The sequence below is a fragment of the Seriola dumerili genome, unplaced genomic scaffold (assembly GCF_002260705.1).
Source record: "Seriola dumerili isolate Sdu_G_001 unplaced genomic scaffold, Sdu_1.0 BDQW01001449.1, whole genome shotgun sequence".
Taxonomy (NCBI): domain Eukaryota; kingdom Metazoa; phylum Chordata; class Actinopteri; order Carangiformes; family Carangidae; genus Seriola; species Seriola dumerili.
This window is the reverse complement of record NW_019175704.1, coordinates 434752-497323: the sequence shown is the minus strand read 5'-3', so window position 1 is coordinate 497323 and position 62572 is coordinate 434752. Positions and strand designations below refer to the sequence as shown.

General features: G+C 39.0%; 4 protein-coding genes across 7 annotated transcripts; 2 read left to right on the top strand and 2 right to left on the bottom strand.

Moving 5' to 3' along the window:
• Nucleotides 1-15166: 15166 nt before the first annotated feature.
• On the bottom strand, nucleotides 15167-20728 carry tmem208 (transmembrane protein 208). Its single transcript, XM_022768260.1, has 6 exons — nucleotides 20536-20728; nucleotides 19000-19095; nucleotides 17891-17950; nucleotides 17645-17781; nucleotides 16525-16609; nucleotides 15167-16397 (listed from the first exon to the last, which is right to left on the bottom strand). Exons 1-6 carry the CDS (start codon nucleotides 20539-20541, stop codon nucleotides 16260-16262), a joined length of 522 nt encoding a protein of 173 aa, XP_022623981.1. The 5' UTR covers nucleotides 20542-20728; the 3' UTR covers nucleotides 15167-16259.
• A 7-nt stretch (nucleotides 20729-20735) lies between these two features.
• LOC111238648 (zinc transporter ZIP1) lies at nucleotides 20736-27608 on the top strand. Of its 2 annotated transcripts, none has more exons than XM_022768259.1 (4): nucleotides 20736-20828; nucleotides 22869-22999; nucleotides 23186-23494; nucleotides 25304-27608. In XM_022768259.1, exons 1-4 carry the CDS (start codon nucleotides 20744-20746, stop codon nucleotides 25655-25657), a joined length of 879 nt encoding a protein of 292 aa, XP_022623980.1. In that variant the 5' UTR covers nucleotides 20736-20743; the 3' UTR covers nucleotides 25658-27608. The 2 variants fall into 2 exon arrangements, with proteins under 2 accessions (XP_022623980.1, XP_022623979.1); XM_022768258.1 differs by lacking the exon at nucleotides 20736-20828 and adding an exon at nucleotides 21420-21679.
• Nucleotides 27609-30679: 3071 nt separating this feature from the next.
• Nucleotides 30680-36768, top strand: LOC111238661 (retinaldehyde-binding protein 1-like). Its single transcript, XM_022768282.1, has 8 exons — nucleotides 30680-30749; nucleotides 31847-31887; nucleotides 32421-32549; nucleotides 32643-32847; nucleotides 34381-34559; nucleotides 35349-35507; nucleotides 35655-35765; nucleotides 35859-36768. Exons 2-8 carry the CDS (start codon nucleotides 31879-31881, stop codon nucleotides 36003-36005), a joined length of 939 nt encoding a protein of 312 aa, XP_022624003.1. The 5' UTR covers nucleotides 30680-30749; nucleotides 31847-31878; the 3' UTR covers nucleotides 36006-36768.
• A 1592-nt stretch (nucleotides 36769-38360) lies between these two features.
• LOC111238679 (monoacylglycerol lipase ABHD2-A) lies at nucleotides 38361-53701 on the bottom strand. 3 transcript variants are annotated; one of them, XM_022768313.1, is made up of 13 exons: nucleotides 53548-53701; nucleotides 53185-53265; nucleotides 52469-52544; nucleotides 51983-52024; nucleotides 51508-51723; nucleotides 48145-48320; nucleotides 47516-47683; nucleotides 46750-46933; nucleotides 45532-45624; nucleotides 44766-44867; nucleotides 44485-44554; nucleotides 44294-44378; nucleotides 38361-41556 (listed from the first exon to the last, which is right to left on the bottom strand). In XM_022768313.1, exons 5-13 carry the CDS (start codon nucleotides 51714-51716, stop codon nucleotides 41348-41350), a joined length of 1296 nt encoding a protein of 431 aa, XP_022624034.1. In that variant the 5' UTR covers nucleotides 51717-51723; nucleotides 51983-52024; nucleotides 52469-52544; nucleotides 53185-53265; nucleotides 53548-53701; the 3' UTR covers nucleotides 38361-41347. The 3 variants fall into 3 exon arrangements, with proteins under 3 accessions (XP_022624034.1, XP_022624035.1, XP_022624033.1); XM_022768314.1 differs by having other exon boundaries at nucleotides 53222-53265; XM_022768312.1 differs by lacking the exon at nucleotides 53185-53265.
• Nucleotides 53702-62572: the final 8871 nt, after the last annotated feature.

Here is a 62572-nt window from a genome sequence, read left to right as displayed (position 1 = left end):
CTCTCTCTCTCTCTCTCTCTCTCTCTCTCTCTCGGGGCCCCAGAGGAAAGCTCTGGAGCCATTGGTTGATTCCCGCCATCATGTGCCAGTCTAGACACTTTGGCGGCTGGGAGTACTGATTGTTGCGCAAACACGGTTTCGAGTTTCTTAACTCTTAAAGACGCAACATCCTGCTCTGCTCTGCTCTGCTCTGCTCAGACTGGAAATGTTCCGCTGCGTGGTGATCACAGTGAAAATCACATTGATCACGCGTGAATAGATAGACGATAAATACATAAATAGAATAAATACCTACATGGCTTATAATGAGCAATATATATATATATATATACAAGGGCGTATAGGTTTGGTCTCAAAATTGGTAGGGACGCAACAACCCCTCCAACACAAAGATGACTTTTTGATGCTGTCAACCAAATGGTTTATTAACATATAAGATATGAATCTGAATTTACATTCAGAAATGTATTTATATTTAAATAAAATTATACAGTATCAGATCAAAGACTAAAACAGAATATTATCATGTGTTATAGTAACTTACAAGTTAACATTAGAATAGGTGGACTATGGTAACGTTAAATATATATGTAATAGTGTATATTTAATCACACTTTTCATTTTAAAACCTCACCTATACAAAAGTATACAAAATAATCCCTCAAAGAAATCATACAGTTGAATCAACAACTGTCTAAAACATTTTTAATAAAAACGGAACAGTAAAATCTTCATAAAGGAGGATTTACTGCAGGACTGTTGTATTAGACTACATCAGTTTTAGCTGGATGTTTCTAGGTAATTGCCAACTGAGTGTATATTAGTAATTGTCAGTTGTACGCACTGGCTGCAAAGTGCCTGACTGGAATTAATTGGGTTAATTCAGTGCTGTTCTCACCTGTGTACTGATTCACCTGGCAGCCTAAAGATGCTCTTTAATAGCTTGATCATATATTATCACCATACAAAATGTGTTACCTCTCCCATTTAAATGTAACTTACGTTTACTCAGAGACATATTAATTGACTTACTTTGCAGTTTTATCTGATAAAATTTTGACACCGTGATTTTACTTCAACTGTAGTAAAATGTCTTTTCAGCAAAAGTAGTTAGTGGCCTTGACGTGCTGACGTCAGTGTAGTGTCTCATCTCCAGTCTCTAGAGTTTCTGTTACAGGTAGAGTTTAATGCTGCTCTGTCTGAACACAGTTAATGTTGCTGTTTTCTTCATCACAGTGTCTAACTACCTACTGTACATTTAAACTTACACTAGTTCTGCTCCAGCACCCACAGCTCTCTGCTCCTTTTAGCGACTTTCTCTAATTCAGCAGTTGTTTACATGCTATTCAGATGCTAGTTACTTTAGCTTAGCAGTTAGCGCTAGCTTCTCTCCTTCTCTCTCGCTCGACGTGTCTTGAACCAACAGATAAACTTGTTTATCAGAGTGTGTTGTTGTTGTAACTTCAGTGTAGAGGATTGGGATGTTTGTTACATCTTCAATGATGTCTGCTGTCTTACCTTCGAGACACAACTCCCCTCGTTATCCGGCGCAATCCACTGTCACAGTCTGTGTACTTGTTTAACCAATCAGATGGTGCTGTGGGCGGGCCATTTCTCCAGGCCACACATATATATATATATATATATATATAGTACTAATTATCAAGAAGGTTGAATAGTTTAACCTATAGCATTTTGATATATAAAATGCTGACTTTCAGATTAACTACAGTAGTAAAATAAAAATTAAAAATACATACACATATATAGATATTTTCCTCTTAAATGGAAATACATTCATACATTCATTAAAAACTCATTATAATAACTATTATAATTATTATTGCTATTCTATTAGATCTTGGTGTAAAGTTTTCAGTATAATTACAACTGAAGGATGATATTACTTCACAATATTTCTAGAGGAAAATTTGTGTTTCTTTACCCCACTGCGTGATGGTTGGAGTTACTGGCATCTTTGCAGCTTTTACATGAACACACTGAGAATTTAGAACTGCGCAACATTAGAGCAATAACAAGGTTTTGTTATTATACCTTATACTATTATACTAGTTTTCATTTCTTAAACACATTTTACTGCAAATACATCTTTACTTTGACATTAAATAATTGTGCAAGACTTTGTCACAAAAGGTGTATTAATAAACAGTATATAATACTATACATAATATACAGTTTTGTGGTATTAGACTCATAGGCAAAGGTGTGTGATAACACAAAGGTTTCTTTTCTCAGGTACACTAGTGCCATGCATTGCTGAATGAACTGTATTGCCATACATAGGCTGTGGCTCAGTAGGAACAGCAGATCAGTCACAGGGTTGGCTGTTCAATCCCCAGCTCCTCTTGTCCACATGTCAAAGTGTCCTCAGGCAAGACAATGAACCCCAGAGAAGCACTACTTAAATGCAGCCATTTACCATTAACAGATGTCTGTTAAAACTGCCTTTCACTTGTCAAAAGAGTGAGTGTCCACACAGTTGAGTAAAGGGACCAATTGAACATTAGCAGCAAAGAGCACAGGGGGTAGATTAGTGGGGGGTAAACAGGGGGTAAGCTGGGGGTTAGGGTATCCCCCAGTGGCATCTTGTCTCTGTGCCAACATGACCACCTACACCGCTGCTTGAGACCGGCATTTTAACAACTCCACAAGCGTTGGTTCAAGTGGATGTTACAGTCATAGGATTAGCGCAGTGCTCCTGGTGGATGACCGTTCACACCTCATATCAGAAGAGTTAATCCTGGGTGTCAGTGGCATGCCCAGTTATGTATGCTGGTCCAGAACCAGTGTGCCCAAACTCTACTGGAGTATGTGAGGGACGACAGGGCTGGCTGAAGAAGTAGGAGTCAAGTTACAATGACAGAAGGAGAGAGTCGAGGAAGAAGAGGAGTGCAGTGTGTGTGTGTGTGTGTGTGTGTGGCTGTAGAGGGGTTCACTGGGCACCTGTTCAAAATGCGTTCCCCTGTGTAACTCAATCAGATGCAGCGATGCAGAGTGGGGAGAGAGAGGTGTTTTGGAAGACCTTCGTCCAGAGTTCAATGTTTCATTGGCCACAAAAAATCCACTGGGATTCACAGCCTTGGGAAACTGGATTTATTGTTCTTTAAAACAATATATAACCATATATTTTCAAATAGATCACAGACTTGTGAGAATTCAGGAGCATTAATCATCCAACATCAGCCAAAGTCAGCCAGTGTCAGGCTCTGGTGTTGTTTTCTGTATATTATTGTTTAATGTTTAGCTCATTGATCATCATCATCAAACCTTATTAATACAAAATGAAAAGAAAGTCAGAAGTGGGTTATTACCTCAGCTGAGTCAAACACATAAATCAAAATGGGTGCAACAAACATTCTTCATGGTCAACACTCAATTACACATCATGCTGTCAAGGTCAGCACAGTGGAAGAAGTGTTCAGATTTTTAATTTCAGTAAAAGTACCAATACCAGACTGTTAAAATACTATACAAGTACTGCATTCCATAAGTACAGAAGTATTATCAGCAAAATGTATTTAAAGAATCACAGTAAAAGTGTAGAAAAATGGCTCCTATATCATTGTACTGTGCAGTATATTACATAGGATTGTTAATCCTGATGCATTCATGTATAAGCAGCACTTTACTGTTGTAGCTGTACAAGATGGAGCTAGTTTTAACTAACCTAGGAGTCAGGCCCCTCTTAACTAACACAAGATAGATATGAAGAGCTCAAAGTACTTTAGTATAATTCATAGTAAATGATCAAGATCTGCCCCAAAACTTAACGTGAATTTCCCCTACCCATGCCCCATCCCTCCATCAAGTTCGGTGAAAATGGGTTCTGTGCTTTTTGTGTAATGCTGCTGACAAATTAACAGACACAGGTTAGAACACACCTCCTTGGTGTGGGTAATAAAACCATGTGAAAAGTTTGAAGGGGAAATTTCTCTTTGGTTGAAGTGCTAACAGTGCAGAGACTTCTGAAATATGCAAGTTTAGTAGACAGAACTGCTTTTTTTCTAAAGGGTCACAAGCACAGACTGTATGGTAACAAGCCAAAGAGGTTTGGAGACACTGGTTAAATCTTTAATTATGTAGTTTATGAGCTTGTTATCTGTTTTGTACGTAAAATCTTAATCTGTAGTAACTGTGAATGTAATGGAGTAAACATAGTGGAGTAGAAGTATAAAGTGGCTCTAAATCAAGACACTGAAGTGCACTGAAGTACAGTAAATGTACTCAGTTACTCTGGGATCTGCTTTTCGTCATATTGTCCGGTGGTTAGACACAGAAGCATGTCTGTTATGTAAATTAAACTGTAACACTATTTAAAAATAACAGCAACAATGAAATCAAAAAGCCCAACCCAAAGTCCCACCAAGTGCTAATGAATGTGAGTCAGACAGGATGGCATTAATCTGAGTAATATTCCTTCCCTATCACATCCCACTCCTCTGGCATATCCGGTATGTATTCATGAACAAATAGAGTTCCTACAGTGTGCAATTTAACTACTGTGTACATAGTGAGTGGAACCAATACATATTATTCCCAGACAGGGCAATACAAGAATTAGGTGTAATAAAATGACTTTGTATGTAAAGGCTAATGTACAGAGAACAATAGCAATAACCATCCTTATTGCCATATTCTTTATCATAGTCTTTGACAGCAGTTTGATATTTGTGATAAATTTTATACCTTGGTATTTCCTTGTTTTTATTCAATGTCTTTTCTGTTAACTGTGATTATGTAGGCTACTGCATAGTCAGTTGTTATTTTATATTTTGATACTGTATAAGTAATCCTTTCATTTCTCCGTATGGATCGGCACCGGATTGAATATGAAACTGCAATTTTGTTGGGGACATTAACAATCAAGATTTCTTAATCTACCTGAATCTTGAATCAATAGTCAGGAAACTGTTGAGTTGCATAACTAAAATTCAAAGAGGACTAACTGACTGGTTGACTTCAGAGAAACTGGTTATTGGGCACTTAATAAAAAAGCAGCCATAGTCTGAGTTTTTAACTGGGACATTATTTCTGGATTATTTCATTGTATTGTGAAGTGGCAGAAATCATGAAGACTGATATATCACAGTTACATGCTTTTTTGTTTTGTTGTCATTGTTGTTGTTGTGTTGTTTTTGTATTTTGTGTGAAATGATCCTTTAATTGAATCTGTGCCAGTCTGTTCAGACTGAATCAGTTGCTGCTGTTGCCAAATGAAAGTGTTCCAATTGTGTGTGTTGTTGATATAAGGTGTGTGTGTGTGGTGTGTGTGTTTGTGTGTGTGTGTGTGTGTGTTTGTGTGTGTGTGTGTGTGTGTGTTTGTGTGTGTGTGTGTTTTGAGAGTGGGAAGAGGAGGGTGGTGGTGTATCAAGGTTGGTGGGAGAGTAGACAGGGTGTCCGGCACCAAACCACCTCCCAAAATAAACGCCGTCCCTGTGTCTCTGTGTCTGTCCAGCGGCAGACCAGCGGGCTCCCACAGCTCCAGCAGCAGCAGCAGAGAGGAGTCTGGGGCCAGGCAGCCTGTCACAGGAACAACATGTCATCGGCTTCATTGCTCCCCTAATGGCTCTCCTCTAGACCAGAGCCATGGCAGACAGTCTGTTGCCCCACCAAAGCGGCAGTTTACTCTGCACTCACACACACACACACACATGCGTACATAAACATTCATGCACACACAAACACTCCTGTTGCCCACTCCCAGCCACTTATAGGCCAGCACTGGAGAGACTGGGAGGCCCCCTTATGAAAACATGCAGGGGTGCTGGAGATAATGTCTAGCCAGACCTCTGGACTCACGCCAGGCTGTTTTCTTAATCTGAGATCCATAGGAATCTCTGCACAGAAACATTGCCAAGGGTTAGTAACATTAGCCAGCTAAAATATTTATCTGCTTTGAGCTGATCCTGACTTAAAGGAATGGTTCAACATTTTGGAAAATGCACGTATTTGCTTTTTTGCTGAGAGTTAGTTGAGAAGATCGGTAACGCTCCAATATGTAGTTGTTGAATATGAAACTATACAGCCAGCAGTTGGTTCGCTTAGCTTAGCACAAGAAACAGGGGGAAACAAGTGGCATGGCTCTACTCTACTGTATAGGCCTATTATAAACAAGCAAAATAATTAGGGAGTTCTACCACTGGACAGTTTCCGGTCTGGTCAGAATCAGAATCAAGTTTATTGCCAAGTAGGTTTACTCATTCCAGCAATTTGCTTTGGCGTTTTGGTGCATAACAATAAACATAGGAGAAAAAATATAAAGAAAGATAAAGCAAAAGCAAGTACTGCAAGTCAGGTAGCTAAAGTAGGTTAAACTAAGGTAACTGTTTGCTGGCAGTAGATTTATATTTAACAGAAATGAGAGTGGTATCATTCTGCTCTATATAATCTTACAGCTAGCAGCAGGTTATTTAGCTTAGCTTATCTTAATTTAGCATAAAGTCTGAAAACAGGGGGTAGCCTGGCTCTGTTCAAGGTAACAAAAAATTCCTCCAAACTCTGAATTCATTATTGAACAGAGCCAGGCTAACTGTTTCCAGTCTTTACGCTAAACTAAACTAAGCTAAGCTACGCTAATCAACTGCTGGCTGCTTAGCTTGGCATAAAGATATGAGAGTGGTATCAATCTTGTCACGTAACTCAAATAAGCACAAATAAGCACATTTCCCAAAATGTCAAACAATTTCTTTAAAGATGTGAACATTGTCCAAAGTCCTTACAGTTTAGTTAGCACATTTGTATAATACATGTACAAAAAGTTCAGTTTGGGACATGTATATATTCAGCGTCATCCCAAAATATTCAGTATGCACGTTCCTTAGTGTCAAATCTTGCTGCAGTCATCTTAACCTTCATCTAGGATGAAGAGAGCAAAATGAGTCAAGAAGCCACATGAACTGCTCTCCTTGTTAACAGCTCTCAGTTCAGCACACACCCATCCCCTGTCTGCTGGACTTCTGGCTCCAGAGAGAGCATAATCAAGCCTCGCTCTGCCCTCTCACTCACAGTTCAGCTCTAATGCTATACCATCCCTTTGAAACTGCACTCAGCTCCCCTTTCAATGAATTTCCATGCACTTTTTTTTTTCAAGGGGCACATATTTATTTTCTTTCTCTCTCTTTGTGAGTCCGACTCTCACGCTCACCACTGGGGCTAGAAGAGCGGCTGGCTGCACTAGTTAGCTCATTAATCACTCTTCTCTTCTGCCCCTCCTTTCTGAGAAACAGAGTCACTAATTAATGGAAAGCACTTTATGACAGAACACAGGGGTTTCCTGGAAATTAACCATTAATCTAGACTTCCATTATATATGTCTAATAGCATGAGGTGGGCGGGGATGGATGGGTTTGAAATGCTGGAAAAGGGTGATGGCAGTAACACAACGCCAGAAACAAGAGCTGCATAAAAAAAAAAAAAGCAAGTAAAACCTCATTAATGTTAATGCAGGCATTAGGTAAGTTTACCAGCTGTGCAGGTTGATGGATGCTGCATCATCAGCTGTATGTTCAAAGAAAAATGTTTAGAATATCTAGGTGCAATCTTATGACGACGTGTTGTGTTCATATGCACTAATGCAGACTCACATGTGGGATAGCATGCAGTACAGGTCCTTGTCTGAAGTCACACACAGAACATTGTAATTACATGTTATGTGCCACAGACTATTTGGCCAAGAGGACAATTATCATCATCATCAGATGCATCATATTTCCCCATGCCTAACAGAGTTTCATATTGTATAGAGTCATATTGCACTTGAAGGTTTTCAATCAATTCATTGGACATTGTTGCTAGAAAACGTACACGCTTTCATGGCACAATATTGCATTCAAGAATACATTTTGATATCAGTTCGGGACAGCATATGAGCTCAGGATTTAAGATCTGATGTAAATCTGTTTGTCTGAAATTAAGGTAAACACAAAAATAGCCATACAGCTACAAGTGTGACACAGATGTTTCCAAGTTAACTATTCAGGTTGTCAGTTTCGCCACAGCAAATGGGTAAAGAATCTACCTCTATTATGATCTTGTTCATTTCTGATCAGCATGCTCACTTTAGTTTTGACGCAAAATCAAGAAAATCCTCATGTTTTGTTCTGCAGCAGGGTCACAAACCCCATTCATATCATTCCAGTCAATCCGTATTGGCCAAGCACCAAAATCATACACCATATCCTTGTCCTGTGATCCTCAAAAAACTGGGTCAGTTTTTAGCAAGGGCCAAGGTTGTGTAGGACATGTTATTTGTGCGCTTGTTTACATTCACAGTATTGTATTTTGTTTAGACTTCCATTGGGGAGGGGGTGTGGGGGGGCAGCATTTAAGAAAACAAGGAAGGAAACAGGATGAAAACAAAGGAAGAGGAAAAGGAAACCAATGTGATGGAGCCTGTCCCTCACTGATCCTGGTTCAGCCGGAGTCATGCGGGCACTGGCGCCACTGCCACAGCTAATTGCTGTGGTCACTCATGGAGGACCTTTAATTAGATTTTTTTAAATGAAAGCACAAATATCCAAACAAAATAATGAATGGAGGGAGAATTGATGTGGCCCATTTTAGTTGTTATCACAACTTAATATCAGTCACTGATCCTTACTGAGGTCAAAGCACCACAGAAGAACATGTTTGAAATTTGACAGACAAGAGGGTGCGTCACGTCGCTGGACCATGCGATTACTATCAGATGCATATTGTCAGTGCGTCTTTTTGTATTTTTGTGGAATTTTGTGTATTTATTAGTGAGATTACAGTCAAGAGATGACAGGAAATGAGAAGAGAGGGATGGGGAATGACATGCCATAATGGTCAACGGCCAGATTAAAATAGGAACGTTGTGGTTCATGGTCGGCGCCTTGACCCAATGCTGCCAGGGTTTTCCCCTGTTGCGTGCTTCTTTTTTTTTTAAGTAAGTAAATATTTTTAAACAAGTCTTTTATTTTGTGTTCTGTGGCCAAAAGTCCTGGTCATGGGGGAATAAAGTGATTATTGCCTTCATAAGGACTGAACCTAAATGGTGTGCACTCTACCAGGTGAGCTACCTAACTTTTCAAAAAGAAATCACAGGTTTTAAATCTATGGAAATAAAAGTGTTCAATATGAAATACTATGAAAGAATTGATTGTATGAATAAATACAAACTATATTTTGAAGCTGTCCAAAAAGATTGACACACTGTTATAACTCATCTTAATATTACAAGATGTTATTTTATCTTGTTGCTTATGGTATGCCACTATTATTTCATCTCAGGGTACATCTGTCCCGCGCTCGTGGACATGATATCTCAGTAACCCCTTGAGGGAATTTCTTCAAATTTGGTACAAATGTTCACCTGGACTCACTGTGAGTCCAGGATGAACTGATTAGATTTTGGTGGTCAAAGGTCAAGGTCACAGAGAACTCACAAAAACACGGTTTGGGCCTTGTGAATGCAATATCTCAACACTGCCTTGAGGGAACGTCATCAAATTTGGCACAAACGTTCACTTAGACTCAACAATGAACTGATTCGATTTTGATCGTCAAAAGTCAAAGTCATATAATTATTTCTTTCATGATATCTTTATTTATTTAATAGTGAACACTTTAGGCCTCAATAACCATCAAGGTTTAAACTCTGTTTAACACCAAACTTTTTCTTTACTACTATGCTGCAAAATATTAAGTGACCTTGTTTTCACTCGTCCTTTCTATAGAACTGCTTCCTGTTCACCACTGGGCCTCAGAGGTTTGAGGCATTGCACTCTGTGAGGACCAGTGGCTCTTTCACTCTCTCTCAGTGCTCACATCCATCATCCAGGTTCCACTTCTGACTCAGAGACAAAATATAGACACTAAACAAGGAACTGAAGAAAAGCAGATTTCAAGGTGTGAGATACAGCAAGCACATGCATGTATGACTCTTGATGAGTTCTAATGAAATATGTGAATTCCCAAGACTCAATTTCAAGAGAAACCTGAGACTGGGCACGCAAGTTATTACAAACTCAGAGGGTGTAAGAATGCAACATATCCGTAGGTGTACCATGAATTATTTATAATCGATTTAGCTCCAGAGCAGAATGTTCATCATTAACTTGACATTTCTGCCTCCCTCCTGATTTTTTTTTTTTTTTTTTGTCCTCGAATCACCTCAAATTAACGTATCCACAAATGAAGCATTTCATGCAGATGTTTCTCCAAATCAAGAATAACGTGAGGCTAATTTTCACAATCTCTGACAGTGAAGTATTTCATCATGAGATGGCAGCTGCATGGGGTTGCTTTAGCCGGCCCATTTAAATGCACAAAACAGGACTTTTATACCTTCAAGTTCATAACCTTCACAGGGAGGATTTGGCAGCCCATGGTGAGTAACTTAATATGGATGTCTTAACAAGGCTGAACTCAGACTGAACAGTAAAACAAACCTTGAGATCCTCAGGCTATTTCAGTCATCATGTTCATGATTTTTCCCAGTATCAGAGTCCAGGCTGAAATCAAGAGGTTATCTTTGCTGTACTGATGCCTGAGCGCTGGAGCAATTTCTATTTACTATGAGGTCTGCTGGCACTGCCTTTGTTTTTAAGTCTCAGCGTGAAGCCATCTTTGAAGAACTGCCTGACTGACGAATATCTGCATGTTTCTTACATGATAGTGCTCTGTCATGATAACCCTGAATGATACCATTTTGTCAATTTGCTCTGGTTTATTTACTGTACATTATAACATATAATACATTATTTGATAGCAGACAGAAAGACAGGACACAATGACAGGGCATGACATGCATGTCAAAGGCCGGTGGCAGGAACGTTACAGTTGTAAGTTATGTAGGCCAGTAGGGTTTCCTGGCTGCTCGGCTTTGTGTGATATTTTTGTTACAATTTTCTTATTGTATCCTTAGGGCATAGCTTTTATGTATTGTTCTGAAGCTTTGTGGCAAAGTGTTTTTTTTTTTTGTTTGTGAGTACCTAATGTATTACCCCACATGCGTTTTATTCTCCTTACTCTGGAAATTATTTTGCTTCTCTGTGCTATTTCCATACATAAACATTAAAAAAATTAATTAGTAATGTATTTGTTATTACAATATTATTATATTAAATCTCCAGGTCTGCTACATGTTCCGTTCTTGGCATTCCAGTGTCATCATTAGACTTCATTAATCAAACATAAACATCCATTTACACTGTGAATACATGTTAAAGTATTCTTCCTCCTGTCAAACCCTGGAGCCAGTTGAACCCGCTCTTCAGAAGTTCAAACTAAGCCTAGTTCTGAGGTAAAGTGTTTATTAAGTGTAGTTTCATGCATGACCAAATTGAAACGGGTTACACCACACAAACTAGTTCTTTTGTGGTTAAACATTTACACCCACTAACTGCCAGGCGTATCTGTAGAGAACTGAGGCATCTGACAAAACTAACAGTAGCTTAGTTAACATATCTGACCTGAAGCTTGATGAATCCTGTTTCCTGATGCAATAAACCTGAGGACTGACATCTGAAGACTTACTGAAGAATAACATCTGACTATACTTGAATACTATTAACTCTGACAGACACATACATGTACACAGTCATACATTAAACAAAGTAAGATCTTCTTAGCCTCTAAAACTGTAATTTTTGTATGTTATGCCTGCTTGCAATGCTGAGTTGACTTTGTGTTGACATTGTTCATTGATCATGTTTCCTGTTGACTCTCAGTGTACATGTCAGTTTCATTAGCCTATTTCTCCAGGCATCAGCTGAGATGATAAGTTGATTATATTTGCTTTTGTTTTCCAGTTTTCTATTATAAAAAAACGTTTTAGTTTTTTTTGTTAAAGAAAATAATTCTCAGATGCAGTGATAATGGAAATAATTGTTGGTTGTAACATTTTAGCTTTCCTATGGTGGAATAATATTACTTTGCCTGAGGTCTTCTGTGTGTTAATTAATTGACGCACAGAAACAAATTGAAGCAATTTAATAAAACAGCAAGACCAGGCTACAAGATGGAGCACCCATCATAATTGATATTGAACTGTACAGGAGTGCAAATTTCCGCAAAGACGCAACTAATAAGATTCTGTATTCTCAAATGATAAGAGTGAACCTGGCGCCTCATGGGCCCCTGGGGCTTCTGGAGCACCTGCGCAGTTCCATGCTTTGCCCAGTTGGTAATCCATCCTTGAACTACAATGTTAAAGTGCACAGTAGTGTTGAGGCGATTATGTGCAGATACGTCCTTCATCATTAAATATTTCAGAAGTAGCACCATAAAAAAAAAAACACCTTGAGAGCATCACCAAATGCTTCGAAATATTCTGATATCTTCCATTAATCTGCTAATAGCTGTGGCACATTAACAGATGAATCATTGTGTCCACAGTTTTATTGATTTGTCATATCTGTCTTCAGTTTGCAGTTGGTGACAAACAGGAGCAGATGACAAGCTGCCCGGAGACAGAGCGAGATGTTAAACAGAGGTGACAATCTCTGAGGAAGGTGGAGAATTTGCCACCAAGTCTGATACTCAAGATGCTTCCAGACACACACACACACACACAACACACACAACACACACCACCACACACACACACACACACACACACACACACACACACACACACACACACACACACACACGAGGGAAATGCAGAAGTAATTCTTGACAGCTTCCTTTTAAGGTTATGGTGGGAGCTGTGAATGCTCCCTGGCCGGTGTCGTCTTTAAGTTAAAGGATGATGCTGGAAATAGCAACACTTATTTGTTAGTAGCAAAAGAAAGCATGTGGATCATAAAGAGAAAGAAACCTAGAGTGGCTGGGTCTCGCTTCTTTCTTTTTATTTTCTTGCTTTTTTAAAGAAAGTCAAATGACAAATTGGTGTCCTGCGCTGATCCCGCACTGATAGTGGCCACTCCTTCACTAAAACCCAAACTGTGTGCAGTGTTTGGGTCAGTTTAGTCCAGAGTCAAAACAAGGCTGAAACAGAGAAGAGATGATGAACTTCAAGGGGACTACACCCACGGCTCAGCCAAACACACTCAGAGAGCCCTGATTCTGTTTACACAGTGGAGGCTGGATGTTCAAGGGAACACACTCTGCATCGCATGTAATTGCTTGTGATTCACTCTCTTGACTTCAAAGACGGGGAGTGCTGCAGTTCAAGGGTCAAAGGCTCGACTGTTGCCCAAATGCCCCCCAATTTCCTGTTTTGTCTGGCTCTGTGAGTCTAAAGGGATCTAAAATGTGAAGGCCACGTTCTGTCGGAGCCGATGAGACAAAAGGCACCGCTCCTGTCTGCTTATCACTCTCACTCCCTGCTTCTTCTTTTTATTTTATTATCTCCGGTTTGATGATTTTTGTTTTACTCTCATTATTTTACTCTTGCAATCGTAGTGGGTTTAATCTGTTAAGGTTTTTTTTTAGGTTACAGCATGCAAATTACTCACAAAGCCTGGAAAATGGAATGCAGCCTCAACTCCCTTATTTCATCTTGTCAGGATGAACCCTTTTTTACTGCCATGGTAAACAAGAGCCTCACTCTCCCACTCTTTTCCTTTCTCTCCATCTTAAATCAGCAGCCAAGACAGGGACTCTCACATGAAGTTATTTTCAGAGACAGACTTCTCCAAAGCAAGACATTCTTCATGCTACGAAGAGAAGAGTTTGCATATGAACAAGCTTCGATCACGTGTCAAGTTTTATGTCTCAGGTAAACGTTTCAAAGCTCTGCACATCTTAAGGAAAACACAAGTCAGGAAACACAAAGTACTTATGTGAGTTTTGAGGGGGTGGGGTTACGTGCGAGTGAGTGGCCCCAGTGCTAAATTACACTGCAACATGGTCCCTCTCAAAGCCCACATCTGGGATTGGCCCTGACAACTGGATGCCGTGCTGCTCTAATTTTGGTTACTTTGTTTATAACCCTATAATAGAGACAGTATAGGACCACAGGGCTGGAATGAAGAAGGGCAGGCAAAGTAAAAGCAGTCATTTTAGAAAAAAAAGCTTGCGGGGAAGTTGAAGTTTAAGGAAAAATATAAAGCTAGGTAAAACAAGCTGTTTTATATTCCTGTATTGTATTACGGCGAACTTTGTAGTTGCCTTGCTGTTTTGTTTCCTTTGAACAGGATTCACACCATTGCCATGATTCCCCTACACACCTGAAGGAGAATGCAGGTTGTAGCTTGTCGAGTTGGGTAAGCACGGATGCAACAATAATGAGAATTCTGTAATTATATTGGGAGCAGATCTGGGCTTTACCAGCCCACTCACACTCTTTGGAGTCTGAGAATGAACATAATCACTGAATGCATTTTGTCAACACTTGGATAGACTGTATAAAGTCACTTAGTAGACTTGATAATAAACAACATTTTTTTGCCTGAGGACAGGGCTCAGCTCACCGGATGGAAACAGACACGTTAAATGTAGCTGTGCACCGAGTAGTTGACATTTCTTCAGTATTAGGGGATTAAACTGTCATCTGTGCATTGATTTGTCAGCTCCAATCTTAAATCTCTAATCTCAAATATGTGAGCAGTTTCAAGAGTCACTGGAAAAAGACAGGTGATGAAGTCTTAAGTGCCGCAGCCAGCAAACTTTAATGTGGCGTTCCTCTTCATTAATTCTCAAAAAAATCTGTCTACATGTCACAGTGTATTTAAAACTGTGTTGTCAACTTGCCTGAAGCTGCCTCATCATTCACGAGGCTGTGCTCATATATTTATGGAAACTGGGGATTCAATGTAAATTCAAATATGGACAGGAAATCCAGACAAATTCTTTCAGTAGATTAAACAAGGTGTTTCAATCAAATTACTCAGGAGTTTTCATTGTCAGTACTACATGACTTTGATAATTGTTTATTTGTGCAAGTCATTTATCAAGCAAAATAAATGGAATATTTTTGGATTGGACTATTACTTGGACAAAATAAAAAACTGTGATGGTCATTTATTCACTATTTTCTGACATCTCATAGAGCAAACAAGGGATTGATTAATCTAAAAAAAAAAATTATCAATACATTAATCAGTAATGCCAATAATTCAAATTAAGTGGCATACAGTTTTACAACATTAAAAACTGAGCGCGCTCTCCTGAGATCACAATTCATCCTGCCTGCTCTTCCTAAAGTTTGTAGAAGTAATGACAGGAGAACCGGACATCAGGACGGTTCTTTTATTTCCTCGCATTTAATGCATAAACCAACTTAAATGTCTTTTTTATTTGGATAAATGGACCATTTGAATACTGCCAAACCAAAAAGATGACCACAGAATGACAAAAGTAAAAATTATTGCCAAAAACATGAATTCAGATATTAATTTGACATACTAAACAACAGAAATTAACAATAGACTATGAAATGAAACTATGGACACCTGGGCTGTGAACTGTAACAGCCATTATGGTACATGACTTTAATTTTAGCCAAATATTCCTACTTTTGACCGAGGAGGCTAAAATTTTTCATTTCTCTATGAAAATCACATTAAAACCGTTTAAAGTGTGTTAGAAATCCTTTAAGTTGGACCCAGTCATTTATGCTCCAATGTATTTATTAAGGCACCAAAAGCAAATTTTAGCCTCCTAGGAAAAGCTCAGTACTTGAATTCATGACTGAAGGAACAATGTTTAGAAACAAAAAACAGAGAGAAAGAACCTGACAACTGAAAAAAAAAAATCTCTTCTGATATATAATAATATCATGATAAACTCCACACACTGCAGGAAGATTTTTATTGCAAAAATGTTCCCATTTTCCTATTAAAACTTGATTTATAACCAGTTGATTTTATAAGTCTTAATAGCTCACAAACAAAATCTGTTGGCTCGGTATTGAAGGATCACTGATGAATTGTGTTACATCAGAGACATTTCTGAAAAATAAAATAAAATAAAAGACATTCCATGAAAAACGTGGCACTGATGAAACAAATTCAGTTTGGACTCATTTTCGTTATTGGGGGGTGGTATGTGGGGTGTAACTGAAAGTAAATCTGCTCTTAAATCTCTGCTTGAGGACAAATGATATTTGGACCGTGACATTATCTAAGTAGGGAACATTTCATTTCATAATTTAGGGGGAAAATTGGATTACAAGAAAAAGCAGGAAGAAAACATGGAAAACAAGATTCCACAGTATCAGATTTGGATCGAGTTTAACTTAATAACAAAATTTCTTCCTAAATAACTTATGAGTTCCTCGCCATCCGTATATTAGATTATAAAAATACTGCTCCGTCTGCTCTGCAGCATCAGAATCTCTTCATCTGTCTGCGCTCTTGTCTTCTCTGCTTCTTCTCATTCACTTCCTCTGGTGCTGATGGGCTTTCTGCCATAAACCAGGGGCCCAAAAAATTCACCCAGAGCAGGTGCAGGGCACGGGCCGGGGCCTGACACACACGCACAGAAGACAAGAAAAAAAAAAAAGAGAAAAGGAATCAGGCAGGAAAATAGCAGCTATCTCATAGGATTGATCAGGGAAACTGGGCACAGAACATCATCCACAGAAGCTCTTACCAGCAGCCAAAGATACCAGAAATACGAGGAGATTGTGCTGAGCACTTGTACTATGGCTGTGAGCAGGATGACGTCCTTCAGGTGCCTAAAACCAGAACACACAGACAATAAATCATGACTGAAAAATGCCATGTTTCAGTGCACACAGAAGATCTTTGTGCTCTTAGGATTAGTTTCATTATCTGGGGGACACAATGAAGTCAGGGGTTCTTCAACAAGACAAAAAATGTGACTGCTATTTATTTACACACTTTATATTAAACTGGGAAATAATATATTATAACTAAAGGGGTCTTTGTGTCATCCATAAGTAAAAATAGAAATATAGCCAGAACTTCTATATGTTTAATGCACAAACCCTACTAGAAATGACATAATTAATTAATTAAAATGATACTGTAATGATCTATTGACATCTCTTACAATATATACATAAAGAATACAGAATGCAAAGACTAAAATGTAATTTTATTCACCAAAAACAAAAAATTCCCATCATTGCCTTAGCACTGACTGATGTAGAGGTGTACCGTGTTTTTATTAGAATCGTAAACTACACATTGTCAGCTCAAAACAAAGATGTAAATTCAATCATTTACAGATTGCAGGAGGGTGAGCAGGATTTTCAGTCCTGAGTATTGTCTGTAAAGCTTCCTGTCCCAAACACGTGCCATCAATCAGAAGGTTAGAACAGGCTGAATTTAGCCTGATAGGTGAAACCTAGGGCAAAAAAAACAAACAAAAAAAACCCACCGATCGCTCTCAAGATGTATCATTGCTATGAGAGCAGTAAGTAACATTTTAAGACAACCTCAATAATACATCTACTGTATGCACACTGAAAATGCATTTGTCTTTCCCAGACACACCACCTTAATGGACAATAAGCATTTTGACTCCAATGTTCAGCATCCAGAAATATCCTGATAACTGATGCTAGTTCTAAGTTACCTCACACTTCAGTGTAAGCCCCTTGGATGTAAAACCATGTCCAAAAAATTTCAATTTTATTTGAATTCTTTTTCACAAATTCACGTTGTCATCGTGTATGTAGATGATAAAGACGGAGTTTCTCTTGCCAATATAGCTGAATCCTATTTGTATTGTGGGGATTACTTACTCTGCCATTCCCTGCTCCATGTTCAAGTCTATTCCTCCATCCAGGAGACTTCCATCCTCAGCAAACACTGGCTTGGCCATGGCAGACATGGAGCGGTAACTCCCAACATACACTGCTAGTGCAAAAGCAAGCAGCAGCTACAGGATCCATACAAGGTTTAGGGTCAGGAAGGGAGCGATGTTACAAGAGATTACATTATATGTGTGGATATTAAGATTTTAAACAGTCTTTATTAAATACACTCACCCATGTCCAAAATGTAGATGAACTGTAGAAAACCAAAAGATTTACGGCAGCGTATATCGCCTGTGGAGATGAGCAGAATATTTCAAATGGAGATGGACGACATGACAGGAAATAGAGTCGCAAAGATTATTCGATTAATCAATTAGGCAACTATTTTGATAATTCACAACAATCGTTACCATTATGTTTCAAGCAAAAACATGATCTGGTTCCAGCTTCTCAAATGTGACATTTAGCTGTTTTTCATTATCATAAATGACAATAAATTTAATATTTTAAGGATTTAGAGAGTTAGTCAGGCAAAACAAGCAAAATCACCACCGCAGCTTCTGACAAATAATGAATGCCATTGTTTCACTTTTAATATTTCATTGACTAAAAAATGTCAAGAAACTACAGAGCAGATGAATAAATGATCTAAATAACCGTTAGTTACAGCCCTACATTATAATCCATAAAACATTTTTCTATACGATTTGTCCCACACTATCAATTTCTTTACTATCTCAGGTAATAGTAGCCCATTACAGGCATTGTTGCAAACCAATGAGCAGGACAGAATTATGGTAATTTTGGATTCAATTTTTGGATGAAGTGACTTGATTTTTCAGACAATTCACTGTAACAGCCAAGGATAGTTTCACAACAGAATTTCCAGATTATGAAAAAGACAGATTTACACTATGAAAGAGGATTTTATCTATTGCCAACTGTACTGACTTGTAACTGATATAACTGACAGTTCAACACACAGTTATTTAGAAGTGAAGCATTAAAAACTAAGTGTAAACATAAAATAATATGAAACATGTAAAACATACTGGTACAAGTCAAAAACTGGGTCTGGCATTTCAAAGTGAAACAACACAGTCAACCTAGGTGCATGGACGACCGGCACCTGAACCCTTGAATGAAGAAGTTCAAGTTTGACAAAGTCATGAACGAGCCTTGATCCAGTGAGAACAAGGTTCATGCAGAATAGTTATCAGTCATTTAAAGTAAATACACTGGAACAGTGCAGTGTGCATCTCATATCGTGCATTTAGGAATTGACTGAACACACAAACACAAACACAAACATATCTCAAAAACAACATTGGGGTTCTTACATTAGCTCCTAGAATGACTCTTGTGTAGAACTTCAGAGTCGCCTCGTTCTCCTCATAGATCTGCTTCTTTCCCTTTGTGCCAACTTTACCTTTGGGCTGTTGGGCAAAACACAGAGAACAGTAAGTTTCAGCAACAGCAGGCAGTTTTTCAACCATATCAACCAAACACTGCAGGTGCAAAACAGGCTATGCTTTTCAGACATGCCTTCCTTTTGGCACTTGGCCAGACTTCCTGCTTTCTGAAGACAGTGAATGTAATTTACTATGTGACATTCATTTTACGGTTTCTGCTATATAACAATAATTTAGACTTCATTTAATCTGCAAACCTCAAGATTTGTGGATTTTATGTGTCTACACAATTTAAATATTAGATTTACAGCTAATAAAAAATAAAACAAATAATGGGGCATTGTATGGACTTAGAAATCAAATCAATCAAATTAAATTTTAGCATTGGGGAAAATGTATCTTTGAACTTTGGCTCCTCGCTGTTAGCAATAAAATATCACAAAGTTGTTTCTTTATTGCCCCTATCTACTTTCAGGCTCTTGAACGTGTAACATGTCAACTACCCAAGCAGAGTTACTTCTTTAGTTCAATAAGAGTATCGATACGAGCTGTTCTATTTGTGAAAACACAAAAAAATGGCAATTTCAAAAAGCAATGTAACTGCCAATTTTGAAAGTGGATTTCAAAAAGTGCTGAGGCTAACACACTTTCACAACAGTAAGTGGTGCAAAAATCGAAAAAAAAATCAAAAAATGCAAAAAAATGTTTAAGTTGTTATAAAACAAAACTCAGTGTAGTAGGAGGAATTTGAAAGTTTATAGAGGGTTTATAAAATGTTATTTAAGACCTTGAAAGACCTTTCTAAAAACATGTACAATAACATTTTACACATGGAAAAGTTTGACATTTATCTCCCATTTTGTCAGTACATTCTGATTGTACATAACAATTAGTTACATAATGAATTGATTAATGTGAATGAAACGCAGATAGGCGGCAGAATATTAATGGAGGGATTAATCATTTAAAAAATAACAAAGTGATTTAATTTTTTTCTAAACTTGACACTTGTCCATTATGAATCAGTGAGCTTCATAATTAATGCTCCCTATGCTTCCCTAATGCTAAGACTTTCTCTCAACTTCAAAGGCCTCTTTTGAAGGGAAGTGAACTTTTCAAGACTTTTCAAACTCTGCACACAACCTGAATTTCAATCAGATGACACCACATGTGAACAGATTAACCAAAATGCTTCTGGAAGTGATTAAACCTGCTTTTGGTTATTATGTGCACCCTTTTGACTTATTGTAACTGTGATTCAGCTTTGTTGTATATTCTGTCTGTGGAGAAAAAAGTGCTTGTTTTTCCCCTGCCAGTTTCCAGCTCGTGGTGGTCTCACTGTAGCTGAGGCGGATTTACCCCCACTAAACAGGTGAAGTGAATGTACGAGTGAATGAGTCAGGTGTTGTTGTCTCTGTTGTTGCTGCAGCTGCAGCTGCAGCTGCATGTGTCTGATTCTCTCACCGCCATTCGCTCTCTGACCCGGTGCTGCTGATTTCTCTTCCACTGCGTCTTCTTTCACATCGACCTCAATCTGACCCACTGCCGCTGCTCTCCGTTATTGTGTTACTGCATCGAAAAACAAAACAACAAACTCAGGAGTCTACCAGCGCTAACATTCCTTGTAACACATCAGCATTTGGGTATTTCTGGGGGACAACATATCCGGCGCATGAAAGTGTCGTCATCAACTCGTTATCGTCCTCGCCATAGCATTGGTCCTCGCGTGAAGTTTGTGGACAGGGTGCCATCTGCTGGTAAATTGAAATTTATTAAAATTTTTACTTTTGTTATTATTTATTTTATTATTATTTTATATCTATTTTATCTTTGATTTAATTCAATTTTAATTTAATTTTAATTGTATTGTAGTTTGTTTGTTTTTTATTTTATTTTATTTTATTTTATTTTATTTTATTTTATTTTTATTTGAATTTTATTTTTATTTTTATGACAATGGAATTTTTTTGGTAGGAAAACTGGTGAACAAAAATGGTGTGTTAGTGTGAGTGTCAGTGGTGGATCCTTTAGTAAATAAAAGCACCACAATTAAATAGGCTGATTTCTCTGGCTAAACTGCAGCTGCCATGAAACTGTGCACAAACTGCCGATGATAAAAAAAAATTATTAGCAAACACTCACTACAAAGGGATTATTATTACTTATTAAAAGCCTTCCTATGTTTAAGGAGAAAATTACAGTGCATTGCATTTCTTATGGTAAAGCGATTTGTTTAGAGGTACCAGAGACAGTAGAGGATCTTTGGAGGTACGATCTGTAACTCCGTATTCCGAGACACTATTTTTGACCCTCCTCGCACACCGTAACGAAGGGCAGTACCACTTTGTTTCAGAATAATAACATGACGGTGTCTGTGAGTCTCAGTGAAACTCTTGTCTTGTGTCGTTTAGGAAGCTTCAGCATGTTTCATAGCTAATCTAATGATAGCACAGTTAGGTAGAGAAGCTCACTCTTAAACTGACAGTTTACAAAATGGAATACATTCTCCAGGTGAAAATAGGCGCTTTGGTCGGTCTATTGCTCCTAACTCTTCTTTTTGGATTTATCCCTGCTCAAATCAAATGGTTCAGAAACACAAACGGGACAGGTTGGTAAACGCTGATATAACAGTATTGGTGTTCATTGGGATACCTTAAATTACCTATACATTATCTCTTAGCAAGAAGGTGCATTAAAATTGCCTGTAATCTCAGCTAAACAATGTGGATTAAGACGAATAAATTAAACATTTTCTTTGTTTGGATTATTTGTTGCTGTGTTATACCTATGCCGAATTATCAAAGGAAGGTCACTGATTAATTTGCAGTTGTCACTGCCTATTCTACGATGCGTTAACTTGTGCAGATAAATAAAACACCCTTAAATTGTCAGAAGTTTAAATGAAGTTTAGCGGAACACATTATGTCTCTCTACCGGGTATCAGATCGTGTTTTCACCAGCTGTGACTGAATCACGTGTTTTAGGTGCAGATTAGGTGTAGAGGTAACAAACATCCTCTGATTTTATCAACTGTGACCTAGAAACTGTTAACGATATGATGACAGTTGCTGCGATTACAATGGTTAATAGTAGGGTGGGCTTCAATCTTTGATCATTAGACAACCATCATTCTGAGCGGGAACTACAAATTCTTCCGTAAATGCTACATTTTCATGGAAAATTTCCATATGGTGTATGATGGTCTGACACCGGTTACTGTCCAGCCTAGAAATGTAACATGTAAGGTCTTTACTACCATTAGTAAACCCCCCTCTCACCCCTGGGCTGGAGTCACCTGATAGGGATGAAGCCCGACGCCTAAAGCCTTCTTAACACAGGCTATCAGGATGCTGACATTTTTTTTAAATGGAAGTGAAAGTATAATTTGTCTCCTTTACAGGAGTGTGTGTTTGCGTGCTCTGATGAGTCATTTTGACTTCTCATGATTTGTCACATGATCCCCCAACAATTATTGTAACTTTGGAAGACAGTAAAGGCAATGATTTTACTTGGAGTGCCATGAGTGAGATGTACCATCAATGTCTTCAATTACAGGCTAATTAAATAATAATGGCTTTTGTTTAAGCAGTTGATGATAAGAAGTTTGAAAATGTAAAATGGCCTATTAATTCACAGAGAATCATAATAGATTTTGCACAAAATCAGAGCATCACATAACTGAGGCTAAAATAGGAAAATATGCTTTATTTACTCTGCAGTTTGTCGGCATTTTGTCTGTATTTGTGTGTCAAGGCCTATGTTGAAATATAAGAAATATTTTATCTTTTCATTTAAAGAAACCCACCGCATTGTTCTGAGTCTGATCAGCTGTTTTGCCGGGGGAGTCTTCCTGGCGGCATGTCTGCTCGACATCATTCCAGATTATCTGTCTGACATCAACACTGAGCTGGATGCTCGAAAGATAGAGGTACGTCCAAATATGGACTGATTTGGACAAACTCTGGACCTGAAAAAAATGATGCAATTAAGAATTGATTTTATTGAAATTGTATCTGTCAGTATTTTTTTTCTGCTGTCCAAATCCATTCTCTAATTCTTCATTTTACCAGACTCACCCTGCAAACTGTTTAATCTCAATATCGGTCTGCAACAGACCAGCTTCCCTCTTCCAGAGTTCATCATGGCTGCCGGCTTCTTCACAGTCCTCATACTGGAGAAACTTGTCCTGAACTGCCGGGAGATGGGAGGGGCTCAGGAGGAGAGGGCACCCCTTATACCGGACAACAGAAACGGGCATGGGCATGGTCATGGAACAAGCCCTGATCTGGAGAGCAGCGGCCACCACGTCCACGTTGACTTTCAGGCTCACTCTCCCTTTCGTTCCTTCATGCTCTTCCTCTCGCTTTCACTCCATTCAGTTTTTGAGGGTCTTGCTATCGGCCTACAGGACACTGATTCAAAGGTAAGAAGAGAGAAAGTACTTCACCTGGTGTTAAAGTTAAATCTGCGCAGAGTTCCAGAGAATGTGTAGCATTTGTTGTTTTCTCCACTTTCTTTTTTCCCCACACTTTTAAAGAGCGAAATAGAGAAGCAAAGTCAAGACCTCCTTTTCAACCTTTTAGTTCTGATGTCTGGAGTCTTAAAAAGGTCTACAGAGTTCAGTCTGCTGTCACGACAGACATGTGTGGGGTAACTGCAACCCCAGACTCATTCATGGACTCATCTGTCAAGCAGTGATGTTTAGCCTGTGAATATCAAGGGCTTATGGGAAGTGGTGTTTGTTAAACGAGGCTACAATATATATATATACTGAATAAACAACGGTAATAGATAATTTTTCAGTTCAAGCAGTTGAACAAGTTGAAGCAAGCCACATGACATACTCTTGAGAATGGCTCTGATCCAAGGCTGTACTTTTAGTTATTAGTGTTGCTGTAAATGTGAATGGTATTTTTTTTTTTTTTTTTTAGTTTTCTTACTTCTGGAGCAGAACCAGGAAATTCTGGGTTCACTACAGCTCTCTACGTTACCTCTCTGGTTCTTCGTGCTTTAATGCATGTTTAATGCATGCACTTTGTAAACATTTGTCTTAGGAAAGTGCAGTTCAAATAAAGTTGGAATCATATTCACAGCAGTATATCTAGAAGAAAGAAGGGTTTCAGTTTATAGCTTCAGGACGCTTTGACAGGAAAGGAATCTCACTGTCATGCAGGTCAAATCTGTTTCTTCTAGTCACAAGACAGCCTAAGCATTGAGTTTTCCCTCAGGGCTTTTCATCTACATTTCGTTGTGTGTTACGTGTGTCAGCTGGCAATTTACTTCACTATTTAGAAAAATAAACTTTAGATTCAATGAAATAAATTGATTATGAAATACAAACGTTATTTAATTGAATTAATCCCTTTGCAATTAAGATCTCATTCTCAAGGGACACCTAAGTATTTTAACGACATTATTCAAAGTTACAATACAAGATGTCAGAGAAGAGTAATATATGTTAGAAAAAAGGAATGGTGACTAAGACAAAGAATAATAAGGTAAAACAAGTACACTCTAAAAACTGGGATTTGAAACCGCATTCCTCAGGAGGCCTGAGTGTACCATTAATGCGGGACAAAGCCTGAGTCGACTGTATGAAGGAGGAGTCAGCTTATAGAGTAACTTAACACCGTGTTTTTTTGCTGAGCTGCAGTAGTTGAACTTCTCAACCTGCCACAGTGAAGAAGAAGTGTGCTCAGGATGTGGTCAGTGCACACTCACGTCCCTGTCAGATGAAGTTTCAGGTGCTGAAGAGCAGATTTGTAGATGGAACATCTAAGTTCATGTTAATTTCCAAAAGGGTTCCTCTCTGAATTCTAAACCCATGTGTCACAAATGATAATAAATCAGTTATGGGCTATATATAGCTTAAATCTAAGAATATTATACATTTTGATATCAGTACATGAAATGAGACAGTTAATGGATAAAATAACCAGACATGAATATCAGCTTTGAGTTAATCCAGCATATTGGATACTTGAAAAATCAGGATACAAAAGAATAATAAATGAAACGATTACCTGAGATATTACAGGTATAGCTGTATGGTATAAACAGCATAGCATTGTCCAATAGTTTTGTCCTATTACCCAGTCTTATTTACCCACTAAAACTCAACCAACCTTTATCTACAAAATCATCAACATTTACTATTGTTTCTGCAGGTTGCTTCTTTGTTGACCTTTTATGGAGAAGAGAAATAACCATAAAAGCTCTTTGTATTCTCCAGGTATTAGAGATCTGCATCGCTATACTTGTCCACAAGAGCATCATAGTGTTCAGCCTGTCTGTGAAGCTGGTCCAGAGCGCAGTTCGTCCATTGTGGGTAGCTGCTTACATCGGAGTATTCGCCTTGATGTCGCCTTTAGGCATCGCTATCGGCATCAGTGTGATGGAGGCTCAGCTAGAAGCCGGAGCGCTAATTCAGGCCATCCTGGAGGGGCTCGCTGCGGGGACGTTTATTTACATCACCTTCCTGGAGATCCTCCCACATGAACTGAATTCCCCTGGGAAGCAACTTCTCAAGGTGCTCTTCATCCTGCTAGGCTTCAGCATCATGGCAGCTCTGACGTTTTTGGACTGAGATGTGTCAGGACGTGGCCTGGACACTTTGTGCCAACTACTGCAGCTGCCATACATTTGCAGGTGACCTTTGTACAAGATAAATCATTTTTACTAGAAAAGAAGAAGTAGGTTTGCTGACGCACTGTTAAATCCAACTCTGGAGTTTTTATCGTCAAAGGGAGCATGACAACAGATGTTGGTGTTTTATTGCTTTCAATATACTTTCAATATACTTTCAAAAAAATATATATATAATATCTTTTTAAGAGGATTTTATGTAAAGAGAAACCACTTCCTGCGATGATAAGTTTGTTATACATTGAAAAGATGTGGCGTCTCACTGAGTCCCCTCATTTATCACTGCCCATGTTTGGAAACATGCTTTGGACCTGCAAACATAACCGTCGTCTCTGACCTTTGACACTATTGAGGAAACCCCTGGAAACAAAGGGCCTCGTTGTATGTATATGATACCTTGTAATTATTCCAATCATTTCAGTATATCAGTACCTCCAGATATGTAATGTTTACATTTTATGTGAAGCAAATTCAAACTGAGAACATGACAGCTTCTTGTTTCCAAAAAAACACTGTTTGTGCCTTCACTTTGGTTGAAGCTCTTTACTAGAGGCTCAGCTGGATGGTTGGTCTCTGTATAATTGTTATTAATGATGTTTCCACTGACCCGGGTTTATTTAGTAAATACTGGCATTTTAGTGCGATGCTTTTAATTGTAGTTTTCACTATTTAGCTGCTTTTAAACAATCAACAGTTTTTATATTTGTCCAGCAAAGTAGTGTAAATGCAAACTGACTCCCTGATGCCTTACAAGGATGTGTGCACACAAAACAAGAGTGGCAATGATGAGAAAATATGTGGGATTTTTAAATAAAGAAGGAGTGATCATCTCCAGAAAATGTGCAAGGATAAAATGTAACTGAGTTTTAACAACCCACTATTTAAGCAAGCTGATCACTATTATTTACATTGTGCTGACCTTTGTCCTAGTTTAGTCCAGTCTGTTTTGCCACTTTGTCCAGTCTGACTTGACCAGACTGTTTGTCCATTGATAGACAAAATGCTGCTTCTTTATGTAAAAAAAACTTTGAGTTCCTCTATTTTAAATTTGGAAAAATAAAAAAGCTTTAAATATCAGGACAGAGACATGTGCAAGATAATTAATTGATTCTGTAAACTGATACATTTTATAGTCTATTACTAGTGCACACAACTGTATTTGTGTCAAGTAATCAAACCTTGCAGGACATTGAGTGCGTAAATTCATACTACTACTACTACTACTACTACTAACTATAGTATGGGCTGAGGGCCAAAACTATTTTTCATGGTCCACACATGTCAAAGAGAATGTATTAATAATAATAATAATAATAATAATAATAATATTACATACAGTATGTGCACTGAATTAAAAAAACTCAAACAGTGTGTAAGTGTGTGCATTTCATTTTAGCTGCAAACTGTCTGTGTTTAGTCACACGTCCTGTTTAAGTCTGTCATGTGATCGTCAGATTGTTCCCTGAGCAGAACAAATAGCAGGAAGTTGGAATGTGTGTGGGGTTTTTTTTCATGAAAAACCAATGTCAGCAATTTTACTAATGCCAATTCAAACATGTGTGTCTCATATGTTGTGCAGATTTGCACATTATCTGCATTTTTTAAATTTTCATTAAAAGGCCATTTGACCAAGACTGATGAAACAATTTACCCAAAAAAAGGAATGCAATTACTCACTGCTGTTACCAATTGTGCATTGTAATGTCTGTAAGTCATTTATGTACAAAAGCATGTTGCATTTTTTTTTTTTGTCATTTTGCAAGTTGACCTCCACTTGTTATTTTATGCCTTATGATCATTTATCTCATGCCAGAGGCGACTTTGTTGTCTGTTGTGTAAACTTAATGAGATTAAAGACAAAAGAGGAATTTTCTTCCTACATGTTCATTCTATGCAAAAGTTTCAGAGTCTATAATCATTGTTAGGTGGGTTATAGAATAATAATAATGATAGTAATAATAATATAAAAAATAAAATACACTTTTTTATACTTAGTGTAGACATACTTGAACTATAACTATTTACTCAAATTGCTCCTACATTTAAAGTAAGTTAAACACATATTTATTTTATAATAAACATACTGTATATTAATAGGTGTCTATTTAATTTGAATAAATAAAAAATACATGTTACAAAAATTACTTTAACCCCCTTAATTACAAGGTAATGGTATTAGTCAATTACTATAGTCAACTCCAGTGAATTTTAGTCAAGTACCTCTTGTATATAGTTAATACATTACATGTAATATTAGTATGTCAAAAATAGCGCTCTGGATAATTCAATCATTAGTGGGAATAAAGAAAGTGAACAAGGCAGCAGATTACTGGTGCCACTAGGTGGGAGTGTTTTCCTCTGATTGATAGCCTCCCTCAAAGAGGGCGGTGTTTTACAAAGGCAACATTAGAGGTCTGGAGTATTAGTTCTAGGAACATACTTTGCTGATGCAGGTTTAGGATTATCAATAAAACCATTTCACAAAGTTTTCTTAACTTTTAAAAGCCTTCTGGCCACCTTGATTAATTATGCTTTGAGAAGATATTTTGACATGTCACTCTAGAAAAAAAATTAGAGGTGTAAATAATAAAATCAGTGATTTCTTAATCATATTTGGAGGCTCCAGTTTTAGGGTTGTGGTAAAGTGAAAGCTAGTGCACTTTAACACTGTCATGTTGTTCTGAGACACTGGGAACTAGGAAAAAAGGAGCTTTGTTAAAGTTATCAGTAACATCTGTGCTTTTCTCACCAAGACAAGTCAAAATGTCTGCTGTGAAAAACAAGTCTCGATCAGTCCTTGTCTTCAGAGTTGAAATAATAGTGGTTTAGATTTGAACATCTTTTTCTCTTTCAACCCTGACGTCATAACCGCTTTTTCTCCCTCAGAAAACCTTCAACTTAGAGATGACATAAATATTTTATTAATTCAAACAGCAGAGCAGTAATGTGGAGGATTTTCTATGCATTTGTATTCCTACAGGCCTATTTGTTGTGACATAACTGGCAAGAATTCCTTCACATCAAAGAACTTAACTGGATACTAGAGACAAAAACACTTGTATAGCCATGTCTGATGTGGTACATGGAGGCATTGTTAACCCCTGGTTGTGTCTCCTAGGGAAAAGGAGGTTATTCATGAGCATCCACTAATGAGAGGTGGTGATGAAGCAACAATAGCAGAGTACAGTAAGTCTGCCAGTTCTGGATGACAGAGGCCTCAGTGTGTGGAGGAGGGAGACCCAGCAGAGCATCGAGCTTGAGTGTGGGATGGAGGCTTTCTCTGTTCACCCACAGCTCATTAGCTGTCCTAAGCCTATAAGGTCTGCTTTTTCATGCTGCGATGGCATGCCTTACTCTCGGGGTGCACTATGTCATGAGGAAAGAGAAAAATACGCAAGCCATGGCTGATCATTTAAAACTTTTCAACTGCATAAACAATTTATTTGATTAATGTACAATTCAATCGACTGTTTTAGGCTACTGAAGTTATAAGTTATATAGCTGAAATTACTTTGAGCCACTAAGCTCCCTCACTAAACCCATAATCTACAGTAGCTGTGCAGAATACCCCCTAACAGGTCTCATCCAGATTGTGAATTGCATATAAATCTTAAAATCTGAAACACTCACTTAAGTGTAAGAAATTACACAAATATTTTATGGCCTTGATTTATCCGCTGGGGACCATGACTGTCTGAAAAAAAATGGCTGCCCATCCAACAGCTGATGAAATATTTCAGTCTGGACCAATGTGATGGATGAACCGAGCAAAAAATGTACATTTCTGCAAGTGACTGACACATAAGATTATTCAAGGCAGTAAAGGAATAATAGATACATGACAAAATCTCCATCAAGCCCCAAAACCTAAAGGGAAACATGATTTGATTTGCTATTCAATTCAGTTTCAATTAATGATACTAAAAGAGAAGAAAATTGTCTGATGTTGTGCGATCATGGATAAGTAATCCATAATCTGAGACGCAAAACAAGAGGGACCCTCACATGAGGATTTTAAAGAATGTGCGGAGAGGAATGTGTAATGTGGATCTGAAAGTGTGAGTTCTCCTTCACAGGTGGTCATCTCTCTCATATGACATTTCTACAGGCAAATCCAACCTTTCATGTCACATGTGCTGACCAGGTGACAGCCGCCACACCAGGCATAACAGCGGAGATACAGAGGGATGTAAGAGACAAATTCTTCAATTTCATACAATATATAAAGTTTAAGAGTTAAATAAATAATATACTGTGAGTGGAGCTTGAATGAAAAACATAAAAATCACATAACAACCTATTCCATGCTTAAGTTTTAAAATAAAGTTACGTGTGATGAAAGTGAAAATAAAATATTAATTTTCAGTGTGATTTTGTGTAAATGTTTGTTGCTGTCGATGTTGCAGTTATATAATGTGGGCAAATCTTCAGCAGCGGTGTTTTGCTCAACTACCAGTCCAAAGTACGGTGGCCCAGAGGCACAAAATATATACCACCATTGGATGAAACAATTAGTTTCAGCTTTGTTGCTTTCTAAAATGTTGCTGTGTTTTCCAGTTTGTTAACACGTTTTCTGGATTGTTGTGTTTTCTAAAATATTTTCATGTTTTCTTTTACTATTTCTGTCAATTTGCTTTATATAATTTCCTTGTGTTTTCAGAAATATGATTGCATTTTCTTTTTTGTTTTTGTGTTTTTTTGTTAATGATTTTTTTGTTGTTGTTGGTGCGATTTCTAACATCTTGTCATGTCTGTCCAAATTGTTTCATGTGTTTTCTTCAGTGCTGTTGTGTTTTTGCTCCATAGGACTACAGTGGTGGTCCAGGCCAGTGTCATACACCTCTCCTCCTCCGTCCTCGCTCCCCCTTCACCTCACAGTTTGCATTATGTAGATTAGCCGCTCATTGTAATCCACTGTGTCATTGTAATCCTACTCTGAGTGACGATTTCAGTAACTCCTCCCCTCTTGGTCCTCTCCCCTCCTGTTGTCTCCTTTGCCACTCCGTCCACTTCTCTCATCCCGTCTGTTTAAGGTAAGGCTGCTCAGCTCTTCAGTTGAAATAATCCCTAGATAGATCTGGAAATATAAAATGAAATGATAAAAGTCATTAATAAAACAAAACTGGTGTGATATGCAATGCTTATTCTCATCGGATGCTGAATGCCAGATAACCATCATTTATTCTAATGAAAGAAATGTGTAGTTAAGTGTGTAATCTCAGTGCCCATGCATTGTATGTTTTGTTTATGTATATGTATGAGTGTCCATATATAATACGTGACAAGTTTTACACACTAACTGGTGGCTGACAACACACAGTTTTGCTGGAGTTGAACTGTGTCATGATTCTTGGTTACAGGGCTTTAAATCAACCAATATCAACATCACTATATGACTTTATATCATACTCAATTAATATTATGTGGCCATATCTGTTTTTGAAATGTTTCAATTTTTGAAGAAGACTGTTTTGAATGAGACTGCTTGATCAGCAATACTGTGTGTACTTTCAACGAGCCATGTCCAGGTAATGTAGGTCTGTTTTTAGATTGCAGTTAGAGTGGAAATACTCTGTTTCCTAATCCAAACAAAAATGGATTTTCTTGCTCAATTTGTACATTAACTAAAATGTCAAATTAAATCATATGTCATAATATATTGATGTTTCTGCATATTCATTAAAATGTCCATTATTCTAGTTTTTGTTTTACAAAAAGAGCAGTGACATATGTCATGTCTTGCTGCTTGTTTTAGGAAATACATTCACAACTTGAGAAACGGGTTATGAATTTTTTAACTTTTCAGCAAACAGAAAATTTCTATTTTCATCATTTCAACAGAGTCTGTCAGGATTCAGGAAATTTAGAAATACATAGGGAATACATGAGAAACAAACTTGGCTGACTCAGGTTTCTGGGAGAGTAGAGCTTAGTAGATATCTAATGTTTTGTCAGCTGTTATATGACAGGATGTCTGCTCCGCTGATGAGTAAAGAAACCACTCTCCATTTTCAACATTTGGACTTCACTGAGCCAAATATTCTACAACACTACCTGACGATGTAGAAAGAAAGACTTCACGGTTTGATGGGCTTATGTTTTGTTTGTACCAATCCTTCTTTCTTCACAGTGTTGGTGAAACCGCTGAGAGACGCTGCAACCATGGCTGCTGTAAGTTCACTCACTTTGCAACAATTCAAAGATAGTACTCGAGAGTCACTTTGTCTGGCTGCAGTTCAGTGGTTAAATATCTTGGACCTGAGTTAAAAGCATCAGCTCTTGGAGGTTTGACTGTCAGTGCATGATGCTGCTTAATGCTGTTATTGTGCCACTAGATGCTGGACTCTGGGATGGACGCTTAAGCTGTTTTTAAGAAGTGGCTTTAGAAGTCCTTTCAGTAATCATGTGAAGCAGCTTAACCAGCCGCTCACTGGTGTGCATCGTTTGGAGTCTGCTCTGGCTCAGATGGGTTGTAGGTTCTCAGGTGCATGTATGGTGGTGTATCTGTGTGACCATTTGTTATACTAAACAAAAACGTACGCTCACTGTATTAAGCTGCTATTCAAGTAATCAAGCAGTAAAGCAATTTAAAATACATTTTAAAGAATGACTCAAAAAACTGATTATCTGATGATAGATAATAACCTGCATAAGGAAGTATGATGTTTTCTTTTTAAAAACATTTTACACTCATCTTTATGCAGACTGGATCTTTCCGTATGGTGTCAGAGGAGGAGCAGGCCATGAGGTCCAAGCTGGAGCATTTGACAGTGAAGGATCATGGGCCAGTGTTTGGGCCTTGCCACAAACTGCCTGGCCACACTGTGCAAAAGGTTAAAAAAAAAAAAAATTGGTTAGTAGCATGTACAGATGAGTTTAAAATCTGAATATTAGATCAGTATGTGTCTCTTGTGTTTTTCCTCAAGGCAAAGGATGAGCTGAATGAGACGGATGAGAGGCGGGCATCATCACTGAAGGACCTGCGAGCCATGATGAAGGATCGGGCAGCGGAGGGAGACGACCTGGCCAAACTGGTGTTGGAGCGCTTCAGGGACAAACCCGACTCTCTGCTGCTGCGCTTCCTCAGAGCCCGCAAGTTCGATGTTGTCAGAGCCCACGAGCTTCTGAAGGGTGAGTAACACAGGAATCCACCTGTTAGTCCATGCAGCTTCATATCAGTGACTTCTGTCTCAGTTCTGAGATTCAGAATGGGAAAGGGGCCCCCCACACACACACACACACACTCTTTATATTACCAGAAGTGAATTTTATTATTTTGACATCCGTTTGTCTTTGATTCAGTGTCTGCGGACATTTTCCAATAGCTTCGGTAATGGAGCGTGAGACCTCTTTTGTGCTCCTCGTTTGCATGAATCCTACCCATCACTGAGACAGGGAGGCATATGTTCATTAATTGGGAGCTTTGCGATGCTTCTGAGTTTCCCCTCACAAAGCCCTCCTTTGTGTCCAAATGGGACAGCAAGTTTACTTTTTCTTGTGAACCCACAGTGTTCTGCTGGGAACGTCACAACGCCTGTGCTGATTGTGTTGGTCTGGGAGAGGAGAGAAGATGAAAAAGCAGAGCAGCTTGACACTCCTGTGAGAAGAGGCCATGAATTTGACTTGCTTACTGTTTGTGTGTGTGTGTGTGTGTGTGTGTGTGTGTGTGTGTGCACTTTATTTTTCAATCTTCTTGATGACCAAAAATATAGAGTAAAATGCAATAACCCTATCTATTATCCCAGCTGTGATCTGCACTCAGCCATATTTATACAAAATAAGTCAGTAATCCCAAACTGTGATCTAATACTATAAAACCTGATGCCTGACGTGTGCACAGCAAGAAATACCTGGACAAATTACATCGCATTTTTTTCCCACATCTTGCTATTGTTATTTGAATATTTGGTCCTTGCACTGACAGAGTCACAATAAAACACACACATTTATGAGTAAAGCAGGAGAACTTATTAGTGTGAGAGGGGAATGTGATGGGAATGTGAACTTGTTCTGTAGGGTTAATTGCTACTTACTCAATACATGCACACAAGCGCACACACACACACACACACACACACACACATACACACAACATGCACATGCAGATGGACTTTCTCACATGCACACACATTTACTGTGGGGTAATTGGTTCCTCGGTATGAAGAGGCTCAGTGCAGCACTGAATATGCACTAAGACAGTGGTGTCATTGTGTTTGACATAACAACCTGCACTGAGCAGTTATGCACTGTGTGAACCAATAAGGGAGTGCAGCTGATCTTTCAGTGGTGATGTACAGGTGTGTGTGAGCAAATAGTGCCGGCATGTGGGCCAAATCCAGCCCTCCAACAAAATTACTTGGCTCTATAATGAAAGCTGAAGTTTTACCATTCGTAGCGTGCATCAACACTTTTGCATGATTAAGCTGCTGTAACTTTCTTCGCACTCACTGACCTAATGGGAAAAATAACATATCTGTCCATGGACACATCCCTAAAATAACAAGTTTTATAAATCTGTTTTATTCTAAAAAGAAATAAAATTGTCCAAAATAAAAAATGCATAAAAATAAAAGTTGCATCTCTGCCATGCCTGTAGAGCTGCGTTGGCCCCCTGTTGAACAATGCTGAAAAAAATCTAGCCCTAACCGCAGACCCTTGTTCTAGGTTATGTGCGCTTCAGGAAAGAGTATCCCGAGCTGTTTGAGAACCTGACCCCTGAGGCGGTCCGCAGCACCATTGAGGCGGGCTACCCTGTGGTTCTGCCCAGCAGAGACAAGTACGGCCGCGTGGTCCTGCTCTTCAACATCGAGAACTGGGACCTGGAGGAGATCACATTCGATGAGGTAGCTGCAAATCAAACTTCTTTGATACACAGGTATATGCAAAAGTTTGGGTCAAATTACGTATTTTGTTGATTTGTGAAGGGAAAAGAAGTGAATACAGAAATATTAAAAATAGCCTTTCTTCATTCAACTTCAGATCAATTTTGGGCCCCATACTATGTTAGTACTTATCAACTCCCTCCCCTTTGACTAATGTTAAGCATGGGGGTGGAAATATTCTGCGTTTGTGGTTGTTTGACAGCCAGTGGAACAGGAAACACTGCACAGATAGAGATGGATTCCATTAAATATCAGCAAATTCTAGATTGAAAATGTCCTGCAGTCAGTGAAAGAGAGTGAAACTGAAAAGAGGCTGACTTCTACAACACAATGATCCAAAGTAGACCTCAAAATCCACCATGAACGTCTTCCAGAAACACAAGCTGAAGCCTTCACAGTCCCCCGACTTGAACATCAATGAAAATCAGTGGGTAGATCTGAAACATGCTGTGTTCATGGCAGCTTAAAATATCTCAGAACTTGACGCGATCTGCAGGAAGAATCAAGAATAGAGAGACTCTTTGCTACAAGCTGTGATATCTGCCAAAGAGGGAGTAACTGCATTTTCATTTTGAATGTGTGTTTGCTGCAGGAGTTTTATCTACTTCTTTTCATTTCAAAAATCAACAAAATATGTTATTTCCCCAAATGTAAATGTACAGTTGAAATTAATTTTGAACAAATTTTTCCAAAGTATTTGTTTGTTTGTGTGTGTGTGTGTGTGTGTGTGTGTGTGTGTGTATGTCACAGCTCTTGAGAGCATACTGTGTGATCCTGGAGAAGTTGCTTGAAAATGAAGAGACCCAGATCAACGGCTTTGTCCTGATCGAGAACTTCAAGGGCTTCACCATGCAGCATGCCTCAGGAATTAAACCGGCTGAGCTCAAGAAGATGGTGGACATGCTGCAGGTCAGATCAGACTGGAGAGGGAAGCCGAGGATTTCTTGATGTGGAATCTCAGAACTGTGAATATTCAAATCTTTCTCTGTCTCTTGTGGATGTGTGCGTGTGTGTGTGTGTGTGTGTGTGTGTGTGTGCGTGTGTGTACTCCTGCAGGACTCCTTCCCCGCCCGTTTCAAGGCAGTCCACGTTACTCACCAGCCCTGGTACTTCACCACCACGTACAACGTGGTCAAACCTTTCATGAAGAGCAAACTGCTGGAGAGGGTGCGGACAGCTGCGATCAACGCTTCAAGTTTGTTTCTGGGTTTTTTTTTCTGACAGTTTTCTCTCATCTGAACAAGTTGCATCTCTCCTCAGGTCTTTGTTCACGGTGACGAGCTGGATAACTACTTGAAAGAATTCGATGCAGACATCCTGCCAGCAGATTTTGATGGGAAAGCCTCTGTTGCTGACTGCCAGGCCATCGCCACCAAGATTTTTGGCTCTGAAGACACTGCTCTCTGAAACAGTCCTCCCTTTTCAAACCCAGGAGTCATAGTGTCCTTCACCCTAGATGCTTCTTTTGTGATCAGATCAGACATGTGGTCTACTTTGAAGCTAGGTTGATATTGTTATTTTTATTATTAATATTCAGGCAGTTCCTATGAGCAAAAAGAAGTATCTAGAGTTAGGAGCAGGGGGATGGTTTGCAAATGAGTAATATATGGTGATAGAAACGGGAACGAAAAAGGATGTTTAGATATTACAGAGAGAGTAACTGATGGTTAACATTTGTGATTTTATAGTTCTGACAACTTATGCTCCTCTTCTGATTGTTACAGTCCAAGCACAGGGAGGATGAGAGAGTTTATAATGTGATGAGGTCAGACTGAGTTTGGTTTGGTGTTCTTCGCCTTAAAAATGAATTTCACAACATATAGAAGTGTCTTGTGCCTACAATCGTGTCAGATGAAGGAGAACAGTTGTGTATTTCAATTATTAAGGGTGAATTCTACAAAGGTACGAGGAGGGGAAACTGATGATGGATATGCCTGCATTTGATTGTTGTTTTAGGAGCCGGAGCCTCCTGATGCAGTGCCATGGAAACACTTCTTTGTCTCAACAGCCTTGTTTGTGTTGCTGCACACAGATGCCTGATGTACCACAAAGATCCATTCTGCAACACGCATTGGATTGGGAAATGTTCAATAAAATAGTTTTTTTGTGTGTCTATAGTTTTATATGAATCGCCATTTTTATAATGTGTTCTTACTGTTATTTCTGCTAACATGATGCGTCTTTCAGAAACCAAGTTTAAACCAGGCTTTCCTCATAAACCTATCAGACCTGTTTTCAGCTAATTCTGGACCATAAAGGAGGTTTAAATTAGTCTGACCTACAGGAGGTTACCATAGACATCTGTCACACTGACCACTCCTTGCCGTCCTGGTCAGGCTAGATTTCAGGCTGAACCACAGACAGTCAGTGTTTTCCTCCCTGAAGGTTCTTTACATCTGCTCCACAAACATCAGTCAGTTTGCAGTTTATTTTGACATTAGCTGCACGTACTACATACTGAAAATCTGAGCTCATATTTCTTTTTGTGTATTCCAGTTTTTTTTAAATGTCACATTCATAAAATTGATTAAACAGTTTATTCAAAATACAAGAAGGAAACAGCTGATCTGAAGGTATTTGAACTGTTTTTGACCATCTGATGGCTCTTATGTCAGAAGTCCATGTCATGCTAACCCACATCTTTAAATCCTACAGCCAAGTATTTAGCCATGTTAGCAATAAACCTTGAAATCAACCAGATAACGGACTCTATTACGACATTTATGTTAAAGAGATTTTAAAGAAACATCCGACCGTAAAAAGGAAACTGGCTTTCTCTTGAGAAAATAATTTATTTTGGAACACAATAACCATATTTCCTCGCATAATTAGATCACACACACCACTGCTTTTCTCCAACAAAAACACCCAGTGTTTACTATCAGAGTACAATATGTTGTGTGACTATGTGTGCTCCTTCTTGTCACCACATCCCTTAACTGTCTTTCAGCATCAAAATTTCTGTAAACAAAAAATTAAAGCTGAATAATGGTTACTGTAGGTTAACATACTGTGGGCTCTCATCTTAAATTGCTTAGGCTTTTAAGATTTCAACTGAAGAATCTTTTTAGAAGAACACAACACTCACCCCCAATCCAAGGTGTATTTTTGGATTCACTGACATTTTAAGTCACTTGAGATTTATATTCAACTTCCTCAGTTTACAGCAATTAAACATGAGCCCACAAGCTTGAAAAAAAAGATGCTTGAAGCACTGGGGTTAGGATAAATACAGTGGAGAACATTTTTATATCAGCACAATAAAACACATGTCCGATCCCAAAATTATCTTAATGTATGTGACATGTTTTGGGCTAATAGACTTTGACGACGTTTCCTGTCACATTAGCATGAGAAGAGAATCCCTCCTGATTGGTTATTGCCTTTATTTTTCCTCCCTGGTCCCTCAAATATGTGAATAAACACTATCTTTATATATTTATTTTTGCTTTTTCATTGTTAAAGTGAAGAAGTTTTGGTTTTTAGTCAATCAGAGGTGCTGATATGACACAGTATACACTTACTGCAAGTTTACTCAACAGCACTCACGCTCTGATGCATTTGCACAATAACACAAGAGGTCACAATAACAATACAAAATACAAAAAGAACATATCCAAAATAATCAACTAGAAAAAAAAAAAAAAAAAAAAAAAAATCCAAAAAAAACAACAAAAAAAAAAAAAAAAAAAAAAAAATCCAAAAAAAACAACAAAAAAAAAAAAAAAAAAAAAAAAATCCAAAAAAAACAACAAAAAAAAAAAAAAAAAAAAAAAAATCCAAAAAAAACAACAAAAAAAAAAAAAAAAAAAAACATACATCCAAATAATACATCTGCATTTTTGTGCAAAATCGGGGCAACGCAAAAGTCTTAAAAAGAACACAAATGGCTCTCACTGCAGAAACTGGGTTTGTGCTGGTGTCAGAATAAATCTCAACAATTTCTTTTGTTGTTGTTGTTGAAATGAGAGCTGAGGACAGAGAGATCCATGAACTGTATAATGTCACTGTGGGTGACTGAGAGGATGTTTGCCATCAATGACTGGCAGTTGCAGTTAGTTCTCTCTGACAACAGATGGCAACAGTGATCTGTTGTTTGAACAATGCAGGATGACAGTCGTTCCAATTCGAGATGCACCAACCAAAACACAAATCGGCCTCGATCTCACTGATCCATATTAAATACAGTTTCAAAGTCAATCTCATTATAGATTTCAGTGTGTCCACTTTCAATTTCATTAATTCAGTCATGACAGGCTGCTGACTTTCAACCACAGCGATCTCTGGTCTCATTTTACCTTACAGTGCCACACAGTGTGGTGTACAGATTCTAAGTGTGGGTATCAGATCAGTATTTTGTTTGGACGATACTCTGCCTTGAGAGGGATAAAGTTGGGTTGGTGAATCCCTATTCTTAATTTTAGTCAAGTCAGCACTGGTGAGATTAATGCCTGGATTTCATAGTGTTCCCGCAGAATAATCTCCAACAAAGGAGGTTAAGTTTAAGCCATCTCAAAAACCAACAGATCTCCTTAAACTGTGTTGTGATCTGATTTCAGTAGTGATCATATTCACTATTATAGTATTATTCTTTTGATTAAAAAAAATCTAAACCCAAACTACTATTTCCAAGAGTTAATTTATGACTTTATTCCAGTTCCCCATGTTTTGTTTGCAGAGTCAGAGTCAACATCTGAATGTAAACAAAAACTGAAAAGCTGTTTAGGGAATAGAGGTTTTTGGTTCTTTTTGATATTCTGCACGTCACTGATTGACAATGTGTGCTATTACACGAACTGCCCTGACATGCAAAACTTCCTGCAACTGGAATAAACGCAACAACTTGCCAGGTCTTATAAAAACACTAACCTTGGCCTAAATAGCCTTATAAGATGCACTGTTGTGTATCTGTTTGTCATCTCAAATCACCCATCTGTCTCATCACAGTGTTTGTTTGCAGGTTTTAGATAACAGACTTACTTGGCCTTGGAAGCAAATTCCTGGGCCATTATATCAAGGTTTGCAAAAGCTTCTCAGTCAGATTGAGGTTTTGGAAAGTCCACAGGTCCCAGTGCTGCAGTAAGATTTTATCAAAACAGGTTTGTGATCAATTTGAACTATCAGTCTGCGCTGCTGCTGCTGCTGCCGCTGCCGCGTTGCAGCAGCTTTAACACTCGGCCCAGTCAAGAAAACAGGAAATGCTTTTCAATGCAGTCTTTGAAACAAAAATATTCCCTTGCATTAAAATCAGTCTCTTCTTTCGTGCATGCAGTGTTCTCCATCTAATTATACAATACAACAATCACCAGTATTTTACAAACAATCCACTAAAATAAACATTTGGTTTAGCCTTGGTATCCTCAGCCCTCCTACTCATCACACCTCCCAGCTCAGATTATAAAAAACAAAAAATCTGCTGAATTTTCCCTTTAACAGCACCACTGGCCAATCAGTAGACTGCATTTTCCACATTTCAAAACCACAGGATCATCTGTTGGAAAATGCAAAAGTGTGTTTGCATTAAATGTACAGGGTTGAGTATTAGCCTTTATACAGTGGCAATAGGTTTGTGTCCGTGCTGCACCTGCAGCTGATCACAGGCAGACGAAAGAGTAAGAGGGCTCAAAGACACCGACAAGAGACAACACGGGGAACATCTGAGTCATCTAACTTCACGTTATCATCCTCGCTCCCTTCAGTTCTTCCTCTCTGTCACAAGGAGAGTTAAACTAAATAAATAATCTCCATGACTACGCCTCAATTAATGAGTTAGAAAAGGAAAGAATAGATTGTGGCAAACAGGGTTTAAAGTGCATTGAATCAAAGTGATAGAATGCGACCAAGGGAATGTGTGTGAATCCCATCTGGGGTTGATCCCTGGTCATGTCTGGTAAGCACTGAACACTTTCATTTCAAGTGTTAAACATAAGTGCCTGGAGGATGTTATGAGCTGGAAATAATGTGTAAAATCCCACCATAATCTTTTTTCTACTGAACACTTTCCACAAACAACAGAGCAATGGTTCACCCGAAGGAACAGACATTATAAGGGCCAATGGACCAAGAACAGAGAATTTGGATTACACCAACCAAACACAAAGGTCACATGCTCCGTCACGGGTCTTTAACTCTCAGTCTACACAGGCACACACAGACATACAAACTACATCTGTGAGTTACATACATACATACTACAAAGATGCTGCGTTGGTTAAGACAGCAGACTAGGCTATATGGCCTTGGCGGTGATAAGCAGTGAGCTTCTTACAGGTGCAAGAAATGGGCACCTTCTGCAGCACAGTCCTTGTTTACTGTAATAAGAGGCTTCTTGTGTGCTCTTGTTTTTCACTGGACTACTCTAAAGTGGTGCTCTCACTTTCCTTTCCGTGCCAGCTCAATGTCATCTCCCGTCATATTTGGTCAACGCCTCCATTAGCCAAGGATCATTGTTGTGTACATGAAACAAAATGGTCCTGGTCTGAAGTCAAAGTTCTCGCAAGGGAAACGAGCACAAAGGCAGTTAGTTGTTTTTGTTCCTTCACATACTGTAAGGTGATGGTGGTTACAAAGGGGAACTGTGGTGAAGGCGTGGAGGAGTGTGGGTCGGTGGAGGTGAGTAGCACCAGAGGAGAAGGCAGAGGAGAGAGCAGTTTAAGGTTTAGTTCAGGTATCTCCTCAGTGCTGGGACATTGGTGTTGGAGACGGTGAGAGGGAAGAGGACGAGTAAGAGAGGTACAGAAGTCAGAGGTTTAAGCTTTTTCCTCTGCGCAGGAGCTCTCCCTCAGGTGGCCACTTTGGCACGGTGGTTTCTGTTTCTCCCACTGGCACATGGAATTGGCGTATCCCACAATCACTTTGTCCATCCAGGTGAGGGGTTGAGGGAAAAGCACTGCTCCCTCAAAGAAGCCCAGGTGGCCTCCGTGTAGCGTCAGGGCAAAGACCACATTCTGCTTCTTTGCTAAAGAGTGACACATCACACAGTAATTAGGCTTCTGTAAAATGTTTACTCATCAGTGTCTGAGAACCAACACTGGACACACGCCCAAATATCGACTTGCCAGGGATTATTATTCTATGACTGATATAGATAGTGCGGGTGGGTTTGCATGGTCGAACAGATAACAGCAGGACTCAACTATGATGACATGGCAACTATCACTGTTCAACGTCTGAGCCAGTCATTAAGTTCCATTGTAAACCGAGACTCAAGTGAATGAAAGAAATCCACTGCTGCCCTCTTAAATTAAAAATCAGGATCTGAATGGCTAAGTTAAGAAAGGTTAACAGTTTAGTTGTTCCAATGTGTAACTTGGAGGTGATTTTGAATATTATAGGATATAAACATGACTTCCTTGACTGACAGGTTTCTCAGGTTGACCAAAAGTATGTTGAAGTGTCTGCCCATGCCTTTGTGTACAAAAAAGGTCCATAAAGAAATGCTTTTTTTCAGGTTTTCTGTGGAAGAACTTTGCCTTACCCTAGGATGACCTAAGATGATGACTTATCAGTATTGAACCTCATTAATGCTCCTGCGGCTGAGTGGGAGCAGACCACTGCAGCCGTATGTTGTGGAAAGCCTTTTAGGAGAGTGGAGGCTATTACAGCAGCCACTTTATTGCTCATCGTTTTGGAATGTAAGATGTTCAATAATCATACATGTGCAATGCTCTAGTGTCCACATATTTTTTGACCATGTAGTGAAATCATTAACGGTGGACGAGAAATGATTCAGTACTACACCATCACACTAAGCTCTCCTTAAGAGACCTATGGATGATGGCTGTCGCTGTGTTTTGCAAGTGAATCCATTCCTACTGTTTTTATTTCATTCACAAAAAATAAACCCTGAAACTCAAAGTACAGCATTTCTACATTGCAGACAGAGCATTAATCTCTTTCTGATTTCTGTATGAACCTCATGCTGCAGCTGCGGGCAATCCAGGCAGGGTGGTCTCCTGAAAGGGATTGGCCTGGATCTCTTTATTCTCTAGCTCTCATCTGGGTTAGTGGGGGAGCCTGACTAGTGATTAAGATCCCACAGGGCTTTCACCACAGTGCACTGTTCATGACAGCTGCTGATCTGCCCTGGGATAAGTGAGTGCTCATCCAGACCCACAGCCACCATCTCACCAGGCATTGAGTGACAGGTGGGAATAGAACACTCTGGAGAACAGCTCGTACTTACAACGGGGCGCACAAGGTTTGAGGACAAACAAATGGGCATATCACTTACTATCTAACTATGACTAATAAATTATTAGTTTTTACTTTGTTCCACTGTTTAAAACCCGTTATGTCTTTTCCTGGTGCGGCAGTCGTATTCAAACTTTATCTAACCTAGTATCACAACAACATTCAGCACATGAACACTCTCAGAGCGAGTATACCTTCATGTACCAAATGTAACACTTAACTGACACGTAACTGACTTGATATTAAGCTGTAAACTTCTTATCAAACATTTTTTATCTAAGCTAATTATAGCTCCAACACAGCAAGTTTATTTCTGTTGAGTCCTTTCCCAGTAGTCATGTGTCACAGTCACTGTGTCACATTTAAAGCAAAGGGGCAGCTGATCCTCTTTTCAGTAAGTGTTGCTGTCTCGAGACACATGTAAGGTACAATCACTTGTACTTCCAGTCAGGACTCATCCACCCACACACACAAACCCTTTAATGAGGGATTTTCCTTTTCCAAAATAGTTAACGTGGTCAGTAAGTTTAAATATAGCATAGTCTGGGGAGCTTGATAGGCACCATGTAATGTGCAGGCAGTCAAACAGCAAACTGCTTCTTTATATTTGTGAAAATGAGGTTTGAACTTTCAGCAGTTTTTCCAGGATAAAATCTTTAACATTGGGAGCCTGTGAAGGAGTTAAACTCACTTTAAACAGATAGAGGGACCCTCAGCTGTATGTGTGAGTGATTGTTACAGCTGCTATAAAAAAAAAAGGAAGACATTAATCATACACTTGACCTCTGTGCCACACCCTGCCCCACTCAGGGTGCGGAGCCAACACATCAGAAGGCCCTTAGAGACTGCAGACATATTTTTTGAGAACCAAATCTGAGACATCAGCTGCCACCATTAGTCTGACAGGACAAGCCTGTTGCATTTAAAAAAAACATGACTCAACAGAGAATCAACTGCAAATATACCACGATCTGTCTGCAGGTACAGAGTGCGCTGTATGGAATAAAGACCTTATTTTTGGTTTATATGGTTTTAGAAATCTGGGAATTAGTCTGCAGTATTAAAAATTCTGTATAATTGAGCATTATTAATTTTTCAGATTGTCAGTGATATTCAAAATCAGATTATAAAAATACTATATTATATAATATATATTTTATATCTAATATATTTTTTCTTCACTTTTTATTAGTGGAACCTCATTCTGAGCTGACATTGCCGAGAGAAGACCCAGTTTACTACATTTCTTTGAAAATGTAGTTAAAACAAACCAATACATCTGGTTACTGTTAATCTTAGCTGGTTTTAAACTAAGATGCATACTTGGATCTAGGTGAGTCAGTATCACTGAAATGTGGGCAGATTATGAAATATACAAATGGTCAGTAACAGATAATAACTTTATGTTTGCTAAGATGAAGATGGTTAAAACAGCTTGTAAGCATTTTTTAACACTAGGGTTTAGTATTGCTGCTGTTGTCATGACACATGCTGTTAGTTACCTGCTAGTGTGCGAGGGATAGTGAGCAGTGAGTCGTGAACCAGAGGATCATCTGCAGAGTTCACTAGCAGCAGTGGCACATTTACCTGAAAGGAAGAAAATAATAAAAATCCACACATCAAATACACAAACAGATCAAAAAGAGAAACAAAATATGAGATGATGTGAGGTGTATGAAAATGCAGTTCTTACATTGTGAATATAATGAACACAACTCTCCTTCTCATAGTACTCTTTGAGAGAGCTGTGGCCGTGGAATTTTCTGTTGAAACCCAAAGAAAAAGTCGTCATTATTATCTCTAGAAGATAATAGAAACCTGTTTGATATTTCAGATTCTCAACATTGACAAAAGGATTAACACTATGTAGATAACAAGTAAAATACAGATAAGGATATCTAAAAACTCAGATCCGTTATCTACTTCATCAAAACGATGAAAGCTATGAAGGCAATCTCAAATTGTTACACATACCTCATGATGTTGTCATCAATCTGCATTAGGGAAGTCGCTGTGTATAGCCGACTAAGATCTGCATCTATCATTTTAACTGAGCTTCCTCCAAACAGACTGTGCCTGTAACATGTAAAAACACACACACAATGGAAGTAAATTACTTAACTACTAATGCAATGCAGCTTTAATATGCAGTAAGGGACTGTGTGCAAATTATTGGGGTGGGGGAGTGGGACTGAACCATATGTTTAACTTTTAAAAACAAAGTGTTGCCATGGTGTTGTCAATATTTTATTTGGACCCTCCCCTTGACTTAGGAAAAAAAACTGCAAAAGCTTCCAACCAATACCTCCAAATAATATAACAATACTGCTACAAATCCATTCACCGTTAATAACTAAAAGAGACAAAGTAAAAAGAATTCAAGATGGTGCAACTCGTGTAAACTTATTTTCACCCTTACTTTTAAGTGAAACTCACAGGCACAATAAACCTAAACCATATTCTCTTTGCAGTCCAATACAATCTCAATCTGTCTGTGATGAAGATGCATTGAAAACCTCTTTGCTGTATCAACAGGAGGGGTCATAGTTTTCATGTGGACGTTTAGGGAACGTTCAGAGAATTGACAAACCATGTCGTCTGTTATATTGTCTGTTACGAAGTTATGAGTACTGTTTTTGGCAAACACCAGAAAACAGCTATGTAAAAATAAGAAACATGGATAGAACTTTAAAGTAATGAAAAAGTATTTGTGCTTCATATGCAGGACAAACAGTGATACCTGTGTGAGAGGATGATTTTCTTCATGTTGTCAGCCATGAGAAAGTTATAGAAGCGTCTGAACTGATCCCACTGTAGGAATGTTTCCTGAGCCCTGAGAGATACAGACAAACATACAGGAAGTTAGCTTTGTGCAGCCTGTCTGCATTCCAAACAACACACTCAATGTCCTGTGTAATCCACTGGACAAAGAGTCACGCTGGTGGAGAGCAGCAACGGTGTCGGGCATTAATATGCCACTCACAGACAGACACAGGCTGAAGCAACACAACAGCTAATGATATTCAACAAATAACTGACCATCAGAAAATGTTTTCAATTTTCCTTGACATTTCCATTCCATTTGTGTGGTATGACTTATTAGTCTCACACTATTTGTGGAAAAGAGCAACAGCCCCAGTTCTCAAGGAATGCTGACGTAAGGGCCAGCGTAAGTTTGGATGATGATTTGAAAGAAGAATTCATTAAGAGGAAAAAAACTGCAATTCCAACATCATAAAAGGCCAGTCTCTTCAACACACCCTTCCCTAAGTGTCTACACCCAAACTTCAACAGACCTAACCTGTCATGCCTGCCAAGAGACACTAACATTTAAAACACAGAAGGTGTGGCTCAGTCCAAATCAACACAGCGTACAGAGTCCACTCTAAAACACCCACATGGACTAGTGATTTAAATACAACACAGTCATTGGGTTGTCCTCCACAAAATGTGACTATGTATGCAAAATGTTTACTGTGAACATTTTTAGACAGCCAGTTCAGTTCATCACATTATGATGACAAAAAAGATTTTCATGAAAATACATCAAATAGAATGTACAGTGGACCGGGTTTAATACAAATGACTAGAACAACCAGTTCAGAGCATTTACCAGTGCTCCAAGGCAGATGGCTTTAGGGAAAGTTTTAACAACCTGTCTGTCTTTTTGCTTGTGTTTGACCAAAGTTCTTTAAAATGACAAAAGACAAGTGCTAAACTATCAATTAAGATAACACTAGTAAAACAGCATAGCAGAATGATTTTACAGCTCTTAAGAGATGTTTGGTAAACTCAGGACTTAACGTGATTATATTTGTAAGCATTTATCATTATATGACATAATGCTGAGTTTCATTTATATTTAGAAATGTGTGTACATCAAGAGCCAGAGTTATTTATAAAGGGACTTTGATGATACAATGCATTTTAATTAAAAGATGAGAGGACAGCAACCCACCTGAGAGCACTGTACCCCTGACAGACACTGACACAACACAGCACTCGCTCCTGGTTCGTCCTGTTCTCGCCCAGGAACTTGCATACAATGTTTCCACCCAGACTGAAGCCAACTACAATAAGCTGGGTCTGAGGATATGTCCGCTTAATGTAACCAACCATGGCTGCAAACTCCCATGTGCACCCTGCAAGAGAAACAGTGTAGAGTTACCAATCAATACTGGGTAACATCTCTGTTAGACGGAGCATTCTTCTCTGCTAAGCAGTTCCAGCTGAAGGTGCCTTTAGCTCAGAGTATTAAATGTATGTCTCTATCAGACCCTTTTAAATAAGATCAAGTCTATTATGTCTAATTCTGGGAGCTTTAGGGTCACACACAAGCTCATATAGCTTTTTCATTTTTACCTGGAAATAATGCTATACTCTAAATACTCTAAGTCTAAATGAAGGCAAATTAAATTATTAAATCATTAAAACACCTCTGACTAAACCAGATTATGTTAAAATGAAGTTATGGTGCTACCAAAGAACATCATTTTTTTTAAAAATGCTTTAATTTAACTAATATGAGAGTGGCTACTGCCCAGTTTCTTAAGCCTCAACCACACTAGACAATCATATGAGAGCAATAGGCCGAGCCAAAAGTGATGATGATGGCATTAGTGATCAGTCTAAATCAAGTCCTTTTTTCTTTTTAAAAACTGGGTTATCATTCTTAGACACTCCTGCAATTAAAACAGTGACTGAAGTCAGCTCCTTGGTCTCACCATAAGTGAACATTCGTGGAGAGGTAAGCTCGATGTTGGGAAGAGCTCCAAGATGGTTCAGCACAGCACAGCGGTAACCATCCTTCTGGGCGTAATCCACAAAGGTTCGGATATAATGCTTCTCACTATGGTTACCAATACCAGGGCATATCACCATGGTGATGTCACCTGGTGAAAGAGGCAGACGGACAGGATAGATATTTGCCAATGAGAAATATGTAAGCACAGATAAGAAGGAGTGTATGTCACCCTCCTAAATAGCACATCAAAGACAAAGCACTGCAGCTGTAGAATCGGGCTGTGAGTCTGTCAAATATAGCCTCAGCAAAATAGAATGGAAATAGTAAGGTGGTGGGGTCAAGGTTCAGCTGAGACATCCAAGAAAGGAATCCATCTTTAAATCTGTCCACACTCAAATGCATTACGGACATGGTACACCTCATTTAAGATCAATAAGTCTAGAAAGAGAACTAGCAGTCACAGTATTACAATATAAAGAAACAGATTTAGAATATACAACTAAGAACTACAAAATACTGTATATGAGGTTTCTGTGTTTGGTATTATCCAAATAACAGCAACTAACAGTATAAAAATGTTGGTAAAGAGATCTTGATCAAATGCATTACCTCCTGTTCGATGGTCCCCCAGTGGCTCAAAGAGGTCAAAGGTCGCAGTGGCCCCATCCTGCATGGGTAAATACTTTCTGATTCCACTGGGGTGAGGGGAGCTCACCCGACCAAGTTTACCATACAGTGCCGTTTGGAGGTGACCGCTCTTACCCCACAGTAAGGGAGGAATGTATCTGGAAAACAAAAAATTGGACTTTATTAAATTTGATGTAGAAATATGAGCTCATTCTACTAAGGCATTCAATAAGAGCAAAAGGTTAATAGGCACAAATGACATCAGCAGAATATTATCCTGAGCACATAAATTTGCATTTGTGGTTTATCACACAGACAAGAATGTTTTGGCACATAGTTTGCATACGAAGTCACACTTCTGTTGCAGCTTTTGAAAGATTGCTCCATGCTCTGAACAGATATCAATGTTTAACGTCGGACTGTTGCTATCTTTTGCTAAGCTATGCTGTGCATGTGTACTTGAATTCCAGTGACACCTCTGTAGGAGTTAGCTGTAGGAGTTAAAGTCTTTGGATTACGTAATATTCCTTTGAAATATTATGCCTTATGTTGTGCATTATCCTGAATCACCATCTTATTTTCACACCAAGACTAAACGCTTGAGAATAACTTGACTGGAAAACCTTTTTTAGATAGTGTCTTTTCAGTTGTCTATCTGATCAAATAAAGGAAAGCCACGTCAATGCAATATTGTAATAATGGCTGGTAATAAGAGCTATAGGGACACCAGCCAAAACAACTATTCATTGACTTTTTATAGTATATTGTAGACATAAAAAGGTGACAAGTCAATGTTCAGTTTATCTTACACTGCCCGTGTAGTCAAACTATTCACAGTGGAATTTATTAACATTTTAGTTATAGGTTCAGTTAAAGACAAACCAGACTCCATCTGCAAACACAAGCTCCTACAGGGCAAATCTGACTTGTTCCCAGTGTTTGGAAATTATACATTAGCAAACATTTGAGGGTCTCTGTCTCTTTTTCCTTCAGTTACATAACATCCTATCTGGATTTTTTTCTTGCCTGACTTGCTACCAATAAAGTGCAATGTGGGCCTTGCTGGGAGATGGGAGATGGGATACACAAGATCAGCATAACTTTAGGCTAACACTGGTTGTGTATACAGTACGGAGACCAAAACACAGAGACAGTAAGTAGCTGCAGAGACCAAAGGCTTAAGTTACATCAACAGTTACACAAGCCCTTCAACAGTGTGTTTCCTCATCTCTTACTGTGGCTCCAACAATTACTGCACCTAGAAAATACAGTCTTACATAAGAGAATTGTCAATCACAAAGGAGACTGCTTCCATTTGGTGATAATGTAATCACTTCCAGCATGCACTGTAAGGGTATCTGAAGCTCAACCACACTTTTCTAGAAGGTACTCTCCAGGCTTATGACTCGATGACTACAGGAAGAGGATGACCTCATTGTTGTAATGTGGATAGGAGGATAAGCACATTGTCAGGTAATCTGAGTTCATCAATGGGAGGCAACAGACAACTTTCTTTCTCTGTTGGTATTTTTTTCCTCTCGTCAAAATCCCTATTAATAGGCTCAGTTCATATTTTGTAACTGAGGAGTTTCACTTCTTGGTGGAAGATAAGCATTTTGTGTTCCTCAACTGACAATAATTGAAAGCATGGGCCTTTTTATGGCAATTTACAATTCTTATTGATGTGAACATAACTTTTTTTACGATTACAAATTCAACTTGTTGTTGAGTCTTAGTTTCTGTATCAAAAAACCTGGTGAGCAGGTTCTGATCTCTCTTCTTTTTTTTTTTTTTTTAATTTTGGTGATTTTTGGGGCGAACGTTGTTTGAATTTGAAACACAGTTTGCCTTTTAGAGAAGGAAATGTCTCCTTCTCATACAGTGTGTGCATGAGTGCTTCAAAGCTATTAGGCAACAGAAACAGGAAACAGATACATTGGTTTGGTTTGATGCAGCTGAGATCTTAAGTCCAGATCAAAGTCCAGAAACGGATACATCAGTTCGGTTTGATGCAGCTAAGATCTAAAGTCCAGATCAAAGTCCGAAGAAGTCACAGGGTTTTGATACCAACAAGCTGAGAAAACACCAAATACTACAGTTGCTAACAATAAATAAAGACTAAATGGCTTGTCCTGACAATTTGCTAAAAAAGGGCAACTTTACAGTTACTGCATGATGTTGACTCAAATCCACTTAGGGACGTTTATTGCACTCATTTGTCTTTTCTTTCTCTTTTCACTTTTAATGGTATTTTCTCTTGTTATTGCCCGACTGTATTTAACTATATTTAGTCAGGTATTGGTCGGTTTACTGTTGGCTGCCGCCTTGATATATGTACTTGTAACATCACTGCTGCTTTAATATCAAGAGCCAAAATTACAACAAGTTGTCCTCTACATTAGCCAAAACTCCTGCGTGCATGTTCCCAAACAAGAACATTGTTGACTCGGTTAACCTCACAACACCCCTCCTATGCTTTCTGCTGTGTAATTGATCTCTGTTATGCAACACCGCAGGCTGTCATTATGCGTTACAAATGTGACTTTTCAATAACATAGATGATGCTGACCAGCTCCAGTTATCTCAGTTAAACTTCACACTGAGACATTTCTATGAATCAAAATATAGCCATTGAGGAGGGTATGGTAACAAACCAGACACAAATGTAAACATCCATGTGGCCTTATCATTCACTGACACTGCAGCTGAAAGGCAAAGGGCTCAGTAACAATTGGTTACATAAGCAGACACTCGTGATGAAGACTTGAGAGTGTCGCCCCACAGAGCTGAAAGTTCATCTGGACTATTACATCAACAACAGACCACAGGACATGGACAGTGATGCTCAGTCAGGAAAAACAATTAAGTTTACACTCTTATGAGGGAGGGAGAGGTGTTCCTCTAAATTACAGGAAGTTAGAGCTCTGTTCCTAACCAGGATTATGTTACTGTTCCAAAAACCAATAGTTTCCATCAGTTATTATGAACTCAAATGGAATATTCAGATTATAATAGACATCAGAGTTATCCTGAGGGGAAGACTAGCAGCATCATGAATGCAAATCTCCTGGCCCTGTGGTGAATGAGTCTATATTTGTATTGCAAGTCTGACAAACCCAATCTACCTTTGGGATAACCCCAAAAATACAGCCTGTATTTAATTCATGCTAGAACTGAGGGTAAAGCCAGACATCTCTGGTACAGACATGTAGCACAGTCTGATGACAGATGGGACTACTGCCAGACAAACTGCTACCTTCACTGCAGCCCCAGATGGCTTAGCAGCAGTACCATGTCCATGGCAACGCCTTGAGTGACAGAAACAGAGCTGAGATTGCAACTCACTCTTTGGTCAGCTGAGGACAAGACTTGAGAAGGAAGCGGTTGAGAGGCGTGTCCTGGTAGGTGAGGTCCGGTGGCGCAGTGGGGCTCTTGAGGTTCAAGCAGCGGACAATGATGTAGAGCACTGTGGCCACTGCTGCCAGCTTCATGCCATCAAACATTGCTGGCAGCTCTGGAGAGATGGTGTGCACGTCTGAGTCGTGGGTGTTCATGATTATTCTGAAAAACAAAACAAGGGACAACACTTCTTTCAGTGTTTTCCTTTGTGACACACAAATTTCAGAAACATAGACTGTATTTTTACTCATTTACACAGCTAATGATTTAAGAACTAAATTGCACTCCATTTCAGTATTTAAATGTGACTGAAATAAATAACAAAATTATTTTCTTGAGGTCTTGGTTAACTGTGATTAAGTTGGAGATGGGATAAAGCACAAAAATGGAAAAGAGAAATATTCAATGATGTCTGACTGACCTAAATATTCCTCTCTGAACCAAAGGCGTTGCAGCAACAGATCTGTGAGAATAAAGAGTGAGAGCAACAAAATCAGACAAAGAACAGTCAGTTATTTAATACACTCAACTTAATTACATTACAGCTTACACAGTATAGGAAGCCTTGCTACATAGAAGACAGAGGTGCTGGCATTACCTCAGCAGGCACACTGAGTTTCAATAGTGAGTTACATGGCTTGTAATGCAATTAACCAATACAGTTATACATTAAAGCATTCGCTGAAAGGTTTACAGTTTTTTTAAAAATGAAACAAAGTCATCTGAGCTGTGAAATTACAGAATTAAAAAAACAGGAAGTGTAAAATGTACAGAAAGGCCAAAGTATTTCCTACTAAGACAAAAAAGGGAAGTTGTGGTACAGGATTTCACAAAAATAGAAGACAGTGTTTTATATTGTTATGACCAGGTAGCAAAATGCCAAGTTAAAAAAAATGGCTTTACTTACATTTTATGTTCAAATTAAAATCCAATAATATCTTGTTCCAAAAGTCTGACAATACGTCACAGTGATGTGGTCAAACCTGAGGAGCAGAAAAATAAATCACAAACACATCCACTGAACCCCAATCCAAAACCCAAAGACATTCAGTTTACTGTTATGTCAAGAATGAATTAAACAAAGCCATCCATGTCAGCTGTGAAATTACAAAATAAAAGAACAGAAGTCTAAAACTATAGAAAGAGAAGCTCATTTTAGAAGCTCGAATCAGCTGGTTTTGTCATTATGATCTTTAAAAATGACCAAAACGATTATTCCATTATGAGAATAGTTATCAACTAATCGTTGCACTTTAGTTGTTATTCCAGTGTCTTGTCACAAACTAACTCTAACTCAGAAATATCCCCCGGCTGCATAAAATTAGCTTAATTGAATAACCCGCCCCATATCCACGTACACAGCTAATACCCGTTTCATCCACTGCAAGCAAATACAGAGAGTATATCAGACAGTCGTATGTAGCTCAGAAAAAGTGTTTATTATAAGTCACTCTGTGTCATTAAACTGCTAAACGATGCAAATGCGCTGATAATATTAGCTCTACCTTCTTTGTCACGACTCACAACAAGCGGAGAGGCGTTTACAACCACAAGGGCACATGTTGTTCTTAGGTTAGTTACTGTTATTTAGTCAAGAAAAAGAAAAAGGTTATGAATACGTACATTTACGGACGAAGAAAAAAGAATAAAGGACGTTAACCTGTGCATCTGTGTTGTGGTTGTCAGAGAAGGCCAGCCGCCCTGCTGGTCCACAAAATGAAAAAACCATGTCGCCTTTTGGACGAGTTTGCTGGCCACCCTGATATATTTAGGCAGTATTTTCAGCTTACAGCATCACATAGTCGAAAAGCAGCCCCATTATACACGTTTTTTTTTAAACCATTGTTTTTTTACAGATTATCTTTAGATACAGAGCATTTAACCGTTCGACTTCTTCCGTTAATTATCGATGTAACGAGGCAGCATCAACCCGAGCATCGACACCAAACCACACTCAACACATAGCAGCATCTTTAGCTTACTTACCTCAGCTTGTGGAAAAATAAGAAACAGCTCCTTGCTGCTTAAAATGTAGTATTTATATTCGTGGCATTTCTTTTGTTTGTTTTTTGTTTGTTTGTTTGCTCTGTGTTGGACGCCCTCTGATTCACAGAGCCGAGGCTAGCAACAGCAGCTCTGACATCTCCGATTCCACTTCCTACAAGAATCTGTCATTTGCATACGGTTTTTTCCATTGGTCAAAACAGCAGATGACGCAGCATTCTTAGCTACGTCAGTCAGTTTCCGCGCCCCTAAATTTTAGACCAATTTATGTTAATCTATCTATTTATCTATCTATCTATCTATCTATCTATCTATCTATCTATCTATCTATCTACTTATTCATTCATTCATTCATTCATTCGTTCTAGTTTTTATTTTCTATTATTTACACCCTATGCGCATTAATTCATATTATTATTTTTTATAAGTTTATGTTTTTAATTTTTTTTTCTCTTATTACTCATACATACGTCCAGGATTTTTGATATCAACGGTTAGCTTGTTCAATTGAGCACAAAAAGTTCTGAATTGTTCTTTGCATTAGGCCTAGACTATATTACCAGCAAGTCGCATAAAAAAAGGTTGCAACCAATATCCAAATCCGTAATTAATATGTTTATTGTATTTTCTCTGTGGATAGATTAGTGTTGGACGAGATCCTTCCTGAACGTGACAAGAACGTGAGCTGAAACCTGTTACATAACTTTTCAGCTTCACTGATCTCCATACAGTACACCGGTATGTAGGTGTGGGTAGCCTAAAGGAGAAGAAACAAGACTATGGGAAACAAAGCAGTTACACTTTGGACAGGAGAAATAGGAGGAAAGGAGAAATAAATTATAGGCCCACCATAAGTATTTTATAAATACATGAGGGCACAGCGCTGAGAAACAAAAGTGAAGTTTAGGAAAAAATATGTAATTATTGTATTCTTACACTTTATATTCATTGTAGATTCCCCTCATTAAACATTAAAGATTAGCTATGTTTGATCCACTTTCATCAATGTTATATTATTACATTACTTCATTTTAGTTTTTCCTCATTGAATGACAACAGAAACCTTGATAAAGGTCAGTTTGTTTTCCAATCCAGCATACCAGTTATGAGCTACTGGACAAGACACGAAACAAATCACCACAAACAGACGCAAAATAACCATAAAAGACTCACAATGACCACAAATGTCACAACTGGTTTGTAATCATTTTGTCTCTCTCAGCCTGGGTGTCTTGTTCATGAGGGACCATTTAAATTGCTGTGCCCAGGGACCTGCATCATAATCTGTTCATGTTTCAAGTATTTAATTAAGCACAATTACAAAATGATAACCATGGCCAACAGTACAGTCCAACTGGAGACTGAGAACAGCCCCTGTTGTAGTGACAGTATAAGATCCACCTGATGGCGACAGAGTTTAACTGATTGTGTTAAGAGATTCCTTAGCCTAGTGATGTGCAATTCATACAATGGTAAAATAAAGTTTAATTATGGGTTCCCTGTGATAACAGAATAATTGAACTTAAATTTGAAATTAAACTATTCTTTTGACAATTTAATGGCCACATTTTGGATCATAAGATGGATTTTTAATGCATTTTGAACACTTGTCATATTTTTTCAGAGCCCAAAGGCTATTCGCATAATGTAGGTGATACATAAAATATATCTATTTACCCTTCTTCCAAGAAATGTGAGAAGAGAGTCAAACTCCCATTTAGAAACAGGCTAAATAATGCCTCTGCCACTTCTTTACAGTATCTCTGGTGGGACAGTTATGGTCTTTCAAATTAGATTTTTTGCCAATTATCCAAGGTGAATGAATGGTAACATGATGTTTTTGTATTACTGCCCTTGACCCCATGAAATAGTAGCCCCAGAACTGGATTTGGTTGGGCCCTGCACTATGGCTGCTGTGTTCCTAAATAGCTGGCAAGGGCCAAATACAGAGTTTTCCCACAGGGATTAATTCAAAGCAGCAAATTGTTAAATCACTCCAAGTTTGATGTTGGAAGTGAGACGTTCATTCTCTGACACCAGACCAAGGCTGGATTACCAACCAGGCAAATTGGGCAACTACCCAGGGGCTCCCCAGATTTACTCCATTTAATCAAATTTCGCAAATTTGTCAGAGATTAGCACCACTTAAGTGTAACATAACCTATGAAAGGTCCTCTTTGTCAAAATCTAGTTTTAAGACGTTTTTAATTTATATTGAGCTCATTTGTTGTAACATCATGTTTCAAATAATTAACACAGAAAAGCCTTGAGTAAGGTGGTATTATTCCATTGCAGAAGAACTGTAATGTATTTTCTTTAAATGTTATTAAAAGGAAGAAAAAAAAACAGAAAACACATTCAAATTGCTACTAGTTTGCTTGTATTGTCTGATCAAGTCAAAAATCCAAAAATGCTGAATTTACTGTCACAGAAAACCTGCAAATATTCACATTTGAGAAGCTTGCTTAAAAATGATTTGAAGAATACATTTTCAAAATTGCTGTCAATTTTCAGTCAATCATCTAATTGATTAATTAACTAATAATTTCCACTCCTGGGTACAGTACTGGTTGGTTTCTGTGTGTCTGGGGAAACAATGACACTGTGTTCGGTGGACGAACAACAACTTTTCACCCAAGGGCCTCCTAAACGGCTAATCCAGCCCCGCTCCAGACCCCACCAATGAAGCCTGCAAATGAAAAATGATCATTATTTCCTTGAATGTGCATCTGTGTGTTGTAGGTCATGAGCAACAGGTATTTTCATTTTCACCTGGGTTTGAAGAAAATAGTGTATCAATATTCCCAGGGCCTAATTCAATAGTCACACCTTTCTGTCAAATGTTGCCTTCCCTTGCTCATCATAAAACAAGATATTTAATAACACAAACTTTTAAGATCATGGTATGACAATGAATTAGACTGTCCAATGGATTGCAATAACTTAAATTAGAATTAAGAGCATAATGCCTGTGGTGAGATTCATCTGCTAGTGGGCCAAAGGATGAAAATTTGTTGTTGGATACCTATTGACCCCTGCTATAGGCTACATAGCAGTGTAATTATGTTACCAAGAAACTGGCAAGAATTCTAGAGCTGAAATGATAAGTTGATTAAATGTAGTCGATTACAGAAAATTAACCGGCAACAATTTTTAGAACTGATTAATTATCTAAGTCATTTTTTAGCAAAAATGCTGAAAATTCACTGATACCCACCTCCCAATACTACCTTGCCTGGGGTTTTATGCGTGTTAATCATAGGCAGAGCGAGGGGGCAGCTGATGGGGCTCCAGCCCTATGTTTTCCCAAAAGCCCCAAATCTTATATGAAGTTTATTATAACACTATATATATTTATAACTTCAACTTGGTGTCATTTCTTCTCAGTCTCTCTGACTGGACTGGCAAATCAATGGCGCTCTGTTAGTACTGTACTGGGGAATTAGCCATTTACATTATTATTTATTTTTGGAGAGCTGGGCAAGCCATGAGGGAAAATGAGTAAGAGAGTGCAGGGACAGGGCAGGACAACTTGTGGACCAGGAGAGGAAGCAGGAATAGAAAAGAGTTAAAAGCTGAAGTTAAGAGAAAAAGAGAGGAGAAAATGTGTGATGAAGAACCAGGAGAGGTGGAGAACAGGTGAGAAGAAGACAGAAGATGAAGGATTTGAAGAGTGAAGAAGAGAGTAGAAAGGGAGGAGTGAGAAAGAAAGGGAGGAAAAGAATGAGGGAGAGAAGGGGAAATAGGACGTGTAAACTTGTGCAGTTGAAGAGAAAGAGGGATGGGTATGGAGGTAGATTTTGTCACAATATTATTTATGTGAACTGATTGACAATCAGTGAGTAAATGTGTACCTGTACATAAAAACACCTTCCACAAATACAAAAAAAACATTTGTAAACTCACAAAAATATCTTGCGAATATGAAATGGATCTACAAACAAATGTAACAAATAAAAACATATCTGTGAATGCATTCAATGATTTTACAAATAAATGAAAAGCATTAGTGAATATCTTCCTAATAGGCTAATAGAAAGTATAAATTAAACTTATCATGCAAACATACACTATACAAAAAGAGGTCACTGTAAATGTGCATTTATTGACATTTTACTACCAAAACGAGTTATCATGCATGAATACAAGTGTACATAGTATACATTACACCTCATCCTAGAGAAACTCCCCGGTGAGAAGCAAGGAAAGAATTGTCTCCCAACTTGCCCCCCCCCCAGTTGCTAGTTGCTACCACTAGGTGGTATACCAACCACCAATAAACATAAAAGGAGTAAAGATACAGGTGGAGGCAAAATGCATCATGTAAAATAAATACAAATTAATAAAAAATGTCTTTGCTGCAGACTGCTTGCTAGGGATCGAAAATAAATGAATTCTGAAATGTGCTACTTTGGCTCTAATGCAGATGTCCCTCTCTGTAGTCACCACTCTGGTCCGGAGCAGTGTCCCGCCCAAAGCACCATCTGAAAGAAAGAAATAGCTTACCACACTGAAGGCTACTGTGTACAGTAGGAAGTGCACGGACAGATGCACAAGACAAGCAGAGGGAGGAATCGGGAGCCAGAACAAGCCTCTGAGAGGAAGCTGCCGCCCGCGGGTCGGCCGACAGCCCGTCCTCCAGTCAGCAACGAAATGAAACCAGGTCAGGGGGCTCTGCCCCGCCTTGTGAATATCCCTTGGGGACATTAGTAACACTCTGAATCATGGTTTTTGTGTTCTCCTTACTGTCGGAGATTTTGCTGTGTCCTCAAGTGGTCAGTCCTGGGCGTGATCGTGGGCTCCCGGAAAACTCCGTAGCTTTTCACTTGGGGGGGATAATCGGTGTGGGCACCAAACAATCACAGACATTATATTTTATTTAATTTAATTTAATTTAATTTAATTTAATTTAATTTAATTTAATTTAATTTAATTTAATTTAATTTAATTTAATTTAATTTAATTTAATTTAATTTAATTTAATTTAATTTAAATTTTATTTTTGGCCGTTTAGGGATTTTGAAAGGCGGCACCTGAGAAGCAGCCTGGACGTTGAACACGGAGGCATAAGTCAGAAATGACCGGTATTCTGCTGCACAGGAGAGGGGGGAACCGGGACTTTGAGAGGGAGTCTTTTTCTGACAGGTTGGCGAGGTTAAGCCACCGCGCGAGTTCCTGTAAGACCATGGTTCCCAGTACTTTCCCCGTGGCCTGGACCGCGCAACATTGAACATGGAGGCATAAGTCAGAGATGACCGGTATTTTCTGCATTGAAGCTGGGTCCTGGGTTCTCTCGTACTCACTGNTTTTGCTGTGTGTCCTCAAGTGGTCAGTCCTGGGCGTGTGATCATGGGCTCCCGGAAAACTCCGTAGCTTTTCGCTTGGGGGGGATAATCGGTGTGGGCACCAAACAATCACAGACATTATATTTAATTTAATTTAATTTAATTTTTATTTTTAATTTTAATTTTGGCTGTTTAGGGATTTTGAAAGGCGGCACCTGAGAAGCAGCCTGGACGTTGAACACGGAGGCATAAGTCAGAAATGACCGGTATTCTGCTGCACAGGAGAGGGGGGAACCGGGACTTTGAGAGGGAGTCTTTTTCTGACAGGTTGGCGAGGTTAAGCCACCGCGCGAGTTCCTGTAAGACCATGGTTCCCAGTACTTTCCCCGTGGCCTGGACCGCGCAACATTGAACATGGAGGCATAAGTCAGAGATGACCGGTATTTTCTGCATTGAAGCTGGGTCCTGGGTTCTCTCGTACTCACTGCATATAGAAAGAGCATCTGAGAGGCAGCTCACAGACATTTAATTTAATTTAGTTAAATTACATTTTAATCTAATGTTAATTTTGGCTGTTTAGGGATATTGAAAGGCGGAACCTGAGGAGAAGCCTGAACAAAGGTCTTCCGCTACACAGGAGAAGGGGGAACCGGGACAGGTTGGCGAGGTTAAGCCACCGGGCATGCCTCGGGTCAGTAAATGTGGCACTGTCCAGTGACGGAGCGCCATAACGCATTCCGATGTGACCAACACTCTCCGCGCGCCATGACGCACGGGATCCAGTCTGTGGGAAGCCACCCAACGCTGGAATGCCCTCATGTGGAGGCGACCGAGACGGATTGCGAGGATGGCAGAAGCACATCAGTCCCAGTAGTCGAAGACACGATCTGAATTGAACTGATTTGGATGAAAGAGTGCCAGACACGCTCTGAAAATCTGTATTCGCTCCGCAGAGAGGCGCGCTCTGAAAGACACCGAGTCCGGACACGCCAGAGAACCGGGGAGGGAGGACGGCAAACTGAAGTCTTTACCCCCCGCTAAATGGTGCTCAAAACCCAGGGTGGTACCGCGAGCGCGTTCCATTCCTCCCGTCTGAAGGAGAGAGGGAACCCGCTCGCCACCGCAAGAGCCGCCGTCTATGGTGCTGACGAGGCGGGAGTGGATTTTATGCTTATTTATTGATTCCACAGTGTATGGCTTGATTCCAGGATCCAAAAAAGGTGTCTACAAGCCATTGAGGTGGCTGCAACCGGCTTTACACCAAGTGGACGTGTCGTACTTCACACGAATAAAAGATCCCACAGTTCGTTGTACTTACAAAACGTGCATTTATTATTCCACGAGTGCCACATGAACCCGAACGTTCCATAAATTATCAATTTCCAAAGATGATGCAAAACAACAATGTGAAAACGCAAACACCCACACCTCCCTCATTCACGGGCCGTACTCCAAATATAGAGAAGCACTTCCGCTCCACACTCAGGTGGAGCCACCTGCTGCACAATATCCAACTTACCCCATAATTCAAAATATTATTTTAAACAATAAAGAAATACAAACAAAAAATAAATCAAGTTGGAAAATATAACATTAATTTGCCACATTGGCTCCAACACACAGTTTACATGCATGCTTTTATATTTTTTTTTTGGTTTTATTTATTTGCATGATTTTATTTCTAATGATTTTGTTTGTATTATTGCTGTGTTTTGATCATTGTTTTTTTTTACCAGAACGAAGCCGCCGCATCCAATCGGCAGCTGAGGGAAATTGCCGTCAACCTGAAAACACGGAAGAGGTGGGAGACGGAGAAACCAGACTTTACCCGAGAAGAGCGACTCGGCTCTGTCTAGTACACTGACGGCCACATACTAGAGAAGCTCCGGTTAGCGAGCAAAGCTGTGTGTCTAAAGTAAAGCCCCCTTTCCACTGGTCAAAAAAACGCTATTTTTTCGGGCTTTTTTGAGCGATGGAAAAGGGTGCGATCGGCATTCACATCCGGGTCAAATGACTGCAGTAAACGCGGCTCTGGCTTCCATCGGCATTGATGTAAACGCAAACCGCTAATTTTCACCCCTTTCATGCCGTAACGTCTTTCAGAGCACAGACACTGTAAACACACCTGTCCAGACCAGACCTGCTGTAAAACCACCACGGCTCCACTGAACTCGGGGATGAAAGAGTAAATGCAGACTTGAAATTAGTTTTTAAAAACACATATTAACAGATCGGTGGCTCCGACACTTTTATAGTAGCACCAACCCGGAAATGAGATGTGACAGATCCCTTTTACCAGTTTGCATGGCGGCTAGGAGCTCACTCTTCGACCCTGACAGCAGACATCGTGACATCACACTCCTCTACACTGAAGTTTCAAAAACACCGATCAAGAGAGAGAGAGAGAGAAGCCATCGCTAACTGCTAAGCTAAGTAACTACCATATGTGACCGGTAGCGAATGTCCCTCCCAGGCCACCGTAGGATTAGATAGCAGGATAGCTCTACCCACTTCCTCATTTATTAGTGTATTTAAACCGGCAGACCGGCTTTCTCTCTGCTGCTGCCTCCTCATGGTCCCTGGTATACTGTTTGGTACACATATTGTGTGGTAGGGTTTTTTTTTTTAATTCCTTCTGAGACATTTGTTTTCTGATTGTGTGGCTTACCCTCTGCATGGTTTGTCCTGCTGTAGGTCCTGCTTCCTGGGTATCCCGCATGTTGAACCACATGTAGAGTGAATTGTGTCGAGGTAATACGCCACCTCTCTTTGTTTATCCATTTTTATTATTGGTTTGGCAGAATTGTTATTTAATTGGCTTATGTTCTCTTTTATTATAGACAGACTGCCACTGCTGTTTTGTTTTGTTATATTGTTTTGTTTAACTAGTTCAACTAGTTTTGTTTCACTCGTTATAGTTTATTTTGCATTTTTTGGCATTATTTCGTTTTTTGTTTCATTAGATGATTTCTGTTAGTTCTTTAGTCCCTCTGTTATATTAGCTCTCTGTGGCATTTAACTCCTTTAATTTTCCCCCAAGGGTTTTTAATATTTATTGCAACAGTTGTTTGTGTACGGTTTTTAACTTGTTGCTGTGTTCTCTTTTCTTTGCGCGAGTACTGCAAGGCCGGTGATAGTGTGGCCGCTTGGACGGTGGAGGGATCGGTGTCCGAAGTTTCTCACCCCAAATTCACACCCCTTTAACTGTGTGCTTGGTGGTAATTTTGCACGTCCTTCACAATTTATGGTTGATCCCCTCACGTTTTGATTGTTTTGGCGTGTGTGTGTATGTGTTGGGCACGGAGTGAGGTGAGTGCTCTGTCCTGTCGGACCCTCGTGTCTGCGGCCGCGCCCAGCCGTCTTGTCGTGCTCTTGCTTAGAGTTTATTTAAAAAAAGTTGTTTCTTAAACACGCTGTTTATCTTGCTGCAGAATAATAAATATTGTGAACTTGGGAACTTTTCCGTGCCTGTTCTTGACCATCACCTGTATAATTTCCTGTGGCCCTCTACTGGGTTATGGTCACACATATGAATAGCATGTGTACGTGTAACCAATCAGATCATACATCCCACAGTTTCCACTAATCAGGTGCTGCTGTGAGGCACATCTTGGTGGTATTTTGCAGTCTCTTCTTTTTCTACTTTAATTTTATGTGTTTTTGATTCTTTTCTTCTCTTCTTTACTTGTTTTGATTTGTTTTTTGTGGCGTGTGTGTGTATG

Coding starts and splice junctions, on each gene's coding strand:
- tmem208 (XM_022768260.1), bottom strand. Junction 16,610..17,644: donor ATGGAGCAGGGAATGGCAGA/GTAAGTAATCCC, acceptor TTCTGGTTTTAG/GCACCTGAAGGACGTCATCC. Junction 16,398..16,524: donor TCTGGTATCTTTGGCTGCTG/GTAAGAGCTTCT, acceptor CGTGTGTGTCAG/GCCCCGGCCCGTGCCCTGCA.
- LOC111238648 (XM_022768258.1), top strand. CDS start 21,565: ATGGAATACATTCTCCAGGTGAAAATAGGCGCTTTGGTCGGTCTATTG. Junction 21,680..22,868: donor CAGAAACACAAACGGGACAG/GTTGGTAAACGC, acceptor TTTCATTTAAAG/AAACCCACCGCATTGTTCTG. Junction 23,000..23,185: donor TGGATGCTCGAAAGATAGAG/GTACGTCCAAAT, acceptor GGTCTGCAACAG/ACCAGCTTCCCTCTTCCAGA.
- LOC111238661 (XM_022768282.1), top strand. Junction 34,560..35,348: donor AGGAGATCACATTCGATGAG/GTAGCTGCAAAT, acceptor TGTATGTCACAG/CTCTTGAGAGCATACTGTGT. Junction 35,766..35,858: donor AGAGCAAACTGCTGGAGAGG/GTGCGGACAGCT, acceptor ATCTCTCCTCAG/GTCTTTGTTCACGGTGACGA.
- LOC111238679 (XM_022768313.1), bottom strand. CDS start 51,716: ATGAACACCCACGACTCAGACGTGCACACCATCTCTCCAGAGCTGCCA. Junction 45,625..46,749: donor CAGGGGTACAGTGCTCTCAG/GTGGGTTGCTGT, acceptor TGTATCTCTCAG/GGCTCAGGAAACATTCCTAC. Junction 44,379..44,484: donor GTGTTCATTATATTCACAAT/GTAAGAACTGCA, acceptor TCTTCCTTTCAG/GTAAATGTGCCACTGCTGCT.